General features: G+C 38.0%; 1 protein-coding gene across 1 annotated transcript; it reads left to right on the forward strand.

The window, feature by feature from the left end:
• Positions 1 to 9,875: 9,875 nt before the first annotated feature.
• On the forward strand, positions 9,876 to 40,015 carry LOC112056617 (uncharacterized). The gene is made up of 2 exons (XM_024097069.2): positions 9,876 to 10,561; positions 37,892 to 40,015. The coding sequence occupies exons 1-2, from the start codon at positions 10,087 to 10,089 to the stop codon at positions 37,945 to 37,947; spliced, it is 531 nt and encodes a 176-aa protein (XP_023952837.1). The 5' UTR covers positions 9,876 to 10,086; the 3' UTR covers positions 37,948 to 40,015.
• The last annotated feature ends 32,074 nt before the right edge of the window (positions 40,016 to 72,089 follow it).

Genomic DNA, 72,089 nt, shown 5'->3' on the forward strand with positions numbered 1-72,089 from the left:
ACTTATTTATAAAAACCAATTTTCAAACCGGGGCAGATCGCTAATCTATATCTATACTTAATTAATATATACGATAATTATTAGGTACGATGCCGTGTAGAAACCGAAAGGGGTGTGGATTTTCATCCTCCTCCTTACAAGTTAGCCCGCTTCCATCTAAGACTACATCATCCCTTACCATCAGGTGAGATTGTAGTCAAGGGCTAACTTGTAAACAATAAAAAAAAAAAATATATATATAAAGCTGAAGAGTTTGTTTTTTGATTGAACGCGCTAATCTCAGAAACTACTGGTCAGATTTGAAAAATTCCTTCAGTGTTAGATAGCTCATTTATCGAGGAAGGCTATAGGCTATATATTATCCTCTTGTTCTTACGGGTACGGGAACCACGCGGGTGAAACCGCGCGGCGTCAGCTAGTTATTTATATATGAAATAATCAGTCAACTGCCAGCTCGTTATGTATTTGGCGAATCACCTGGATCATAAAAGGCTCATTGGAATCAACGTTCATCATTATCATCATCATCATCAGCCGATAGACGTCCACTGCTGGACGTAGGCCTCTTCCAAGGCAACTTGCAAGAACATTCAAGAGCCGCCAGCATCCAGCGGCTTCCTGCTACCCGCTTGATATCCTCGATCCAAATAGTGGGGGGTCGACCAACGCTGCGCCAACCCTCATTCGGCTCACAGCTGAGCTCGAGTCATCACTCAGAATGAGAGGGGTTAGGCCAATAGTCCACCACGCTGGCCCAATGCAGATTGGCAGGCAGACTTCACACACGCAGAGAATTAAGAAAATTCTCTGGTATGCAAGTTTCCTCACGATGATTTCCCTTCACCGTTTGAGACACGTTGTGTTGGAGGTGCATGCCCCGGACCCACACCCTCCGAAACCGAAGGCAGCGGTCATATCCACTGGGCTATCACGGCTCTTATACTTATTTTTAAATCCACTTTTCAAACCGGGGCAGATCGCTAATCTATATCTATACTTAATATATAAAGCTGAAGAGTTTGTTTTTTGATTGAACGCGCTAATCTCAGAAACTACTGGTCCGATTTGAAAAATTCCTTCAGTGTTAGATAGCCCATTTATAGAGGAAGGCTATAGGCTATATATTATCCTCGTTTTCCTACGGGAACGGGAACCACGCGGGTGAAACCGCGCGGTGTTGGCTAATGTTTATATAATTCTCATAATCTGAGGTTTAACATTTGCCAAAACTCTCGAACATATGGTCGTCCATAATAGTAGACTGTGAAATAACAATATAATAATTCCGTCGACTCACGGCATCTGTCCGTCTGTCGCGTCACAATATTCGCACGTGTTAGTTATTAGTAGGCTCACTCGGAAGTGGCCAGTGTTTGTAATAAAATTACCGATGAAATTACCTGTAATCAATACAAACAGTAACCGGTAATGTACAGGAACTATTATTATTTTATATTTCGTGTTACATTGCTCCTTTTTTGATACATTTAAAGTAGACTTGACATGAGACTTTGACGACCTCCGTGGCGCAATGGTATGCGCGGTGAATTTACAAGACGGAGGTCCTGGGTTCGATCCCCGGCTGGGCCGATTGAGGTTTTCTTAATTGTTCCAGATCTGGCTGGTTACCACCCTACCGACAAAGACGTACCGCCAAGCGATTTAGCGTTCCTGTACGATGTCGTGTAGAAACCGAAAGGAGTGTGGATTTTCATCCTCCTCCTAACAAGTTAGCCCGTTTCCATCTTAGATTGCATCATCACTTACCATCAGGTGAGATTGTAGTCAAGGGCTAACTTGTAAATAATAAAAAAAAAAAAATAACACTTAAGAGCCGTGATAGCCCAGTGTATATGACCTCTGCCTCCGATTCCGGGGGGCCTGGGTTCGAATCCGGTCCGGGACATGCACCTCCAGTTTTCAGTTGAGTGCATTTTAAGAAATTAAATATCACGTGTCTCAAACGGTGAAGGAAAACATTGTGAGGAAACCTGCATACCAGAGAATTTCCTTAATTCTCTGCGTGAGTGAAGTCTGCCAATCCGCAATGGGCCAGCGTGGTGGACTATTGGCCTAACCCCTCTCCTTCTGAGAGGAGACTCGAGCTCAGCAGTGAGCCTAATATGGGTTGATAACGAACGAACATATACCTAGGACTAGGTAGACAAAAGTCTTCGATCAGTGCGTGTTGCCAGTTGCGTGATGTTTGGAAGTCCCTACAAAAGGCCTATGTCCTGCAGTGGATACATAGGCTGATATAAAAATTATGATGATGATGACTATTAACCTTATTAGTACGCCACAAATTAGGCACAAAGTTAATACCATTGAAAACTAAAAAAACTAAAATCAATGGCCCGATTTTACGACAAAATTTATTTAATTTATAGGTACTTGACTTTTGAAAATCTATATAAAAGAAAGTCGTGTTAGTTACTCCACTTATAACTCAAGAAGGGCTGAACCGATTTAGCTGAAAATTGGCAGGGAGGTAGTTTAGAGCCAGGAGAAGGACATAGGATACTTTTTATCCCGTTCGACAGCATTCCCGTGTGATTTTACACGAAACGCAAAATGCAAATGAAAGCTATGTAATTGACGTATAATGACAGATATGTAATGACGTATAGATGACAATATGATATTTTATTATATAGTAGGGTAAGAGTAAGGTAGGAGTAGGGTAGGGGTAGGGTGGGGATAGGGTAGGGGTAGGGTACGGTACGGGTAGGGTACGGATAGGGTAGGGTAGAGTAGGGGTAGGTTAGGGTAGTGGTAGGGTAGAGGTAGTTGAAAGTTTATATCGAGTTTCACGCGGACGAAGTCGCGGGCGTCCGCTAGTAATTAATAAAAATTAACAACCAAGTGAGTAAAAAATAACAGTGAAACACTTGATATTTTGTTAATTTAAAAATGATTTACAGCTAGTAATAAAAATCCAGCAATGTATATTGTGCAGCTGTACAAGATCATAAAACCGTAAAACTTTAAAAACGCGATTGTATTTGTGTGGGCCGAACAAATTATGAGTTATTAATTTTTCCGAAAACACACTGTATCGGAAATCATTACGAGCAGAAATTAATAATTGAAAAATGCCAACCAATGTTCGGAGTCAGTTGGCGTGAAATTGGTACCTCAGTAACTGTTCGGGCCTTTATTTTTGTTGAAATACACAATATTGGTTACACAGGGTCGCGTGTCTGTAAACTAGTTTTTTTTTTTTTTTTTTTTTTCCGTGCCGATGGCTCCATGTGGGACCACTACGTCACCGGGGGGTTTGGGCGAGCGCAGAAGCATCGCCTGATGAGACCCGAAGGCTGAAATAAGGCTCTAAGAGCGTCTCCTATGAGACTCGGACCTCGGCTTAGAGGCCCATTCGGGAAGGCGTAACCGTGATCTGACATACTAGTTATTTTGTGCATGTTCGCATTAAGTTAGCCATTGACGGTCAATTATTCTCACGTTTCTGTAGCGCAAACGGCAGCGAAGACGTTTCATAAGTCGAGCCGTCATGCATGCAGCGACCACTACACTATCAGCTATAGTCGTGGGTGCTGGAGAAACGTGAGAATAATTGATCGTCAAAGACGTGCATTATTTTAAGCAGTACAATTAAACAAAAATAAAATACAAACGTATCGTTAAGCTGAGGTGGCATAGTTCGAAGAGCCCATGGAAGTTGAAGTCCCAAGGTGCTGGAATTTATTTATTTACATGAAATATTCCCAGAGAAACATTACAGTTTCCCAATTCGTTTCTCGAGCAATCACAAATAATAATTACAACAATAAATCTTAAGTTACAAAACGAATATTAAACAATGATTCAAACAAATTATAAATTAAGAATTAACATTAATCAATTCAAATAAATTAATAATAATAATTCATCAATTAGAATACACAAAACAGTCTTTCCAGACCAGTTGGAGGGGAATGTTGGAGGGGTCAAATTAAAAAAAAATGGCAAATGTTCTTTTAAGAAAAAAAATATATTAATTATTGAACAGTACCAAAAACAACACTCAGCGTTGTCCTATTGAATTCAGTCTAACATCACGAACTTCCGGGCAAAAAGTACCAGAGCTACATAAATATGATAGATGTTTATGTACTAGGCAAACATCCTTTTCGATTTGTTTGTCTAAACAATCATCCGATGTGGGAATGTGTGCTCATACGTGAATTATGTTCTAGTTACTGTCTGGACTCAAGACTTAACCGTTGTTTGAGCAAACAATAAAGTTTGTCTAAACAGTGTTCGATATTTGTTTGGACGGTACAGTCGATAGGAAAATGCATAAATATTAGTACTAATATAAGAAAGTGGAAACCGAGTGTCTGTAATTTTAATAAAAACGAAAATCGGGTACTTTTTTGTATTCAGTAGTTGGAGGAACAAAAGTGGTTGCTTGACTCACGCCGCGTTGACACAACAACACTAACGAGCACATGACTAAGGCCTCGTATGGATAAACATAATCCAAATAAAAAACCAGTCTACGGTCTACGGTTTTCAAAGGTAGATTACACTTAATCACTCTTATTCCTACGGGCACGGGAACGGGAACTAAGTTACCTCACTATTCACTAATAGTGAGGTGACAAAGTTTAGACTGAAACTAAAATATATAGGCTTGCTTTAACAAGAACATGAAAAGAAATATATTTATTACTAGATGACGCCACGCGGTTATAACCGCGTGGTTACCGTTTCCGTAGGAATCAGTGGATAATATACCTATAGCTAATAGCCTTTCTCGTTCATTGGGCTATTTAACACTGAAAATTTTTTTCAAATCGAACCAGTAGTTCCTGAGATTAAAGCTTTCAACCAAACAAACAAACTCTTCAGTTTTTTTTTAATTTTAGTATAGATTTAATTAAAATGCATATCATAATCATCATTATCAACCCATATTCGGTTCACTGCTGAGCACGAGTCTCCTCTCAGAATGAGAGGGGTAAGGCCAATAGTCCACCACGCTGGCCCAATGCGGATTGGCAGACTTCACACACGCAGAAAATTAAGAAAATTCTCTAGTGTGCAGATTTTCTCACGATGTTTTTCCTTCACCGTTTGATAGAAGTGATATTTAATTTCTTAAAATGTACACAACTGAAAAGTTGGAGGTGCATGCCCTGACCGCATTCGAACCCACGCCCTTCGGAATCGGAGGCAGGGGTCATATCCACTGGGCTCTCTAAGATGACTGCCGTGTCCCTCTGCCCGTCTGTCGCATTGATGTAGATCTGTCTCAGTAAATTTATCAAGTGACAAGTAACCCGAAGTGATTCAAACGATCGCGATATGAAATCCATAGAACGAATTTTTCACAATATCATAGGCATTGTTACCACCGTCTGAAACGAATATCGTAATAATAACACTGGACTCAACATTATTATTTAGATTAAATACGTGTTAACATTCTCCACACTATATTAAATTCATACATTATCGCGTAGCCGTAGTGCATTGTTCTGGCCTTGCACCCGGATCAATGCAAATGCACTATTCGTGATGTGAATCTAGCTGATTGAATTGTATATCTTGAGAATTTTAGTTACATTTAAATACATTGAAACTAGATTCGTGCGACTTCGTCTGTGTGGGAAACCTCGATTTTTTAAGAACAGACCTTAATACAAAGTTTCCCCACATTTTTACCTTTTGTACTTAGTTTAAAATTTCATGTTACTCATAAGTCTATCTGTCATACACAAATAGTAGATTGTTATACAAGGGGCTGAAAAGACCCATAATATACGAGGTATTTTAGGTCACGAGCCGTAAGGCGAGGGCCGCTAAATAAAAACCGAGTTTATGATGGGTTTAGCCCCGCGTGTTACAGTATACTTTTCACTACGATTGCGTGAAAATAAAAATATTTTTTACAATCCAACTGAACTGAAGAAAAATACATTTATTTCTTATAAGAGGTAAATAGCTAGTTGCTATCCAATTTAAACAACCACACAAACAAACTGTTGTGAATTGTACACTGTTGTTAATTGAGAATATCAATCTACTTTGTCTTGTCACTCTTAACAGAATGTGTATTATTTGAAGCAGGTGTGAAATGTTTCACGATCATTTACTACTTCTCCATGTTCAACTACAAATTAAAATAAGTAGTCAGTAGAGAGCACCAATATATTTTTGTGTATTTAAAGTCAGTTGAACTTTTTTTGAAAGCTTTTATTTTTCCGTTTTAAGTGTACAAGCGTACAAAATTAGTAGTGTAAGAAGTTCTTCTCGGTCCAAGGCGCGTAACATTAATTTTAAGTTTTCGACTATTATTACTACCATTAAATTAATTATGTTTAAATTAAATTATGACATAATCCTGACTTTTTAAAAGTGCTTTTAAACTAAGCCTAATTGACATAAATGAATTTTGCAACTCACTATACTTCTACGTACGCCTTAGACCACAGTTTGGATGACTATAGTTTTGGGCTGTCTTATAACGAAACTATCATAATTGCACATTTCCTACTGAATTATAAGGAATTGTCTTGTATGTCTTCAAAGTCCAAGGTCTAATGCAATGTAAATAAATACCTTTATTAAAAATAAAACAATAAATATTCATCAAATACATTAAAATACCTAAAAACAAAAAAAAAATAACTTCATCTTACATAAATCCTTTTCGTTTTTCGGTTAAAAAATAATTGTCGTGCTTAAAAACAGTGGTCAAAGTTATTTGAAAAATGAGTCATTCGGAGTGTTTGATCATGAGTCACGAATCGATCTCCCACCGATGCAGGGAGAATTGGACCCGCGGAAGTATTCTGTATTCTGGACTCAGGAATTGTCGGTCAAACCTGTCAGACCACACGAATATCACGAATATTTCGTAGGGAAGACATTTTCGTATGGATTTTATTATGCGTGGGAACTTGAACTTTCGTATGACTACAGCCAATGATAATTTTATACTATAGATCGGTTCATCATTATCAACCCATATTCGGCTCACTGCTGAGCTCGAGTCTCCTCTATCAATCAATCAATCAATCAATCAGTCAATTTATTATCTACCTACGCGAAAAGTTGTTTGTTACAGTTTAAATTGTCGTTTAAAAATCAAAATAATTTGGATTTTATTGTAGTTATTAGCGGACGCCCGCGACTCCGCACGCGTGTTAATCCGGGAGCCATGTTTTTTTTCAGGCTAATAAGTTGCTATAGCCTATATGTTGCTCCATAACCTCGTCTTCCAATGAAAGTCCTATAAAATCGGCTCAGCCGTTCCATAGATTAAACCAGACAAACTAAAATTAAAAAAGCTTGATTATGTTTTAGAATCATGTAAATAGCCTTTAGCAAGTGAATAAAATACAATTATTTTGATACCACAGACATACAATCAATTTTTTTTATATGTATTTATTTTATTACAGACGTGAGTCTTTTTTGTTTTTTGCTTTTTTTAGTAGTATTTCTATGCGACTGTACCTATTCAGTATAATACAGTCCAGAAGAACTTAATCTTTACTTAACTAATTAGAGTGTGTACATGGCGAGTTTTTACAAAGATTTTTAAATAAGCATAAATAGATTTTCATTAGCGCAGATTCAGACTGACTTGTATCATCCAAATTTTGTATTATAATGTATAGATACTCTGTAAATATCATCATCATTCATCATCATTATCAACCCATATTCGGCTCACTGCTGAGCTCGAGTCCCCTCTCAGAATGAGAGGGGTTGGGCCAATAGTCTACCACGCTGGCCCAATGCAGATTAGCAGACTTCACACACGCAGAGAATTAAGAAAATTCTCTGGTATGCAGGTTTCCTCACGATGTTTTCCGTCACCGTTTGAGATACGTTATATTTAATTTCTTAAAATGCACACAACTGAAAAGTTGGAGGTGCATGCCTCGGATCGGATTCGAACCCACACCATCCGGAATCGAAGGCAGAGGTCATATCCACTGGGCTATCACGGCTCTCTATACTTATTTCTATTAACATCGTTAATTAATACAGAAATAAAAAAAGGCGAAATATACGCATAATTTTTTTAGTAAAGCATACGCAATGTCATGCATTTTTTCGCTTTATTATTAAGTATTAAACTTTCGTTGAGTCATAAGCTAGTAATTTTACAACAATGGACTGTAAAATTTCAATCCTTGCCTCCGAGATGAAACTGCGTATTAAAATACAGTAAGTACCTAACAATAATTTTATTTTACAGCATGCAGTTACTGTTTATATGCGATTATTATCGTGAGAGTATGATTTTTTTCGGACGATTATGTGAATCATCGTCAGACTGCCTCGATGGTTTCGGATCACGAGGCAGTCATAATCATTAACAGCCCATATTCACGAATGGGCTACATAACACTGTTGAGGACGAATCTCAGAATGAGGGGTTAGGTTTTAGTCCATCTCCAGTGGCGGACTAAGCCCTTAGGGGGCCGGTAGCGGCAAAGCTGAATGGGGCCCCACATTAAGATTTTTTTCGAGTTGTTTTTAACAGAATTGAAAACTTGTAAACGTTTTTTCATTTTATTCGTTTACTAACCTTTTACTGTAATTAAAAAGATGTTTTATTATTTAAAAGCTAATAAAAAAAAGAAGGGATCAAAAAGTGATAATTTTCGGCGCTTTGAAATGATAAAAAAAATTTCATTTTGATATTATAAAAAATATTAGATATTTGATCTTATTTTGGTGTACGGACTTGAAAAATCCTATTTAACCGCCTTATGAACTGTATATTTACAAGTAGCTTGTTCATTTAGCTTCAATTTCTAAATATGTTTTTAGCATATTTTCAGAAATTCTACAAACCGCCGGCATTAGCTTTACCCAAAGCGTGAATGTTGCATGCTCCGATTTGCGCATCTTTTATGGAAGAAAATTTTCATATTTTTTTTTTCATAACATAATAAATTTTTCATAACATAAGTTCACAACTGGTGCGATAACAAAAAAGGGCCAGAAAATGGATCAGGGATGTTGCTGTATCTACTCTTTAAAAACTTTACAATGAATTCATTAGTAATTTATTGGAGGGAACAAGAAAACGCTGAATTTTGTTAAAACAGCGTCAGGATAACATTGTATTATTATGTTCAATACAAGGAGTTCTTGAATTCCTGATCCTCAGTGCCTGAAGACGAAAGTTTTCGAACAGTGCGTGTTGCCAGTGATGACCTACGGATCCGAGATTTGGTCGCTAACTATGGGCCATAATAGAAGGTCAGTCACTCAGCGAACGATGAAGCGAGCTATGCTTGGAGTCTCTGCGTGATCGAATCAGAAATGAGGACACATAGCTCAGTGAGTCGCGACGCTGAAGTGTCAATGGGCAGGTCGCAAGGTGCTGGAATGGCGTACCGGTATGCGCAGTTCGACCCCTTACTAGGTGGACCGAGGATATCAAGCGGGTTGCAGGGAGCTGCTGGATGCTGGCGGCTCGAGTACGCTGTGTTTGGAAGTCCATGTAAGAGACCTATGTCCAGCAATGAACGTCCATAAGCTATTAATGATGAAGGATTTCTTATTTTCCTTGAATACATACAAAAATCGGTTACAAAATAAATGGCAATGAACTTGGAAAATCATCCGAGACAACGAATGACGACATCATTACTTCATACAAATCTATTATCTCGACAGCCGATAACGATGTCATGTTCTATTTATAAAATCACCATTAATCTAAGGGTGTTAGCACTGATACAATACACGTAACTTTGTTTTCGACCCTTTCAAGAAGTACACCTGTATCCCGAGACGTATAAAAAGCGTCCTTGGGTTATTGTTAAAGTTTGCGCGGCAAGTGGCTGCCAAAATCGGCGGCCGGCGCAAGCGCTGCGAACGATGCGCGGGACGGCGGGAAACGAAGCGTCATCAGTCAGTCGGACGCGGTCGATAAGCGCGCTCGCACGCTTCGCATTTTGAGGTTAGAATTGGCGCGGTTTCGCTCGCCAGGTGCATTCGCCCCCGCCTAACTCCGCCCCTCTCTACCTGACAGCTGTTTTCTCTCGGGAGATTATTAGTCAGATGTTTCTGTGAACCAAACCAGTATTCAATATCACCTGACGCATTATGTCCGCTGGCGGTCGTACACCAAAACAACGGAGATTCGAGATTTCCAGCATGGCTTTGAGGACAAACACTCCGAGAAGGCGACGAGGCAGTTGTAAATGCCTATTCGGTGCTCCAGACAGGGATGAGACAAGGCGGTTGATGGCAGAGCAATACGCAAGAGAACGGAAGAGGTTTATAAGGAGATTCAACTTTGACATTGAAACCGAATGCGCTTACAAGGAAGCTAAATTAGACTCTCCTGTCAAATTCTGGGAAGAGGACAAGAATGATAGGAGTCCTAGAACAGGGGCAGAGGCCTTAGCTTGTGTTGAGAATACGGATTTGCGAATGCTTGGTTCACCTTCGCGACGCAGTGCTGGAAGTTCTCCGAGGACTCCGAATAGGAGTCCCCGGACGCCGAGGACTCCCCGTGCGTCTCGGACACCTAGGACTCCAAGGACCCCTGCCTCGAGAAGGCAATTGCAAATGACAGGTCAGTACACAAGTAATCACTATTGTTAGCTAAATCAACTATGTCACACGTCTCGTACCAATTGATTACCTGACTGTAAGAAGGGTTATGTTTTTCGCGCTAATCTTGTATGTATATGTGTAATAATCTTTAATTCCTCATAACTTCCAAACCGCTGAGCGGTTATACGTAATTAGGATATCGTTAGATTTGTCATAATAAGCCAAGTGTTCTTAGATAGATGAAGCTCAAACTGAAAAAAGAACCAACACGATAGCTGTGAGACGCTATAGACTAGAGGTGAAAAGAAATTTTTTTTTAATATTGCCATATGGGTGTCAAAGTCAAGGGCTTCAAAGTATATCATGGTCATATTAAAAAAGGAGCTCCGTCTTGTAAATCCATCGCGCATACCACTGCGCCACGGAGGCCATGAAATAGGTACATTAGTGCTATGAAATAAATGATACTGAGCTAATAATGTTCACAGTGACACATTGCAAGCCTAGATTTTGTATGGAAAATGTGTTCGGCCGAAATTTAATTCGGCAACCTATGTGCAATGTTTCAATATGAATATTTCTATCATTTATTTCTTATAACAATTATTAAGAGATGAGGGTATATATTTCTCATGCCGGCTCTCGTACTATTAGAATTTTATTATTTTCTAAAGTGCTTAATCAATTTAGTCACTATTACTTTTTAAATAGTTAATAGCTAATTAAGTTACTGGGTCATTCCACAACTGATTGTCAATTCAAACGATTAGTTAAGTTTAAAAAAAAATGTTACATAAATAGTAACGCATAAGCCAGGTGGTCACCGCAAATTCCCGCGCATTGCTTCATTAGTATTCATGTAGACGTGTATCAGCACTGATCAACTAGTGGTTAGTTTACGAGGTCACCGAGGTTAGATTTTTTTTTAATAAGCTTTACGGCTCTGGGTTCTAGCCCTTTTGACCCCAACACCGAGGTTAGATGGGCAATATTATCACTGATGATTTTGTCACTTACAATGTAATAGATCTGTGGTTAAAAAGCCGGATTCAACACATAAAGGTGACGGGTTCTAACACATCACTAACTTGGTACAGCTTCAAACTGATCAGAAGGTAGCACGCATGACGTTATTTTTTGCTTTACTACAAACATTTTTATGATTTTGAAGTAAAATTTTAATATTAGTATAAATTGAATAGGTTTCAAAGTCAATAGCTAGATTTTAAATAGAACCTAAACAAATCTAGTCTGGTCTAGCTAGACTGTAGAATACGTAAAAATCTGGTTTGCTTAGCCGGGGTCAATGACTCGAACAGATATGCATCTGTGGCATTTAAATACGAGTAAATCTTTGAACTGTATTCCCAAGTGCATTTAGAAATGGAGTGAACGTGGATTGCATCCATTTCCATTACTAATATTATTAATGTGAAAGTTTGTCTATCTGTTTATCTTTTTACAGCTAAAACACATTTTTTTTTGTATTGAGACAAACTGGACTTTGAAGCAGAACATAACTTTTTATCCCAGACAAAATTATGGTTTGCGGGATTTTAAAAATTGGGATTTTCAAGTGAACAGAGTCGCGAACGTCCACTAGTCTGTATCTTTACTAATATTATAAAAAGGTATCTTTTGTGGTGTTGTAGTGTTGTGTTGAATTTTCAAAATCAGTTCAGTAGATTCAGAGATTACCTAAGGGTAGGGGTAAGTCTACTCAACCGATTTTGAAAATTCTTTTGCCACTTGAAAGCCACGTTATTTGTGAGTGTCATAGGCAATATATAATCCCTGTATTCTCACGGGGACGGGAACTACGCGGATGAAACCGCGGAGGTTTGGCGTACACATAAAAATACGAATGTTTGCATCAATAAAATATGCCCTATTGGTCCTGTGATTACTCCAGTGGTTAGACTAAACGGATAATGAAGTCCTGTATTCGAGTTCTGAGTCGGGTTTTGTAAATTTTTGAGAAGTTTTCAGTAGCTGCCCGGAGTTGGAAAGTTATTGGTGTTATAACCTTGATTGTGTTATAAAATATAAATCATGTAAAACCCTGTCATTCACTTTAAAATTTGATAATGATGATTACAAAATCAAAAATTAAGAACTAGGCTCGCTAACCTGCATCGGAGCAGCGGTGGTCAAAGCTCTACAACTTCTATAAGAAGGGAAGCTTGGACTAGCTATCCTCCTTATAGAATCTTTTCAAAAATGCCCCAACAATAAATCATCGACGAGAGGACCTGATTTAAAAAAGACGTACAGAACCCTCATCACTTGTCAATTATTCATTATCATAAAAATCACACGTACGTAAAAATAATCGACAAGCGGAAGTATCTCTTCCTTAATTTAGAAATGTTTTATTTATTCAAATTCATTATGGTGTTTGTAATTCAGGCAATGACAGTCGAAATCCGATGGTGGAGGTTCATTGCTCTGTGACGTCATCGTACCATTACGTTTTTTGTTCCACCTTCTAACACCCGTGCTTTTTGCCATCGTTAAACAAGTATCTACCACCATTCGTTACCTTAATTGCAAGTGTTACGGGCTACTTTCTACTTTCTGGACCGCATTTCAAACATTGCCGTGGACAAAGTGAGTACACGCAGTGATTAGGGTTGACACTTGACGCTTCTTTTCAAAAGATATGTTAATATGAAAACTGACATACGAAATTTCTTTTGTCACGTTTTTAGTGAAATTGTTGGCAGCTTTTTGTGAGACGTTGGCGTGTGTCAAAAAATGAAGCTCATTTTTGCATGAAAGCCGAATTGCGTGTTTTGTTAACAAAAGTGCTTCAGAAATTACAGTAAATCTAAAGAGATTGTAAAATAAGGAGGAAGAGGCAGCATAAGAAAAACATCTCACTTTTTATAAAATAATGTTTTCACAAAATTATTCATGTTTAATTTATTTATACTCTGATTATGAGAGTACGATTTGCTTTCTTTTCTTTATCAAAGCGGACTTAGTACTCAATATAATTATTAAGTACGGTCATACGTATATTTGGTTAAAAACTTTCCCATACAGTACATACCATATATGTATACAATGTTAAATACATAAAATAAAAAAATCGTTTAATAACATTTTTATACAGTTTGCTAATAGGTATTTACAGTAATTTTGCTTATCTGATATTTAACATATTAAATACTTTTTCACGAGATTTGAAAGTGACAACCCTATTTGTGTTGGCAATAAAAAAATCCCATAGATCAGAAAGGGTATCATTTAAAGTTTAATGATAGAAGAGATTCCTCACAAGTTATGGTCTCGGTTAATGAACCTATTTTTTAAGAAAGTAATGGTCTAAGATAATAATAATAATAATAATAATAATAAAGCCCTTTTATTTTCTCCTTATAACATTTACAATATTTTTTAGTAACAATAATTCCTTAAATCTAGTGTTAGTATATTTAATATTTACAATAGGTATGTTAAAAAATATGTTTTTTTTTTTATAACAAAAGAGTTTTTTTTTAAATTACAAGGATCCCTCATAGGGTATAGGCCTCCCCCAGTTCCTTCCACTTGTTTCTGTCTTTTGCTATTACTGTCCAATGGTCTAAGATCCGACATTAGAAATATATAACCTCATCTATTATTTATTAGTGATAATAAATAAATGATAGATTCACTTTGACATTGCAAATAGATTGCCTAGGTAAATCTAGGAATTCATGAACTACAGTTCGTTTCATGTAAGATGATGCGGGTGACAGTTCGTTTCCGCGATTCACGATAACAGTACGTATTATGAACGCCTTACAGGCGACTAGTACCCATGCTACCTGAAAAACACTTTAGATCAAAGGCTACATAATACAGTTAAATTAAGTATGCTTTCATTTGACATAATAGAAGATTAAATAAATGATGAGGGTAAATAAAAAAAACATTACTCAAATGTTTATATCTGGCAACCCCACAGCTGCAGTGTGAAAGGAGACAAACTTCATGTTTTCAATTCTGTTGAGTATACTATTTTAACTAGTGTACGTTTTTTTTAAATTAGCAAATGAGGTAAGTAGTTTAAATAAATTTAATAAAAAATTCAATCATTTAATACTATCCGGCCGTATTTTACTAGGCAACCTGTTTGCAATTGGTCAATGTGAATATTTTTTATCACTTATTTTTTATCCCAAATAATCAACAGATGAGGTTTATATTTCTTATACCGGATCTCGTACTATAATAATAACTGTATTTGTCAGAACTTGTCCGGGGAAATATACATGCTTATTCATGTCGCCTAATGTCAGCCACGGACGATCAAGTAATCTCACATGCAGCGCTAACAGCCTCGACAGCCGATAAAACTGATCGTGTGTAAGTCGCGATGTGCATGACATCATGCTGTTCGCGACTACCTCACGATCAGTTAAATGAAAAAAAAATTTTAGTTAGTGAAATGAAAGCATATTGCTAAAATAAGTCTTTTCACAAATATTAAATTGTGCTGGGGACCCTGAATTTAGTTTGAAAAACCTGTATGTCAGGATCCTCACTCTTCCCGCTTAGGATAAAACTACTCTTTTAACAATCATATAGAATACAGAATTAAAATAAGTTAAGACTAACATGCGTAGAAATACGTAGCGAGTCGCAGAGATTTGCTGGATGCAGGCGGCTCAGAAATTGTGATGTTTGGAAGTCCCTACAAAAGACCTATCCTGCGGTGGACGTCCATCGGCTGTTAAGATTAATGATTTGTTGAGTAGAACAGGGACAACAGAGATGATGACAGTTTTTTAAATTTTATATAAATTAGGAGTATGATAATAGTAAAGCAATATTCTAAAAAAAACAGGGTATCTGCGATCATTACTTTCGGAGCTACAGGGATTTAAAGGATCAGATTTGCGGCGCTGACAAGTGATTCCCGAAAAACGCCCCATACAAAATGGTACGAATTAATGACGTTGTTGATTCGCTGATCAAAATCAAAAATCAAAATCAAATATGATTTATTTCAAGTAGGCTCAGTTTACAAGCACTTTTGACACGTCAGTTGATTATTTGTAAAGATTCTACCACCGGTTCGGAAGGCAGGTTCTGCAAAACTGAAACCGGCAAGAAACTGAACAGTTGCTCTTTTTTAAAAAATCATACAACATTGTAATTTACAATTGATGACAACATTACAATTTCTTATAGTTTTACTTCCTTCCTTCCTGTGAAGGTGGAAGCTCAAGAAGTGAATACAAACACGTTTGAAAAATTTTGAGTAACTTTTTACTGAATAAGCTCGCGTTTGAGTATATTGTTTTTCCTCGTACAACTCGTACAATTTATCTCTACTTTTATAGATGCCTATAGTAGCCCATTCGCTAAACTTTAATTTTTGGCTAGCATTAATGCGTTTAAAGTTAAAAATTTTACTTAACTCTCTGTCTATTGTCTTGAAAAGTTTTGAGTAAAAATTGTCTTGATCGTTAGATTTGTATGGGCGTAGGGGCTTTTTTAGCCGGAAGGAGTCCGGCACTATCCGGTTCAGGATGTCCATTAGGATTTTTTTCTTCCTGAAAAAAAAAAAGTCTAAGGGTGGTCTGAGGTGGTAAGAAATTGGTCTGAGAGAGGCACAAATGTACCTTCACGGTGTGCCCATCCGTGTCAGATACCGCATCGGTTCCACCACACAAGTTACAACGACCTCGGGCCGCTCTCCAAACCTGACTTTAAATAGAACATTTGTTCCCATTTTAGACTGCACCATTTCTCCCTACGTTTTTGGTCAATAGCCAAAAATATATTTATAATGCATTTTTAACATATTTTATAGTTCCCGGAAAAAATTAAGAATAAGTAATTTTAATTTTTATCATTCTCATTTTCTTCGTTCCGAGACTCGGTCGCTAACTATGGGCCTCATAAGAAGGCTCAGAGTCACAGCGGGCGATGGAAAGAGCTATGCTAGGAGTATTTCTGCGTGATCGAATCAGAAAAGAGGGTTGCTGCGATGATATTTTGTAGTGTCTTGACACTATAACACCAAAACCACCTTTATATAAAAAAAATTTTATCATTCTCATTTTCTTCGTTCCGAGACTTGGTCGCTAACTAATGGGCCTCATAAGAAAGCTCAGAGTCAGCGCAGGCGATGGAACTAGCTATGCTAGAAGTATCTCTGCGTGATCGAATCAGAAATAAGGGTTGCTGCGATGATATTTTGTAGTGTCTTGAAACTATAACACCAAAACCACCTTTATATAAAAAAAAATTGAATTTTTTTTTATCATTCTCATTTTCTTCGTTCCGAGACTCGGTCGCTAACTAATGGACCTCATAAGGAAGCTCAGAGTCACAGCGGACGATGGAAAGAGCTATACTAGGAGTATCTCTGCGTGGTCGAATCAGAAATGAGGATTGCTGCGATGATATTTTGTTGTTTCTTGACACCAAAACTACCTTTACTGAAGTCGGTTAATTTGAAATGTTTTTTACTTCATTTCAAACTAGCAGACGCCTGCGACTTCGTCCGCGTGAAATTTATTTTTTCACAAATCCCTCGGGAACTATGATTTTTTCGGGATGAAAAGTAACCTATGTGTTAATCGAGAGTAAAATCTATTTCCATTCCAAATTTCAGCCAAATCGGTTCAATAGTTACAGCGTTAAAGAGTAACAAACATCCATAGAAACTTTCGCATTAGTAATATTAATAGGATAAAAAATAAGCGGGTCCCGTGGACCCACAACTATACAAGCGAGACTATTTTTTACCAATACATTTAAGGGTTAAAACCAACTTAAAACCATCACAATCTATGTGAAATCGTGCACCAAATCCCCTTGCACCGAGGGATAATCTACTACGTGACTGCAATGCAAAAAAACATCGTGTGAGAATTTGTTCAATTACTGTAAAACACAACTATTGTACTAAAGGAATGTTTTTTCTCACAGTCACGATTGTATTTACTTGCAAGACACAAATACATTGTACTACTATGTCACATAGGTATAGATCCCGGCATTTAAATTGAAACAAAATGTCAGTTGTCTGCGCAAATTTACAATCTATACTAATATTATAAAGAGGTTAAGTCTGTAAGGTTGTAAAGGGTAATCTGGGGATCTACTGAACCAATTTTTAAAATTCTCTTACCGATATTTCTTATTTAATTCCTGAGATTAGCGCGTTCAACCAAACAAACAAACTCGTCAGTTTTATAATAAACTAGTTGACGTCGCGTGGTTCTCGTTCTCGTAGGAATACGGGGATAAAATATAGCCTTTTTCGATAAATGGGCTATCTAATACTGAAAGAATGTTTGAAATCGGACCAGTAGTTCCTGAGATCAGCGCGTTCAAACATACAAACAAACTATTCAGCTTTATAAAATTAGTATAGACTGCAGATTTATTATAAGTAGATAATAGTAATATATATAGATAAAAAGAGTATGTATGGGTTATGACAGTGCCATTTTAGACTCTTTAAAGTAGCATGGTATAAAAGGCTTACCCTGTCGTAGGTAATTAAATAAGGTTAATCCAATGATAACCATAGGATTTAATATCATCCAGTTATCATGTTATTGATGACATAGCCTATGATTGCACCCACCAATAACAAACATCAAATTGCATACAATATTTGTAGATGGCAACATCGAAACTGGCCCAGATACAACTTCATATCCTTATCGCTCGCTTAACCCATATTTTGATAAAATCTAGACAACAGGACGACTTTCGCTAGGGTGACTTTGCTGTCAAATTACAAAGGAATGTCTTTATAATTTTAGGTAGGCTTTTTTTTCTATTCCCGCAAAACGTTTTTGGATGTAGTAAGTTGAGAGTATTTTAACGTTCATGTTGTGTGTTTAAAGGAACGTCAACACAGCAAAAACCCTTTTTTAAATTTGGAGGAAGACGAGTAACATCAAAACAAAGCTTTTTAGAAAGCCTTAGCAACCACTTTCAGTATCTTTTTGCATTGCTGATGTTCCTTCAATTTTAATACCATCGCGCTTAACAAATGCTTGTCTCTACGCCTTATTAAGTAATATTATAAGCTATATTAATATTAGTCATATCATCTAAATACAAATAATAAGTCTTTTCCACCTCAAACTTTACGAAAAACCCATACCTCTTAAATCCGTAGCGATTCCATAACGTTTTGATATTTAGTACCCTGAGGGCCATTTAGCGTATCGCAGAATTGTTTCCTAAGGTGATTTTGAACGTCATCGACCATTTTCATTCACTCAATTCGTACCACTCACTGAAGTAAAACTTATGCCCTTTAATAAGATGGTCTGTTATCATGACGGTGGTAACATGCGACCAACGAGATAATCTCATGAAGAAAAATCAACAAAATTCAACCAATGGCGGCGCAACCGGAAATACGCTGTCTCTTTCATTGCGTCGGTACGAAAGAGTTATACTGGGACTTCTCCTTCGCGATTGGACGAAATTTTGTCTTTTCTCTTCACTGATTGCCTATTAGCACCTGGACTAGGAACGGCAATAGTCCAAGCCGCCGAATCATAGATATCAGTTTAGGAGTCCTTCTCTAAGGAGCTTTTGCCGTCATTGAAAATTTCTTGCGCGATTCTATTGTCGTCGACGTGTTGTTATAATTACTCGTGGTCAACGACACTATATTTGTACCTTGCTCGTGGCACTTTAATCAGTTTAGGAGTCCGGCTGAAACCGTAGTGTAGACATGGTCACCCTAACCGCAAATCTTTTATCATATACTGTAGTTTACGGCTAAACTAATATTGGCAGTGACAACAGATAAGGATAGTGGGTTACATTCCATGCAAGGCACACGGGTGTGGTCACTTGACATCGACCACCTTAGTTACACGCCTGTGGAAATATTTGTACTGTAAAAGTTTACAAGATATTTGACTTGCTTGCAAACACTTTGAAATCACAATTTTTCTTTTGATCGATAGGTAAGTAAAGTTATCGATAGTAAGTAAAGCTAAGTATGTTTTTATATAAAAAGTAGCTAGTTAAAAAGTAATAGTTAAACAGCAGAAAACATATGTGGTTAAACCAATTAGTTAAACTAAGTTTAAGTTTAATTTTGAAACGTTTTACAACTCGAATTGTCCTTTCACAGTTCTTTGGTAAATCGGAGCCTATAATCGTTTTATCTTTGGAAATTTTACGGATTAAAATATATTATTTATTCGATTTTTGGTTATGTATAACCGCGGGTTTCTCAGAAACTATTGAATCAATTTTCATGAATATTTCTTATTAAGTACTTGTTTATATTTAGTTCAGTAACTAGCGGACGCCCGCGACTTCGTCCGCGTAAAAATTGATGTAAACTTCTCTACCTCTACCTTACCCTGCTCGTAAACCTACCCAACCCTACCCTACCCTACCCTACCCCTACCTTACTCCTACCCTACCGCTAACCCTTCCCTCCCCCCACCTTACCCTACCCTAACCCTACCCGTAACCTATCCATACCCATCCTACCCTACCCCTAATCTACCCCTACCCTACCCCTACCTTACTCCTACCCTACCGCTAACCCTAACTCTTCCCTACCCCTACCTTATCCCTACCCTAACCCTACCCTACCCGTACCCTACCCTTACCCTACCCTACCCTACCCCTATCCTACTCCTCCCCTACCCGTACCCTACCCCTACCCTACCCTACCCTACCCCTATCCTACTCCTCCCTTACCCTATATGTTCCATATCCTTCCCCTACCTCTACCTTGCCCCTACCCTACACTACCCCTACCTTATCCGTACCCTACCCTACCCTACCCTACACTTTCCCTAAATTACCCCTACCCTACCTCTATCCTATCCCTACCCTCAGCAAAATTGGTCCGGCCTTTTGTGCGTGGTGCAATGACCAAAAGACTATAATTTCCCAAGCGACTTCTATGCTAATACTGTAAAGAGGTAAAGTTTGTGTGGTTGTCGGGGGTAATCTCTGGATCTACTGGACCGATTTGGAAAATTCTTTTACCAATAGAAAGCTACATTATTTGCGAGTGTCATAGGCCTATATGCTGGCTTGGTTGGCGGCATATGTTTGGTCCTCATATTCATACGGGAACGGGAACCACGTAATTGAAACCGCGGGGCGTCATATAGCGGCATTTCTGCGACTTTCAGAAATTTTATATTATCTCCGAAACTATATAACTAATTAACATACTGTAAAGGGCAAATCTTATCTCTATAATATCTTTGTGATTATTAAATCATTTATTTTCATAAGAATTTAAGTTTAGTTGTGTAAATAATGACGTAAACCTTAGTTTAAAATTTAAATAATTTATTAAAGTACTAAAGGTACTATATCTGCTAAAATATAAAAGATAGATATATGGTGTCGCGGACTTTTTTGTAGAACTTTTAAAAAAAAGCTCAAAAAGGTCAAAAAGCCTCCATACATTTATTTCAGTTATACGCAATGGTTGAGGCAGCGCATGCGAATAAGTAAGTTTTTCGGTCTGACCTGTAAGAGAAAACCCGCGATATCGCAGTAGTTATATATGATAGAAATATAAAAAGTCTATAGCACTCCCCGATAACGTAGCATTCTACTGGTGAAAGAATTATTAAAATCGGTCCAGTAGTTCCGAAGATTACCCCATTTCAAAAAATTGTTACAAACTTACAAACTTACAAACTTTACCTCTTTATAATATTAGTATAGATAAACCTCGTCTGTCTAGTACAAAATCATATATGGAGGTAAAAATTAATTATAACACATTTGGTCGTAAAGTATCGCTTATTTCACCTATTTCAATATCGTAATGTATTACGCACTTGTGCCGTAATGTAATATAAAACCTTTATCATCCGTCCAAAAATGGGCGGTACTTTTCTAAATCTTTTTATGTCAGAGAAGTGCTCAACATGTTATAAATAAAATTTGTGAGATAAAATAAAATGAAAAAAACCATTTAATTCTTTCATTTTAATAATTTTGACAATAAATATCAGCCATTTATCATCGGTAACAGAAACACAAAAATATTAATTTACTTTATTAGTAGGTAATACTAGCTGTTTTAAAACGCACGAACTTCGCTTTCTATGCAAAAATGACAAGCGTATCAAAATGTCATCTTAAGGAAAACAACGATGCAAATTCATTGTCAGAAAGTGTGTTTCCTCGCATGTGTTATAAAACGTCGTAGGTATGACATACGTGCGCTTTGATAATTACAGCCTCGCTGTTGGCTCGAGCTGTATTTTCAACTTAGCTGTAATTTTCAACTTACCGCACTTATAATATAATGTACCTTCTTCTTTGAAGTCGGTTAAAAGTATTACGACTGTGTTATGATCCTGACCTTAAGTACCTATTACAAGTTGTTACAAAAAAGTATGAGTCACGGTATACAGGTTCGATATCGGGTATGAGTCATTGTCGACTTAGGACAGTACCTACTCGTAACTATTTCGGAGGGCGGGGTTAGGTGTGGTTTTTAGGATGAATGTGACGTAATATATTAATCATATAGCTAATGTTTGTTTAATAACATAATAACATTTATTTCATGACATTGCATAAAACAAAGTTTATTTCATCCATATTTAATTAAAAATTTGAAAATATCTCTGCGTAAACGTACATATTTAACTGGTTAATTGATTGCGATTACAACTATGTCGAAAATCTAATCGTTCAACATATTCTTTAAACTCGAACACATGAGGATACTTTTCTTAGCAAGCGCGTTCATACTTAATTAAACACACACTCGCATACACACCCACACACACACACACACACGCACCCACACAAACACACACACACACACAAACACACAACCACACAAAAAATTATTTATTTGTGTTTGATCTTGTTTTACGAATACACCTTTCTTGTTTTGCCTACTACAGATTATCTTAATTAAGTAACAGATTATCAAAAAGTAACACTAATGGGAATCCACTGGCTCCCAAGATACAGTTACAGCTAGTTTGGGAGCCAGGGATCTACTCTTTTATTGTATTAGAAATTTGTTACTGTGTGATTAATAAATAATTTTTATTTATTTTATTTATTTATTATTGTAAACAGTACTTAATGAAAAACAATAGGTAATGAGTCGTGATAGCCCAGTGGACATGACCTCTGCCTCCGATTCCGGAGGGTGTGGGTTCGAATCCGGTCCGGGGTATGCACCTCCAACTTTTCTGTTGTGTGCTTTTTAAGAAATTATATATCACGTGTGTCAATCGGTGAAGGAAAAACATCGTGAGGAAACCGGCATACATTTTATTTTATTATTATTATTATTAGTGTGATACTCCAGTGGCAATGAAGGCAATCAATCAGGGCCCGTGTTATTATCCCCAAGGGTAACAATGAGCAGTATGGGAACGAGGAAACAATGGACAATGCGAGGATGCGGCTGACTGTACCGTAGCCAGGTTATTGACATTGGACTTTATTGTGTTACTTTTGCCCTGCGGTTTCACCCGCGTAGTTCCAGTTTCGGGCGGAGTATGGGAATAAGTATGCCTATGTTGGTCGCTGATAATGTAGCTTTCCATTGGTGAAATAATTTTGAAAATCGGATTAGTGGTCTAGATGTGAAAGCTTAACATTCGCATTCCTATTTTCAATATTCCTCAGGATTACCTTTGTTTTCACTCCTGTAGATTCCTTATCTATAGGTAAGTTAATATTTAATAATAAAGCAAAACTTAAAAGTCTAAGATGTTAATCCAGGACATAATAAATATTTCCATCCAACCTGCCTTCCGAACCGGTGGTAGAATCTTTACAAATAGTCAACTGACGTGCCAAAAGTGCTTGTAAAGTGAGCCTACTTGAAATAAATGATTTTTGATTTGATTTCAACAACTCAATAGTTGCGACGAAAAGGAGTAACAAACATACACATAAACTTTGGCCTCTGAAATATTAATGAATACTCGTAACTAAACAACTGAAAATGGATAATTAGTACTAAACCATAAAACTCGTGTGCATTAACTTGACACCTGATTACAATAATATTTTTAACATAAAAATAGAATCAACTTCAAAGACGTATTTACTTTAATAAGTAATTATTTTGATTTTAACACGAAATTACTAAACCGATTTTCATGAAAATTAAATGAGACCAACCTGAAAAAAAATGAATTTTCAAAATTGGTTAATATAATGACGAAGTTATAATGTAACTAACATTAAAAAAAACATACGCGTCGAACTGAGAGAACCTCCTCCTTATTTTGAAGCAAGTTAAAAATAACAAACACACGAACTTTCGCTTTTGAAATATTAATAAACTAAGAATGGATAAGTACCTATTATTAATTATTATTAAACCACACTTAAGTACGAGTAACTATTTTATACTTAATAACAATTTGTTTTAAACATAATAAAACTTCCAAGTAAAAGAGATACAAATAAAACCTCTAATATTAACATGGTCTTAAAAAGTCCTTGTCCACCGAGCTGGAACGGAGCGGCTGGGAACAAAAATGCTCCCATTAAAATACCGTGCTGCCACCCGGAACGAGGCAACCAGCGTGACATGGGGGGGAGAGATCACCGTGCCCTATGGTCTATGGTATAACTTTGCATAGACAATTACTAAAATTATTATTATTACTATTCAACTGCGAAAGGCGGGAAAATCATAGAAATCACAGAAGCTGTCGTTTTATTTTCATTGACGAGAAATTCCTGTGGGGTCCTGTGTAGTCTTCAGATATGCCAGAGGGCAATGGAGCGTAGCATGGTGGGAGTAAAGAAGAGAGACAGAATAAGAAACATTGATATAAGGAAATGGACCAGAGTTACTGACATTTTAACCAGGATGGATCAGCTTAAGTGGAGATGGACAGGTCATATGCTTCAGGATCCTCAAGAAAAGTGGAGTACCCTTGTCACACAATGGTGCCCTCACAATGGAAGACGGAAGAAGAAGAAGAAAGACGATGGGAAGACGTGCTGAAGCTTACAGCTGGCCCATTCTGGAGAAGAGTAGCTCTGGACAGGAAGCACTGGCGGGAGCTGGAGGAGCCTTTGCCATGAGGCACAATGAGATTAGGGACATCATTTAATTGTACAAATTCTTCATTAATAAAGGCTATTTTTTTTCATTTATTTAATATGAGAAATTATATTCCCAGTCGCCAGTCACTTAGCTTCTCGGCAACCCTTTGAAAAACACTATTTAATTTGAAACTTCAGGTTGCCATGAAGGCATCTGCCAAATGGGAATATCATTTCTCATATTATGCCGATAAAAAAAAAAATAATTTATACTTAGACGACTGAGGGTCTGGATCCTTAAAACCTGCTACCTCCCAAAGCCATCACGGTCCAAACTCCATTGGAGAATGTTACTAGGTATGCAAAATCACCTGAAACTTTGTTACATTAGAGCTTTTATATACATTATACATATATACAAATAAACTAGTTTTTGTTTTGTTTAAAAATACCAAATAGTTATGATTTAACATGCATTCAAAGTTCGCATAAATATTGACTCCCGCTCACAATCGCGATACGTGACGTCATCGTACAACACTTGCCCGGCCCGTTCGGACAATTTCGTATTTACGAACTAATGGCCCTTATAATAATTTAATCTTTTACTAATGGCTAACCATTAGTTCGTCAGTATCTAAGGTACGAAATTGCCTGAACGGGCCGTGCAAATGTTGTAAGATGACGTCACGCACATTAAACGCGGGCTGTCGCCGCGCGCACACTTTAAAATTCCATATCTTAAATGAACGTATCGAAATAATTCTTTCACGAGATTTTTTTTATTTTCAACGGAGAATACAGGAAGCTAAAATTTGAAAATAGTGAACATTCTCCAATAAGCTGACAAACTTTTAGCTTTTATAAAATTACGAAGGTCTGGGTCTCTCCGTCTATAAGCCAATATGCATTGTTGCCACGCAAAAAAAGCTCGTAATTTTTAATTATCCATAAAAATAGTATCTTAACGAGTTTTGTGTTAATTTCTAGACATTTAGAGATTGAGATTCATTCTACAGATCTAGTTTTTAGACATAATGATTACCTAAGTCTGAAGGTCGCGCCTATCGACTTCACTTTGTGCACCTTTAGCGCTGTTTTAAAATGGAAAGATTCTGGGTTCGATTTCTTGCTTGGATATTTTTTGGAAAAAGGGATATAGAGCTAAAACCCCACAAGTTTACATCTCTCTCTTGACCATGACTTATTTTCAACCGACTTCAAAAAAGGCGGAGGTCCTCAATTCGACGCATAAGTATGTCTTTTTTTTTGTTGTTACCTCATAACTTCGTAATTTCTTAACCAATTTTGAAAATTCTTTTTTTCATTTAATTTTTATGAAAATAGGTCCTGTAATTTTTTTACGTTTGTTACCTCCTAACATCGTCATTTCTTAACTAATTTCAAAAATCTTTCTTGTTGGAATGAGTATACTTTCAGATTAGTCCCATTTAGTTTTTATGAAAATCGGTTAAGTAATTTTGTGTTAAAATGAGAATAACGAAGTTGCCCGTACTGTAGCGCTTTCGTTCACTATGCTAGGACACGCAAAAACAAAAATTAAAATCTTTTTAACAAAAAAATAAGAAAACTCTCTAGTATGCATGTTTCCTCACGATGTTTTCCGTCAAGTGATATTTAATTTCTTAAAATGCACACAACTCAAAAAGTGGGAGGTGCATGCCACGGACTGGATTCGAACCCACACGCTCCGCAATTAGAGGCAGAGGTCATATCCATTGGGCTCACACGGCATGAACTTGTATTGGAAAAGGAATTTTTATTTTGGTCAATTTGTACCTACGTATAATTATTACCCTAGTTAAAAACTTTGTGCACGCCCCTGCTCTAAACATAAATAGTTAAATACGGGTAGATGATTATGTGTCCACATATTATAAACATAAATATATAATTTTAATAACTTATTTTTTAATTTGATCGCAAGCAAAAGATGCACTCGCATAAAATCATACGAGCATATATCGTCACTCAGTGTATGAACATCCTGGGTCAGAGAGGATTGACCTTTGGAGTGGTATTTAATTTGTTTTTTCCCCGAACAAGTTTTGGCAACTTAGTTGCATAGGTGTCTGCCACGTGAATAAGATGTATTCATTTATTCTAATAAAAGCAATGTAAAATACACTGATGTAAACTTGAACGCAGACTTTGACTATAGAGTATCGTATTTTTTTTTATCACCATAGAAAATCCAATAGTCAGTAACTACCTAATAAAAAAGGTCATAAAATAATCACAGATTAATCAATTATATACAGATGGAGAGTACAGAACACGACGGTGTCGTAGACGCTTCAAATACGAAATTCAAAAAGTAATACATTCTCGAGTCAGTACGACACGAACCGTCGCATCAGTAATTTTAAATATTATTCAAGAAAAATGGAAAATTTTTAAATATTTTAAAAACTTTACAAAAATTAAATAAAAATAAATAAGATAGAGTATTTTTTATTGGTAATTATTGATTATTATATTAATTTACGTAATTGTTGTTAGTGTTAAATTTTGATGGGTTTCACCGGCTTCAGTACGTTGCTTGTAAAGACTCACTCTGGTTACTCTGTGCGGACAATACAGAAAATAGACAGTACCTAACTAATAAAAAAGGTCATAAAATAATAGGTCGCATAAAAAAACAACGGCAGTACATAGTTATCTAAAATAAAAAAATATATATTATTTTTTTAACACAGCCTTTTGAAACTATCAAAATGTCGTGAATACAGTAAAAATTTGTATACAAAAAAAAATAATGATTTGAATTCAGCGAAATTCAGAGTATTCCAATTTTAAAATTCTAATTTAAACTCATGAAACCCTAGAGCTATATTCTATAGAATAACTTAGAATATTCCAATTTTAAAAAATATTCACGCGATATTCAAAGCACGCAACTTGTGTGAAAGCTTTAAAAATCCTTCGAATAATTATTACTGTAAATTGAACTCTAATTTCTAAATCGTAAAGTTGATATTCCTTTAACAACTTTAGACGAAAGTCATGCACTTTGCTTCTGTAATTTTATTCTGGTGTTACGATTCAACACTCTAATGTGTTTTTCATAAGGTAGCTTTTTGTATGAATAAATCCGCAAGTGTTATTACACGGATAATGTAGTAGCTCTGTCAGCCATTACGTTCGATTTGACAGCACGTTATTCATTACTCCGCGTTGACTGATAAGGTTCTTGTCGTACCCTTAAAAGAGTTCAATGTAAAGCGTTGCAATAAAATATAACAAGGAATAAGATTGTGGACTACAGCTTAGCAATCATACAGAGATTACTGGAATAGTTTTGACCATTTTATCATTTAAGTTTGATGTGAAAAACTTATTATTTTATAGAACCACTAGGTGACGCCGCGCAGTTTCTCCCGAGTGGTTGCTTTTCCCGTTGGAATAATATATAGCCCGGGGATAATTTATAGCCTTAAGCCTTCCTAGATAAATGGGCTATCTAACACTGAAAGAATTTTTCAAATCGGACCAGTAGTTCCTGAGATTAGAGCGATCAAACAAACAAACAAACGCGTGCTGTTTTGAAATTAAACCTTTAAACAGTAAGTTTTGGTTCTGAAGCATACCTACTCGTAAAACATTAAGCTAAATAAATACATATGATTAAAATAACTACTGAAGAGAAATGAGTTCGTTCGACGTCCATTTTTAATCAAAGACATAGAGACTTTTTTTTTTGCTTTGTTTTACTTTCTGACATGGCCGTATCGGATTTAATAATAATAATTTAATTTAATTTTTTTTTTTTTTTCGCATTTGTATTATTTTTTACTATAAGTTATATCACGATTTCTAATATAGTATCAGTTGCTATGTTTTATAGTCGCTCGGCGGGTTTTAGTATGATTAAAAACGAACTGCACTGATAGCTAAACAGCGACATTTACTGTCACTCGGACGGAATACCAACGCGTATGATTTTGATTTGGTGATATTGAGCACGAGTGTATGAAATGAGATGTGAAAAACTGTTGATATGTGCCGTGATGTAATGCAATAGCCTCCGTGCTTACTTTATTATGATGAGTCGTTAGTTGTGAGAATATTCAATACTAGTCGTCGGCCCGCAGTTCTACCCGCGTAGTTCTCGATCCCGGGAGAAGGGATAAAATATAGCCTATGACACGTGGAAATAACGTGGATTTCTAGTGGTAAAAGAATATTCAAAATCGAGTTTTTCACTAATCCCGTGGGAACCATGTATTTTTCTGGGATGAAAATTAGCCTACGTGTTAATCCAGAGTAAAATCTAGGTATTTCCAGTCCAAATTTCAGCCAAATCGCTTCAGTAGCCGCAGCGTAAAAGAGGAACAAATATACTTACACACTTACACACTTTCACAACTTACACACTTACACAAACTTTCGCCTTTATAATATTAGTGTGATATACTAGCAGGAACTTGCGCGTAGTTCCGATTCCCGTGGGAATATAGGTATAAATGATAGCCTATGTTACTGACTATAGGCTATATTTTTTCCCCGTATTCCCACAGGAATCTGAACTACGCGGGTAAAACCGCGATGTTCTGCTAGTTACGAGTTACAAAGCAGGGCAGGTCAATGACCGCACGTGCCTTGATAACGTTTGGAACCGTTATCAGACGCGAAGGAAAACTGCTTTTCTCTAAGGTCTCGGCCTAATGAGGAATTTATTACTTGGAAACCATTTTTAACCGACTTCGAAAAAGATTATTATGATTTTGTACGTAGTAGCAGATCCCACGCGGTTTCACCCGCGTAGTTCCTGTTCCCGTAAGAATACGGGAATAAAATATAGCCTATGTTCATCATGGACGTAACGTAAGGATAAACGTAATGTTGTGACGTCACAAAATGAACGACAACTTTTTTGACGTTTGGAAAATTTGAAAAAAATAAGATTTTTAAATTGAGATTTCTAAGAATTTCAGACCCTTATTCCATCTCGAAATTAATATTGTTTATATTAAATTTGATATTAGTCAACCACCCTATTGGTTTTGTGTAGGTATATCCACTAAATTTACTCATAGTAGACCAGGAGTAGTTTCAGAGCCTATTCAATTCAAACAAACAAACAAATCTTTCCTCATTATAATATTAACCATCTGACGCCCGCGATTTCGTCCGTGGAAGTCTGACTCGCGCGGAATAGTATGTATATTTTACTCTATTTCTTTCAGCCACATACCAATTTAAATTTTTGAGAAAAACGTAAACAAACATTCATACATGCGGGTCAAATACAGAATCTTCTTTTTTGATATTAAAAAAACTCCATTCTCGCGAAGAATTCAGAATAAAGAAGGTGTTTTTAAGATTTGTTTACTGGAATACTTCCTTGTTTTGCTGACTTACCGTTAGGTTAAGGTGTTTGACCTTATGGTGATTGTACGCCGATGTATGTAGGTAAGGATTTATATGTGTAGTATTTGTACAATCTTTTTTATCCTACGAAAAAAAAGAGAGGTAAAGGGACTCAGTAACGAGAGGTGGTGGTTCAATTCTCGCTCCCTAGACTATTATTATATTGTATACTACCTACGCCTCGCGGTGCTACCCGTGAAAAATAACATATAGTTATTTACCTACATGTAATTTAATTATTCCGGGATAAAATAAAGTATTAATCCAGGTTATAATCTATCTCCATTCCAGCTAATTCGGTAGTCTCGGCGTGAAAGAGAAACAAACATTCATACCCTCAAAACCATTAGATTTTCGCAAATCTCGGGACAAAGAGTAGCCTGTGTGTTAATCTAGGGTATTATCCATTTTTACTTTAAATTTCATCCAAATCAGCTTAGTAGTTGCGGCGTTAAAGAGTAACAAACATCCATACAAGCTTTTACGTTTTTAATATTAGTAGTCTTAGTATAATTCCCATTCCCCTCCAACTAGTCGGGAGTAGGTAAAATGGGTACGACAATAGTCCAGCGGGGCGGGGATCGAACCAGCACCCCTCGGTGATGAGTCGGACCGCTGAGCTATTGAGGTTCCTCATAAGATGGCGTCTGCTTCGTATTAGGCTAACCTCTTGAAATGTATGCAAATGTTATTTTTATATAACATTAATTTATATTTATTTCTATTTAGATTATTATGTGATTTATTTTGTTTATTAATATGAAATTAATTCACAAAATCTTGTTCTATTATATTTTGTCACCCTAATAGATATAGTCTGCATCAAATTAGTATTTAAATATTTTTACACCATAATGAGCTTTATTTAAATAATAATTATCATCGTCGTTCATTATTAACCCATATTCGGCTCACTACTGAGCTCGAGTCTCCTCTCAGAATGAGAGGGGTTAGGTCTTAGTCCACCACGCTGGCCCAATGTGGATTGGCAGACTTCACACGAGAATTAAGAAAAAATCTCTGGTATGCAAGTTTCCTCCAGATTCATTCCAGTTGTGAATGTTTGTTATTCTTTCACGCCTCGGCTACAGAACCGAATCACCTGAAATTTGTAGTAGAGATAGATTATAGTCTGAATTAACACATAGGATACTTTTCTTACCGGAAAAATCCTTGGTTCCCGCGGGATTTGTGGAAAACTGAATCCACGCGGACGAAGTCGCGGGCGTCCGCTAGTTATCAAATAATGCGAGATGAATCGTCATCAACCCATATTCGTCTCACTGCTGAGCTCGAGTCTCCTCTCAGAATGAGAGGGATTAGGCCAATAGTCCACCACGCTGGTCCAATGTGGATTGGCAGACTTCACACACGCAGAGAATTAAGAAAATTCTCTGGTATGCAGGTTTCCTCACGATGTTTTCTTTCAACGACTGAGACACGTGATATTTAATTTCTTAAAATCCACACAACTGAAAAGTTGGAGGTGCATGCCCCGGACCGGATTCGAACCTACACCATCCGGAATCGGAGACAGAGGTGATATCCACTGGGCTATCACGGCGAGATGAATACTTTTCCCTTATTCCAAAAGTGCCTAACTTAAGGCGATCAAAAAAGATTTCGTTGAAAAAAAAAACGAAGGTTTAATTTAAATAAAAGCTACGCTACTCGTGGCATGAGAAGCGGCAATCAAGTCTCAATAACTCCAGCTATAATTCACTAATGATTTGCGTCGCTTTAAGCTCTTCTCAGAAGGTTCGCCTTGCATGCATTCTCTCGGAAACTGAGTTAGGTAACAATACAGTGAATGTCTTGTATGTACTTACTTTTGTACAAGAATTGTGTGAACGCGATGACTTCAATTGAATTCGGATCACTTGGGCACTTGAGTCAGCTGATTATCATTAACTTAAACAATTTAATTAAATTAAATTATACAATATACAATTTAACAAGAAAGCAGCATACTTAGGTTATGTAGTTAGTATACCTATACTAACTATATAACTTATATGACTTCTGCCTCCGATTTCGGAGGGTGTAAGTTCGAATCCGGCCCGGGGCATGCGCCTCCAACTTTGCAGTTGCGTATATTTTAAGAAATTAAATATAACGTTTCTCAAATGGTGAAGAAAAACATCGTGAGGAAACCTGCATACCAGAGAATTTTCTTATTTCTCTGCGAGTGTGAAGTATGCCAATCCGCATTGGGCCAGCGTGGTGGACTATTGGCGTAACCCCACTCATTCTGAGAGCAGTCTCGAGCTCAGCAGTGAGCCGAATATGGGTTAATAATGAAATGAATACCTAATATAAAAGTGTCAGAAACAAAGAACAAGAAAAGATTCGCTAATCAGAAACCACGTGTACCTCATAAGAAATATATTTTACGATTGGGGTTTGAGATAACAAAATGTTCCGAAAATAAAAGTGTAAGAATCCAAGTCTTTGTTTCCACATAATTTTAAGGCGCTTAAGAATTTATGAGAAAATCTTATGATGACACAGATTATCCTTAATCCCAAAGTTTTTAAATAAGCTTTCATTTAAATTCATTAAACCGATCCATAAAGAATAGATTGATATAATTTTTGTGTTTGAATTATCCTTAAAACAAAGGATATTCCAAATAATATAAAGAAGGACACAAGAGGAGAGCAAGGCCAAAAAAGAAATTTTTGGATGTGGAAAAGAGGATATGTATGTAAAAGGAGTACCTAGATGAAATATATATATGCGGTCCAATTGAGAAACCTCCTTTTTTTGAAATCGGTTAATAGGTTGGTTGGAAGAGATTAATATATTTTGCCGATCCACTTAAGTAGGATAAGGTAAAGGGGATGGTGAAATGATGATGATGATGATGTCTTCAAGTTAAGAGTGAATATGCATACCATAGGCAAATTCGTTGCACCATAGACTACTTACATCATTGCTTACCATTAGTGTGATTGTAACCATGGTATCTATACTATCTACTGTGCCTATACCTATACTATTATTATCCTTAAGAAAAATCAAAAATCATTAATTCAATTTATTATCATTAATATTCAGAAAACATCCCGGCAGGAATGATAACCATTACATTACATTTTGCCTCTATAACAATGCATTCTTTGCCAAAGTTTAATTAAAAAAATATACCGCATTCAATATGAAAAATTGTTAATTAAAAAAAACTTGTTTAGGCTGTTTACATAAAATTAAAAAAACGAACAATAAAACTCTCGAATCGACAACCAGTCAAACGCGAAGATTCCAAATTCAATTTCAAATTTCGAAAAGGAACAAACAAAGATCGGTAAACCACATTTTGTTGTGTTTAAAAAAAAAACTTCCATTTCATTTCTACCAACAATGTTACTGCGTAACTCAGGTAGCGCGGCTTAATAAAATACGTCCATGTTTTTTTTTATTTTTGCTTTTTTTACTCTGTGTCAGACACCGGCTCGGAACAGGTTTGTCGTCGTCCCTCTCTAACTCGCTTAGATAGTTCTTTTGTCTCCTTCCTCAAATAGAGCTTGCAATTGTTTTACTATGGAGTAACTTATGTAGGTACGAAGAAAATCTAGCCGTAGTAAGCGTGCATTTTAGTTTTATAAATTTATACTTTGCTAGAGAATGCCCGCGACTTCGTTTGCGTGACATTTACTTTTCCACGAATCCCGGGAAGAGATAGTTTTTTCCATATTCTGTGTATAATAATTTATTTCCATTCCAAATTCTAGCTAACTCCATTCTGTAGTTTTTGGGTTAAAGAGTAACGAACATTTTTTTTATTCTTTACAAGTTAGCCCTTGACTACAATCGCACCAGATGGTAAGTGATGATGTAGTCTAAGACGGAGGCGGGCTAACTTGTTAGGAGGAGGACCTCTTTTCGGTTTCTACACGACATCGTACCGGAACGCTAAATCGCTTGGCGGTACGTCTTTGTCGGTAGGGTGGTAACTAGCCACAGCCGAAGCCTCTCAAATCCCACCAGCCAGACCTGGACCAATTAAGAAAATCTAAAAGTTTAGTTCGTGTTCCCATGAGAATACGCGGATGAAATATAGCCTATGCCACTCACAAATAACATGGCTTTCTAGTAATAAAAGAATTTTCGAAATCGGTTCAGTAGATACATAGATTAGGTACCCCCTACAATACCACAAACTTTACCTCTTTTATTAGTTTAGATAGTATTTCACTTACCATCAGGTCAACTAACTAACAATAACTTACTACAGTACTAGTAACAGTAAAGGTCCGTTTATATCTACAGACACAGTGCGTCACAGACAAGTAGTGTGGCAGACACCCACAGACACCGTCTATTCACACTGCCCAGCAGATAGCTAGAGACACTTAAAGTCCTTTTCATGAAAGAAGTCCACCAGGCGCGGCGCTAATGTCTTAATGGCGCTCATTGTCATTTGGTAATGGCGGTCTTATTGACATTTGTGTAAGGCGCTGTCAAATTTAGTTCTGGTTTCACGAAAAGGACTCTACACACACACATGAACCGCACAGACAAAATATTCTTTCCGCGAATACTGGCCAGGCACGACCCGTGTCTGTCAACATCTGCGCGTCCGCGTTACGATAGATATAAATACGTTAATAAACACTAGAAGAATATTATTTTGTCTGCCACCGCACGTGTCTGGCACGCTAAATGTCTGTAGATATAAACGGACCTTTATACATATAAATATTATAAAAACATTAGTAGGTGCGTAATAGCCACATTACCTAGAAGCAGTACCCACGACGCTCGGGTAACACAATATCGTGTGTAAATCAAGATGCTCTCGCTGATCGCTGATAAGATTCATATAAAACCTGCGGTGGTTCAAAAGGAAGAAACAATACAGTGTTCCAGTAGCCAAAGCTAAGCTATACATTTATATCTTAGCACTCGCACTATGGTCAGTATGGTGAACCAATAGTTCACTTTGTACCTTACAATTTTCACTTTCACTGTGTGCCGACACCACTTGTTATTCTTTATGGTTACATAACTATTCACTCTTGCTTTGAAGATTAAAGAAGAAATTTACCTAGGGGCTTCGTTCAATTTATACCTTAATAGTGCCTTCGTACCTTAGTTTAAAACATTTATTTATTCGATTTTTTTACAAAATTACTTACACTAACTAAAACAATAATATTTAACTAAATTCTTAATCAATATAAGTGTAGTAATTATCTATATCTATACTTATAATAAATCTGTAGAGAGGTCAATTCTGTACATGAAACATATTTCCAAAATAACTATCAGGGGGTGATTAGTGGTCGATACTGATGCCAAAAATGCAATCAGTAAAATTTTTGTCTGTCTGTCTGTCTGTCTGTCTGTATGTTCTTTATAGAAACAAAAACTACTCGACGGATTTTAACGAAACTTGGTACAATTATTCTTCATACTCCTGGGCAGGTTATAGTATACTTTTCGTCACGCTATGATGAATAGGAGCAGAGCAGTGAAGGGAAATGTTGGGAAAACGGGAGAAGTTACTCAATTTTTTAAGCTTTCGCCGCGTGGTATGTTCGTTATTGAAACAAAAACTACTCGACGGATTTTAACGAAACTTGGTACAATTATTTCTAATACTCCTGGGCAGGTTATAGTATACTTTTCATCACGCTACGATCAATAGAAGCAGAGCATTGAAGCGAAACGTTGGGAAAACGGGAGAAGTTACTTCATTTTTTAAGTTTCCGTTGCGTGTGCAGCCTTAATGGGTAGGGTAGGGGAAGGGTAGGGTAGGGTAGGAAAGGAGTAGGGTAGGGCAGGGTAGGGGTAGGGTAGGGGTACTTAAAAGTTTACATCTACCTTCACGCAGACGAAGTCGCGGGCGTCCGCTAGTTTACAAAAAAACACAATAGTGAATAAAGAAGGAAAATAAATATTAGATAACTTAAATAATAAATAATAATGCATGCCACTGCAGAAAAGGTAGTATTAACCATTCACACGTGTCTGTTAGGACTGTTTGTACTCGAAAGGGCTTAAATATTATTTTTTGTTTCATTTAATAAAAAAGAAAATTAAGGAACACTAAAAAAAAACCTAAAAAAAAGTGTATGTCAGCTCCGACGCACGAATGGAGTTTACTCTTTCAGATCGACTGTCTAGGTGTATGTTGCCCCGCAGCATACACTATGTACGTCTCAATACGTACGCCTGAAAAGTGAAAGGTGCGCAGAATAGGTTGCGCACAATAACGTAATGCTGGTCATTTGTTCATCGAATTTTACTGTCCATACTCCTTAAGAATCGTTGTATGAATTTTTTTTCATATCATAAGGAGTCATAAGTATAAAAATACTTTATTGTACTGAATTGTCCCTTCAGATAGATGACATTTATATTGGTTAGTTGTAGTACGAAGATTATCTGGGTGAGATAGTCACATTTTTTTTTTTAATTGTTATAATTAATAGCATACGTTTCGCTTAGCAAATCGAGTGTAGTAGACACTTAACCACGCTTAGCTTTACGCACTGATCAAATTACGCTTTACACAACTTTATTTATTCACCTGACATTTTACTTTTTACAAAATGCAATTCTACTGTTTCAGATATACGGTTTAATTCTAAATTACACTTTGAAATATGATATAAAATAAAGTGGTATAAAATAGTTCCTATGCGTAATTCAATAGGTTGTAATGTAAAACTGTTATATTGATGTTAAGTCAACACGCACTATTTATGGAAAACTTATTTACACATAATAAAAATGATCAGCCTATTTTAATTTCGTCATCACCCCATATTTGAGCTGCTGAGCTCGAGTCTCCTCTCAGAATGAGAGGGGTTAGGCCAATAGTCCACCACGCTGGCCCAATGCGGATTGGCAGACTTCACACACGCAGAGAATTAAGATATTTCTCTGGTGTACAGGTTTCCTCACGATGTTTTCCTTCACCGTTTGAGGTGCATGCCCTAGACCGGATTCGAACCCACGACCACTAGGCTATTACGCTACTACTCTTATAAAATTCCTCCAAAAAAATATCTTTCTTTCTTTTGCCCTAATTAATCCTTAGAGAGCGCGTTAAGCCATTGCCTTATCCCTCTCATTCTGAGAGGAGACTCGAGCTCAGTAGTGAGCCGAATATGGGTTGACGACGTTGATCGTCAATCTATTTTCCATATTTAGTTATAAATTCAAATTAAATACTAATAAACGACACCAATTAGCCAACTATTGCTGCATTTTATTAATCAAAAACAAAACAGAAATCCATGCTTCATCAAAGTATTATGAAAAAAAAAAGATTCAACCTTTTCATATATCGATTTGGGATATCGATTCTTTTTGGGTTTTGTCATATCGATTTTATAGCGACATAAATAATCGTAAACGTCTATAAATTGTCGTAAAATTTTACAACCCGATCGCATTTCGCGTCGGATCCGTAAATTGTTAAATAATAAAATATATTTTATTAGTATTCAATATTTAATGCACTTTAGTGCAAGATTATACAAATTGCTTAAATAAAAAAAAATGTTTTTGAAATTGCTGGTCGATGGCAAGTTGATTTTACGATCTCTGGTATTCTATACCTACTAATATTATAAAGAGTTAAAGTTTGTGGTGTTGTATGGGGACTAATCTCTGGATCTGAATCTGTCTGAATCGATTTTGATAATTATTTTTTAGAAAGCCACGTTATGTGTGTATATTTTCACCCGAGTGAAACCGCGAGGCGTTGGCTAGTTCCTTTTTTTTTTCTTATTCTTTCCCATGGGGAAAAGGCAAAGGTATTATCACCGTACAGCCATGTCTTCAGTTTTTAACATTTAAATTCATATCAAATCCATATAATCAAATTCAATTTTTCTTTCGGCATACAGCCATGTCTTTAGCCATATAAGTAAGTATAATGTTTCATTTATATAATTAATTTTTTTACTAACAGTTTTTTTTTCTTTTTTTTCAGATTATTGGACGTTAAGAAAACACGCGGACTCGGCTTCGAGCGACAAAGAAAATTAATTTAAAAATAAAAAATAACTATTTTTTTTAAACTACATAGCATGTATGGAGTGTCTTATTCTAAATTATAAAAGAGAACGTTATTAAAAATATTTAATAAATTAATTATTATTAATTATATACCTAGTTCTAGTTATTTAGGCTAACTATAAAGAGACGATGGTGTCTTTTGGTGTCTGTCCATTTTTACGCTTATGTCCTGGACAGATTTTAATCGAGTTTTTTTTTAAGTTTAAGTTTAAGTCTACTTAAACTTTAAATGTGGAAAGGATCTCTTATTTAAAACCTTTACCTCAACTTAGATTTAATTAACAAGAACTATCGATTGCACATAAACTTAATAAGTTAATAATGTGCTTTAAATAGTAATTAGAAAAAAATAATTTTATAGTTTTTATAAGAATCTTCTACAAATGCTAACATTTTGAGACTGGAGGCTAACAAAACACTACTTAATTTTATATGGAAATTGGTGAAGATTCCAGTTCTTTTGGGTACTGAAAATCCATGGCTCCCGCTGAATGGAGAATATATTACTACTATATACTAATATTACTACATGGAGGGTTCGATTCCCGGCTGAAGTTTTCCTAAGTGGTCCAGATCTGGCTGGTGGGAGGCTTCGACTGTAGCTAGTTAGCCACCCTACCGGCAAAGACGTACCGCCAAGCGATTTAGCGTTTCGGTACGATGTCGTGTAGAAACCGAACGGGGTGTAGAGTTTCATCCTAAACTAACAAGTTAGCCCGTTTCCATCTTAGATTGCATCATCACTTACCACCAGGTGAGATTGTAGTCAAGGGCTAACTTGTAAAGAACCGCTAGTACATGATGCCAGTAATATTGCCTTTAAGGGACAATTTTTTTGTAACTTTAGTTTTATGTAAAATATCTGGAATCCGTATCCATTAAAAAAAAAACAATAGTTAAGTTTTTATGTAGAAGTTCTAGTCTGTGATCTCTGCAATATTGTTTTAGCTTCGCACGGAAGAGATTCCTTTAATTATGTAATGATGCTTATGTGTTAGATTAAGTTTAGTTTTTTCCAAAAATGTGTAATTTTTCTCAACTAAAGCTTAAAGAGTGAGATATAAACAGAAACGAGTGTGCTTTTGTAGACTGAAAAACTTCTTTAGCTCTCAATCTCCGTTCACTTTGCCCGATTACACTTTTTGTAACGCATCCACAAGCTTATTAGCTTCGCAAACGGGTAAAGAAGTTTTACTTCAAAAAAAGAGAAAGACATAATTCAACCTAAACTCAATTATTTTGACGTAATTATGTTACAATTAAGTTACTTTATGCATCGTTTTTGCGATCAACTATTTTTTTTTTTTAAATTTTTCTTTGTGTTTTGAATCGTACACAGAGATATCATGTATTTAGACTGTATGAACTGAAAAACCCTAAAGACCCAAGTAAAAACATTGTACCTATAGTGTTTTTAGATAGCATGGGTATGGGTCGTTTCACTCTTGAAAGTTTGCCGCGATTCACGACAATAGGACCTACGTATTATGAACATCATAAGGCAACTGTCATCGTATCTACCCATGCTATATGAAAATCACTTTAGTTCTTAAATTTAGCATTCTAAAAATTAAATTATCATTAGGTACTTACCCTGCCCACAAATACGTGAAATTAACAAGTTTTTTTTGTTAAAATGTGAACAATTCTGACTTAAATTTTTACCAGGCTCAAATGGATCTTTAAAAGTCATACTTTAAAAGTCTTAAAACTTAAGCTACTTACTCCATTTTTTGATAAGGTAGCTTAAGAAGTGTGTTAGTCGCGATGTCCATGACATCATGCCGATCGCGACCAATACACGGACAGTTTTATCTAACGTCAAGCCGTGAGCGCTGCAGGCATGTGCATGGCATGGCATGCTTGATCTTCAGCGGCTGACATAATGTATCAAAGTTGTATAGAGCTGTCAAATCATGAAGTTACTGTATTTTTGGACGTTTGCATAAAAAGAAATACTTAAAATTAATGTACATAAAAATCATGTTGTTATGATATACTTTTTAATATTAATAAATTTTTTATTAATTATATAAATTGTGTTTTGTTTTATTTTATTAAAAAAAATACTTTTTATGTAACAATGATTATTTTTAACCGACTTCAGAAAAAGGAGAAGGCTCTCAATTCGTGCGTATGTTTTTTTTTATTTATTTTTTTATGTTTGTTACCTCATAACTTCGTAATTAATTAACCAATTTTGAAAATCTTTTTTTTGTTTGAAAGATTGATCGCATTTCATTTTCATGAAAATCGGTTTAGTAATTTTGTGATAAAATCAAAATAACTGAAATACGTCTTTGAAGTCGTTTCCATTTTTATGTTAAAAAGATAATTTCAGATCAATACAAATGTAACTCATCATCATATAGGACCTCTCTTTGTATGAGAGGGGATATATGGAACTTAAACCCACCACGCTCCTCCAATGTGATTTGGCAAATTTGGGTTGATAAAGTCCGGCCGCTCAGAGACTGCGTTTCTGACAGGTCGTGATCGGACGGGACAAACATATTCAATTACAATTGCGTAGTTATTTTGTCTCATCACTATAAAGACAAACAGTTGGCATTACCTTGAAACAGCGTAGTTCAACAACCTTGAACGCCAGATCGCAGTTACATCGCCCATTCGATCTACTGTCAGAAACGCATTAAGTATAGTAGTACCTAGTATTTAGTATTGAATCATACCAAACAAAAAATCACCTTAGAAGTTTTTAGACGCCTTAATAAAAAATCATAGCAATCCTTTCTAATTGCTGAAATGAAACAACATTTTGAATTCTTAACAAGCGCCTGCTGTAAAAGTTTAGCAATTTCGTCGATAGTCTTAATTGGTATTCCTATTTTCAAAGTAAACAATTTATACTATTAAATAATATTATTAACATAATGTAATTTAGTTCCTTGAGAGCCGTGATAGCCCACTGGATACGACCGCTGCCTTTAATTCAGAGTGTGTAGGTTTGAATCCGGATCTCCAACATGCACCTCTAACTTTTCAGTTGTGTGCAATTTAAGAAATTAAATACGTGTCTCAAATTGTATAGGAATAACATTGTGAGGAAACCTGCATACCTGAGAATTTTCTTAGTTCTCTATGTGTGTGAAGTCTACCAATATACATTGGGCTACCTACATAAGTAGAGGGCTAAAGTACATAAAATGTGTACATGTATAGAATACAAGTACCTATAGCTACAGGATTTATCTCCTAGGATGCAGTTACTAGGTAACGGTTATTGATCGACTTAGCGCATGCCTATTAATTGATAGATTGACATTCATCGGAGGCAGAGGTCATAATGGTGGACGTCATATCATCTATCAATCAATAGGCATGCGCTACATCGATTCCGGAGGGTGTGGGTTCGAATCCGGTCCGGGGCATGCACTTCAAACTTTTCAGTTTTGTGCATTTTAAGAAATTAAATACAACGTATCTCAAACTGTGAAGGAAAAACATTGTGAGGAAACCTGCAGACCTGAGAATTTTCTTACTTCTCTATATGTGTGAAGTCTGTCAATCCGCATTAGGCCAGCGTGGTGGACTACTGGCCTAACCCCTGTCATTCTGAGAGGAGGTTCGTGCGCAACAGTGAGCCGAAACCTGTCAAAAACTAATAGCAAGAACGACATCTTTAAATATCACTGTCATAGCTTTAAGGATTCTGAATTGACTTCGGAAATGCGCGAAGAACAACTACATAATATTATGCGTATTTTATGGGTAGGTACTCGAACCTCAATGAGCAAAGTTGAGGTTCGAAGGTGCTGGAATGGTGATCCAACGGCTTGATATCTTCATCATCATAGTAACTTAATGCCCTAAGCGATCTTCCTTTGTGTTCATGACGTTGTTATATCAACCCATATTCGGCTCACTCTTGAGCACGAGTCTTCTCTCAGAATGAGAAGGACTAGGCCAATAGTCCACCACGCTGGCCCAATGCGGATTGGCAGACTTCACACACTCAGAGAATTAAGAAAATTCTCTGGTATGCAGGTTGCCTCACGATCTTTTGCTTCACCGTTTGAGACACGTGATATTTAGAGGTGCCTGCCCTGACGGGATTCGAAGCTACGCCCTCCGAATCGAAGGCAGAGGTTATTTCCACTGGGCTAACAAGTCTATTCCGGACTCTAATCTTTCCAATATTCACGTATGCAGCTGAGACGTGGACTATAAAATCAGCTGTTCGGCATCGCATAGACGCCTTCGAGATGTGGTGCTGGCGAAGAATTCTCCGTATTCCGTGGACAGCGCATAGGACCAATGGATCGGTGTTGAAACAACTCAACATCTCGAAAAGACTTTCCACCACCTATCTTCAAAAGGTCCTCGAGTACTTCGGTCACATTGCCAGGAGAGAAGGAGATAACTTAGAGAAACTTGTTATCACTGGCAAAATGGAAGGGAAGAAACCTCGAGAACGTAGCGCGATGCGTTGGTCAGATCAAATCCGGTCTCGGTACAAAAGTACACGAAGCTCTACAAGTCGCGAAAAGCCGAGCCGCATGGCGTGACATCGTGCGGGAAAACGTCGTGAATGTGTGATAAGGGTCACGACCCTCAGTAATGAGGCACACGACGCGGAGAGAGAGATCACGTCTATTAGTATCACTCAACAATACTTTTTTGGCTTCCGTGGTGCAGTGGTATGCGCGGTGGATTTATTGACCGAGGTCCTGCGTTCGATCCCCGGCTAGGCCGATTTAGGTTTTTCTTAATTGGTCAAGGTCTAGCTGGAGGGAGGCTTCGGCCGTGGCTAGTTACCATCCTACCGACAAAGACGTACCGCCAAGCGATTTAGCGTTCCGGTACGATGTCGTGTAGAAACCGAAAGGAGTGTGGATTTTCATCCTCCTCCCAACAAGTTAGCCCGCTTCCATCTTAGATTACATCATCACTTACCATCAGGTGAGATTGTAGGTATTGAAGGTAGCCAAGGGCTAACTTGTAAAGAAAAAAAAAAAAGCCTATGCTGACAATAATGATGATGATAATGATGATGGTGATGAAATTATGTTTTGACGGTCTCGAGGTGCAGAGGATTTACAAGACGGAGGTCCTGGGTTTGATTCCCAGCTGGGCCGATCAAGGTTTTCTTAATTGGTCCAGGACTTCAGGTTCACACAGGTTCGGCTGTGGCTAGTTACCGTTCTACTAGTTAGCGTTCCGGTACGATGTCGTGTAGAAACCGAAAGGGGTGTGGATTTTCATACTCCTCCTAACAAGTTAGCACGCTTTCATCTTTTGCACCATCACTTAACATCAGGTGAGATTGTAGTCAAGGGCTAACTTGTAAGGGATAAAAAAAAAGTATAATGTTATATGTGTGTACCTACATAAGTAGAGGGCTAAAGTACACAAAATGTGTACATGTATAGAATACAAGTACCTATAGCTACAGGATTTATCTCCTAGGATGCAGTTACTAGGTAACGGTTATTGATCGACTTAGCGCATGCCTATTAATTGATAGATTGACATTCATCGGAGGCAGAGGTCATAATGGTGGACGTCCTACTATATATGGTTATTAATGGTCTAAGATGGTATCTATACCGTCATATCAATTAATAAGCATGCGCTACGTCGATTCCGGAGAGTGTGGGTTCGAATCCAGTCCGGGGCATGCACCTCAAACTTTTTAGTTATGTGCATTTTATAAGAAATTAAATACAACGTGTCTCAAACTCTGAAGGAAAAACATTGTGAGGAAACCTGCACACCTGAGAATTTTCTTACTTCTCTATATGTGTGAAGTCTGTCAATCCGCATTGGGCCAGCGTGGTGGACTATTGGCCTAACCCCTATTATTCTAAGGAGACTTGTGCGTAACAGTGAGCCGAAACCTGTTGAAAATTAATAGCAAGAACGACATCTTTAAATATCACTGTCATATAGCTTTAAAGATTCTGAATTGACTTCGGAAGTGCGCGAAGAACAACTATAATATTATGCGTATTTTATGGGTACTCGAACGTCAATGAGCAAAGCTGAGGTTCGAAGGTGCTGGAATGGTGACCCAATGCCGGATTGCTTGACTCTTCATTATCATAGTAACTTGAAGCTCTAAGCAATAGTCCTTTTCATCGACGTCGTTATATCAACCCATGTTCGGCTCACTCCTCTCAGAATGAGAGGGGTTAGGCCAATAGTCCACCGAGCTGGCCCAATGCGGATTGGCAGACTTCACACACACAGAGAATTAAGAAAATTCTCTGGTATGCAGGTTTCCTCACGATGTTTTGTTTCACCGTTTGAGACACGTGATATTTAATTTCTTAAATTTCTTAAAATGCACTTACCTAAAAAGAGGTGCATGCCCTGACGGGATTCGAAGCTAGGCCCTCCGAATCGAAGGCAGATGTCATTTCCACTGGGCTATCACGTATATTAGTACCACACAACAATACTTAATTATTTGTAATTAGCAATGTAGAGACATGGAAAAACATATTTATAAGAGCTCGCATTGGCCTCCGAAAAGCTGACAATAATGATGATGATGATGAAATTATGTTTAGACGGCCTCTGAGACACAGTGGGATGGGCAGTGGATTTACAAGACGGAGGTCCTGGGTTCGATCCCCAGCTGGGCCGATTAAGGTTTTCTTAATTAGTCCAGGACTGGCTGGTTCGGCTGTGGCTAGATATCCTACCGGCAAACACGTACCGCCAAGCGATTTAGCGTTCCGGTACGATTTCGTGTAGAAACCGAAAGGGGTGTGGATTTTCATCCTCCTCCTAACAAGTTAAGGACAACTCCTAACAAGTCCGCTTCCATCTTTTGCACCATCACTTATCATCAGGTGAGATTGTAGTCAAGGGCTAACTTGTAGGGAATAAAAAAGTATAATATTATATATGTGTGTACCTTCATAAGAAGAGGGCTAAAGTACATAAAATGTATACATGTATAGAATACAAGTACCTATAGCTACAGGATTTATCTCCTAGGATGCAGTTACTAGGTAACGGTTATTGATCGACTTAGCGCATGCCTATTAATTGATAGATTGACATTCATCGGAGGCAGAGGTCATAATGGTGGATGTCATACTATCTATGGTATCTATACCGTCATATTAATTAATAAGCATGCGCTACGTCGATTCCGGAGAGTGTGGGTTCGAATCCGGTTGGGCCATGCACCTCAAACTTTTCAGTAGTGCATTTTAAGAAATTAAATATCGCGTGTCTCAAACGATGAAAAACATCGTGAGGAAACCTGCATACCAGAGATTTTTCTCAATTCTCTGAGTGTGTGAAGTCTGCCAATCCGCATTGGGCCAGCTTGGTGGACTATTCGCCTAACCCCTCTCATTCTGACAGACTCGAGCTCAGCAGTGAGCTGAATATGGGTTGATAATGATGATGAATGATGTAGTTACTGCTTCTGGTGGCTTATTCACTATTTTGGTCTTACGAAATTGAGATTCTATGTAACAAATGTCATCCGGTGTTTACTGGTGGATATAGTAGGAGAGCCGAAGAGGGGTTTTTTGCAGTTACTCGAGCGCGGCAGATGAACATAAGGGAATATACCTAGCGCGTTGTTGAGTACCTTCACCAAGTATGAGACCTTAGTATTGGTGGGTGAGTTTAGGGCAACCAAAAAAAAATACTCAAACAGCATGTCAAATAAGGATATAATAGGTTAGTTAATCACTAAAAGGTGTGCATTTCGAAAATCTAACGATTTAAGCGTAATGTAATGGAATAGGGGGATAATATTTTTTTTACTTTTTTTGAAGGAAATAATCTCATAATTAGTCGCAAAAATTTCAGTAAGCCAGAGTAATAAAAATTGCTTTTAAAATCTGTAGTTTTTTTTCTACCGCTAAAAGCGAAAAAAGTAAATAACCATTTAAACTTCCTATCATTTAGTCTACCAAATGTAATCTGTCCCCATGTCGCTTTAGTAACTGCAAATTTAGCATCCCGGGCTCCCCTACAGGTACACAGGTATACAGGGATACAGGTAGATGACATTTTTCAATAAATAAATTTGATGTTTATTTCGATAGGTTGATAATAAATATCAAAACTTGAACATGTAGCTAGCTGTATGTATCATCATCATCATCATCAGCCGATGGACGTACTGGACATACGCCACATGCATGGACTTCCAAACAAAACGGTCTCGAGCTGCCAGCATCTAGCGGCTCCCTGCTTGATGTTCTCAGTCAACCAACACTGCTCTGAAAAATTGACGATGCCAAACGGAAAGACAGGCCAAAGATCCTATGGGTCATATCCGACCCAGCCATTTATAATCATGAAAGGTTTGAAAAATAAATCAAAATGGCAGCCACCTAGATACATATTCCACGGTAGCTAGCTACCTTTGTTCGCTCATCCCGCAGTACGTGGGAGTTGTAACCCAGCAACCATTATAGATCGATGCCGAGCTGACATGCGTATTAATCATCTACCCACGGACCAACAAAGTACATACGGACGTGGTTGTTTTGAGCTTTTTTTGGCTTCTTAATGGAACCTCAGCGTCGTCACCGGGGGATTTAGCGAGCGTAGCAGCATCGCCTGATGGGAGTGTATCAGCCTAGGCGACTAGGTGCAGTTAAAAAGCCCACGTCCGGGTGACGTCAGATATTGGGGACCTCGTCTTCGCCGAAGACGCTGTGTAGCTTGTGTTTGTGTTGCCTGGGAAGCATTGTCGTTCGTTATATCATCGTCAGGATCGTAAAGGACGTTTCTTGGGCGTATAGATCTACAATCAGCGTTGGAATCGGGGGTGTAGCTTCATGATCCCTACTAGGAGTAGGGATCGTTTTTTTTTTTTATTCTTCACAAGTTAGCCCTTGACTACAATCTCACCTGATGGTAAGTGATGATACAATCTAAGATGGAAGCGGGCTAACTTGTTAGGAGGAGGATGGAAATCCACACCCCTTTCGGTTACTACACGGCATCGTACCGGAACGCTAAATCGCTTGGCGGTACGTCTTTGCCGGTAGGGTGGTAACTAGCAACGGCGGAAACCTCCCACCAGCCAGACCTAGACCAATTAAGAAAATCTCAATCGGCCCATCCGGGGATCGAACCCAGGACCTCCGTCTTGTAAATCCACCGCGCATACCACTGCGCCACGGAGGTCGTCAAAAAAATCGTGAAGCTACACCCCCGATTCCAACGCTGACGATATGCCTTTTTAAGTGATGGCCTCCACGAGCAGGTGAGGTTGGCAGTTGGGGAGACTGACTGGTGCTAGCCTCCCCCTTACACCCATAAAATGTGTACATGTATAGAATACAAGTACCTATAGCTACAGGATTTATCTCCTAGGATGCAGTCACTAGGTAACGGTTATTGATCGACTTAGCGCATGCCTATTAATTGATAGATTGACATTCATCGGGGGCAGAGGTCATAATGGTGGACGTCATATCATCTATCAATTAATAGGCATGGGCTACGTCGAATTTTCTTAATTCTCTGCGTGTCTGAAGTCTGCCAATCGGCATTGGGCCAGCGTGGTGGACATTGGCCTAACCCCTCTCATTCTGAGAGGAGACTCGAGCTCAGCAGTGAGCAGAATATGGGTTGATAATGACTAGGGAAATAATCTCTTACTTAGTCGGAAAAATTTCTGACAATTTCAGTAAGCCAAAGTAATAAAAAATGCTTTTAAAATCTGTAGTTTTTTTTCCACCGCTAAAAGCGAAATAGTAAACAACCATTTATTCTTCCTATTATTTAATCTACCAAATGTAATTGGTCCCCATGACGCTTTAGTAACTGCATAATTAGCATCCCGGGCTCATCAAAACATCAAGACCAAAATAGTCAATTGATCAGCTGGTTCCTCTACTGACGTGAACTCGTAGATAAAGCTGTAGGTATCATCATCACCATCACCAGCCGATGGACGTCCACAGCTGGACATACGCCTAATGTATGGACTTTCAAACAAAACAGCCTCGAGACGCCAGCATCCAGCGGCTCCCTGCAACCCGCTTGATGTTCTCAGTCGACCAACATTGCGCTGCTCTCAAAAATTGACAATGCCAAACGGACAGACGGATACGCCAAAGATCCTATATGGTTCATATCCAACTCGGCCATTTGTTCATGAAAGGTTTGAAAAATAAATCAAAATGGCTGACACTCCAGGGTAGCTCCTATGACCTTTGTTCGCTCATCCCGCAGTACGTGGGAGTTGTAACCCAGCAACGATTATAGATCGATGCCGAGCTAACATGCGTATTAATCATCTACCCACGGACCAACAAAGTACATACGGACGTGGTTGTTTTGAGATTTTTTTTGGCTTCTTAATGGGACCTCAGCGTCGTCACCGGGGGATTTAGCGAGCGAAGAAGCATCGCCTAATGGGGCCCGGAGGCAGAAGCAGAGTATATCGGCGGATCGACGGCGGTGTCTTCTCTGAGACTCAGGCCTGAGTGTATCAGCCCGCGCTCCTGAGTGAGTTAAAAAGCCCACGTCCGGGTGACGTCAGATATCGGGGACCTCGTCTTCGCCGAAGACGCTGTGTAGCTTGTGTTTGTGTTGCCTGGGAAGCATTGTCGTTCGTTATGTCATCGTCGGGATCGTAAAGGACATTTTTTGGGCGTTTAGATCTACAATCAGCGTTGGAATCGGGGGTGTAGCTTCATGATCCCTACTAGGAGTAGGGATCGTGAAGCTACACCCCCGATTCAAACGCTGACGATATGCCTTTTTAACCGACTTCCAAAAAGGAGGAGGTTCTACGTTCGGCTGTATGTATGTTTTTTTTTTTTTTTTTATGTATGTCCAGCGATAATTCCGTCATTTGTGGACCGATTTTGAAAATTCTTTTTTTGTTTTGAAGGGTTTGATTCCAGGGTGATCCTATTTTTTTCATGTCAGGATCTGATGATGGCATCCTGGAGAAATCGAGAGGAACTTTCGAAAATCGTAGAGACGGCTAGTGCGTTTATTAGTGTTTCCATAATGTATTTTAAACCACTACAATTTTATGAAGGTCTGGAGTTGGTCTGATGATGGAGCCGATACACAGACGATGGGACTCGTCAACGATTTACAGCAGGTACCTTTTGTTTGGGCTTGATTTATTTGTATTGATGAGAACTTTCCACCTAGATGGGTTGTGACTGTATTAAGGGTCTGATGATGAAGACGAAGGAGAGTTAAGAGAACTCCTCGACAATTCACAGTAGCTACCTTGTGTTTGGATTTGATAAATTTTATATTGATGAGAACTTTCCACCCATATGGATTGTGACTGCATAGGGGGTCTGGTGATGAAGACGGAGGACAGTCACGTTTTTCTGAATATTCATATTACGTGTGGATAAAGGGGGAAATTTTGTATATAAGTTAAGGTAGTATTTTCAAAATTGGGATTTTAGGACTTAGATACTTATCATAAGAAAATAACGTTTCAACTAATTGCTCATTAATTTTTGTTCACACTCAGTAGGTGTGCTAACACTAAAAATTAAAAAATAAAAATTTTAATAAAAAAAATTCAACCGACTTCCAACTCAAAAATTAACCTAAACTAAAAAGCAAAAAATAACTTCTTACCTATGTGCTACCTTCTGATCAGTTTGAAGGCGGTGCCAATCCATTGTCATGTTTTAATTAAAGCCGTTTCTGAAAGAACCACAGAAATTGTGTAATTTAAACGGCAGAAGGTAGCACATAGGTAAGAAGTTATTTTTTGCTTTTTAGTTTAGGTTAATTTTTGAGTTGGAAGTCGGTTGAATTTTTTTTATTAAAATTTTTATTAAGTGATTGCTTCCTAGGCACATTATTAGTGGGATGCGCAGTGGATGTACAAGACGGAGGTCCTGGGTTCGAACCGCAGCTGGGCCGAATAGGAGTTCATCATAAATATGCCCTCTCCATGAAGTCAGCCAACATTTGGCCCCTGTCGTTCCGTTGCCCATATCCAAATCGTCCCACTTTCAACTCTTAACCGCTAAGTTCGCCCAGCTTTGCGTTAAAATCCCCCATCACAACATTGTAATAAGAGTTTGAGGCATGTATGGCTTTGGAAATATCCTCATACAATACCTCTACCTCCTCGTCGGGATGTGTCAAGGTCGGAGCGTAAACCTGTATAACCTTCAACGAACCTACCGTTTGGTAATTCGGAGGACCAAGAACGCTACCCTGCTCGACACTCTCTCGACTTTTTCAACATTGTTCACATGTTCGGTTACAAGCCCCTGTAACCGATAAATCCGACACCACCCTGGGACTGTTGGTCGCCCTCCCTATAGTAGAGCATGTTGCCGGATTCAAGGATTATCGAGCCCTCCCCCTCTCTTCGGACTTCAGACAATCCTATGACATCCCAGAGCAACTTGCTCATAACTTCTTCCAGCTCGATGACCTTTTCGTCGGACCTCAAAGTGTGTGCGTTGTATGTTGCCAGGTCTAGTCATTGGGGTTGGCAGCGGAATCTCTTCCGGAGATTCTTAACACCCCTTGCCCCGCCGTTACTTTAGCTACTGCCAGAGCTAGGAATAGCGGGGCTGCCGGGGACTAGGGGCTGTGTTATATTTGTTCGGTCCATGCAAAGTTGTGCCCTATACTGACCACGCTGGACATGCGGGTTGGTCAGCGCAGAGCTAGATTATTCGCGCCGATGTCGCTGCTGCCCGACACCGGCCTGAGGCATTTCTTAATCTAGCCTGTGGGAATGGATATACCGCCATTTGTCGGTCGCCAGAGCCTCGTACTAGCCTCCCCCTTACACCCATAAAATGTGTACATGTATAGAATACAAGTACCTATAGCTACAGGATTTATCTCCTAGGATGCAGTTACTAGGTAACGGTTATTGATCGACATAGCGCATGGCTATTAATTGATAGGTTGACATTCATCGGAGGCAGAGGTCATAATGGTGGATGTCATATCATCTATCAATTAATAGGCATGGGCTACGTCGAATTTTCTTAATTCTCTGCGTGTGTGAAGTCTGCCAATCCGCATTGGGCCAGCGTGGTGGATATTGGCCTAACCCCTCTCATTCTGAGAGGAGACTCGAGCTCAGCAGTGAGCAGAATATGGGTTAATAACGACTAGGGAAATAATCTCTTACTTAGTCGGAAAAAATTTCTGACAATTTCAGTAATCCAAAGTAATAAAAAATGCTTTTAAAATCTGTAGTTTTTTTTCCACCGCTAAAAGCGAAAGAAGTGAATTATTCTTCCTATCATTTAATCTTCCAAATGTAATCGGTCCTCATGACGCTTTACTAACTGCAAATTTAGCATCCCGGGCTGTATTATACAGTAGGTAGATAACATTCCTCAATCGATCAAAAAACATCAAGACCAAAATAGTGAATTGATCAGCTGGTTCCTCTATTGACTTGAACTCGTAGATAAAGCTGTAGGTATCATCATCATCATCATCAGCCGATGGACGTCCACCGCTGGACATACGCCACATGCATGGACTTCCAAACAAAACGGTCTCGAGCTGCCAGCATCTAGCGGCTCCCTGCTTGATGTTATCAGTCGACCAACACTGCGCTGTTCTGAAAAATTGACAATGCCAAACGGACAGACGGACACGCCAAAGATCCTATATGGTTCATATCCAACTCGGCTATTTGTTCATGAAAGGTTTGAAAAAGAAATCAAAATGGCTGACACTCCAGGGTAGCTCCTATGACCTTTGCTCGCTCATCCCGCAGTACGTGGGAGTTGTATCCCAGCAACCATTATAGATCGATGCCGAGCTGACATGCGTATTAATCATCTACGAACGAAGTACAGACGGACGTGGTTGTTTTGAGATTTTTTTTGGCTTCTTAATGGGACCTCAGCGTCGTCACCGGGGGATTTAGCGAGCGCAGAAGCATCGCCTGATGAGGCCCGAAGGCAGAAGCAGAGTAGATTGGTGGATCGACGGCGGTGTCTTCTTTGAGGCTTAGACCTCCTTAGATGGCTGTTCGAGAAGGTTATTTTGGCCTGAGTGTATCAGCCCAGGCGCTCCTGAGTGAGATAAAAAGCCCACGTCCGGGTGACGTCAGATTTTGGGGACCTCGTCTTCGCCGAAGACGCTGTGTAGCTTGTGTTTGTGTTGCCTGGGAAGCATTGTCGTTCGTTATGTCATCGTCGGGATCGTTAAGGACGTTTTTTGGGCGTTTAGATCTACAATCAGCGTTTGAATCGGGGGTGTAGCTTCATGATCCCTACTAGGAGTAGGGATCGTGAAGCTACACCCCCGATTCAAACGCTGACGATATGCCTTTTTAAGTGATTGCTTCCTAGGCACATTATTAGTGGGATGCGCAGTGGATGTACAAGACGGAGGTCCTGGGTTCGAACCGCAGCTGGGCCGAATAGGAGTTCATCATAAATAGGCCCTCTCCATGAAGTCAGCCAACATTTGGCCCCTGTCGTTCCGTTGCCCATATCCAAATCGTCCCACTTTCAACTCTGAACCGCTACGCTCGCCCAACTTTGCGTTAAAATCCCCCATCACAACATTGTAATAAGAGTTTGAGGCATGTATGGCTTTGGAAATATCCTCATACAATACCTCTACCTCCTCGTCGGGATGTGTCAAGGTCGGAGCGTAAACCTGTATAACCTTCAACGAACCTACCGTTTGGTAATTCGGAGGACCAAGAACGCTACCCTGCTCGACACTCTCTAGACTTTTTCAACATTGTTCACATGTTCGGTTACAAGCCCCTGTAACCGATAAATCCGACACCACCCTGGGACTGTTTGTCGCCCTCCCTATAGTAGAGCATGTTGCCGGATTCAAGGATTATCGAGCCCTCCCCCTCTCTTCGGACTTCAGACAATCCTATGACATCCCAGAGCAACTTGCTCATAACTTCTTCCAGCTCGATGACCTTTTCGTCGGACCTCAAAGTGCGTGCGTTGTATGTTGCCAGGTCTAGTCATTGGGGTTGGCAGCGGAATCTCTTCCGGAGATTCTTAACACCCCTTGCCCCGCCGTTACTTTAACTACTGCCAGAGCTAGGAATAGCGGGGCTGCCGGAGACTAGGGGCTGTGTTATATTTGTTCGGTCCATGCGAAGTTTTGCCCTATACTGACCACGCTGGACATGCGGGTTGGTCAGCGCAGAGCTAGATTATTCGCGCCGATGTCGCTGCTGCCCGACACCGGCCTGAGGCATTTCTTAATCTAGCCTGTGGGAATGGATATACCGCCATTTGTCGGTCGCCAGAGCCTCGTACTAGCCTCCCCCTTACACCCATAAAATGTGTACATGTATAGAATACAAGTACCTGTAGCTACAGGATTTATCTCCTAGGATGCAGTTACTAGGTAACGGTTATTGATCGACATAGCGCATGCCTATTAATTGATAGATTGACATTCATCGGAGGCAGAGGTCATAATGGTGGATGTCATATCATCTATCAATTAATAGGCATGGGCTACGTCGAATTTTCTTAATTCTCTGCGTGTGTGAAGTCTGCCAATCCGCATTGGGCCAGCGTGGTGGATATTGGCCTAACCCCTCTCATTCTGAGAGGAGACTCGAGCTCAGCAGTGAGCAGAATATGGGTTAATAACGACTAGGGAAATAATCTCTTACTTAGTCGGAAAATAAATCTGACAATTTCAGTAATCCAAAGTAATAAAAAATGCTTTTAAAATCTGTAGTTTTTTTTCCACCGCTAAAAGCGAAAGAAGTGAATTATTCTTCCTATCATTTAATCTTCCAAATGTAATCGGTCCTCAGGACGCTTTACTAACTGCAAATTTAGCATCCCGGGCTGTATTATACAGTAGGTAGATAACATTCCTCAATCGATCAAAAAACATCAAGACCAAAATAGTGAATTGATCAGCTGGTTCCTCTATTGACTTGAACTCGTAGATAAAGCTGTAGGTATCATCATCATCATCATTACCAGCCGATGGACGTCCACTGCTGGACATACGCCTAATGTATGGACTTTCAAACAAAACAGCCTCGAGCTGCCAGCATCTAGCGGCTCCCTGCTTGATTTTCTCAGTCGACCAACACTGCGCTGCTCTGAAAAATTGACAATACCAAACGAACAGTCGGACACGCCAAAGATCCTATATGGTTCATATCCAACTCGGCCATTCGTTCATGAAAGGTTTGAAAAATAAATTAAAATGGCTGACACCCCAGGGTAGCTCCTATGACCTTTGTTCGCTCATCCCGCAGTACGTGGGAGTTGTAACCCAGCAACCATTATAGATCGATGCCGAGCTGACATGCGTATTAATTATCTACCCACGGACCAACAAAGTACATACGGACGTGGTTGTTTTGAGATTTTTTTTGGCTTCTTAATGGGACCTCAGCGTCGTCACCGGGGGATTTAGCGAGCGCAGAAGCATCGCCTGATGGGGCCCGAAGGCAGAAGCAGAGTAGATCGGCGGAAAGACGGCAACGTCTCCTCTGAGACTCAGGCCTGAGTGTATCAGCCCAGGCGCTCCTGAGTGAGTTAAAGAGTCCACGTCCGGGTGACGTCAGATATTGGGGACCTCGTCTTTGCCGAAGACGCTGTGTAGCTTGTGTTTGTGTTGCCTGGGAAGCATTGTCGTTCGTTATGTCATCGTCGGGATCGTAAAGGACGTTTCTTGGGCGTATAGATCTACAATCAGCGTTGGAATCGGGGGTTTAGCTGCATGATCCCTACTCCTAGGTATGCCTTTTTAAGTGGGTATATCCTCAAGGCATATTCTCACCATGGTTATGTCAAACTCCTACCGACTAAAGCCCAGACCTGGATCAGGTTATAAGCTATTTAAGCAATCGCTTAGGACATCCCGTAGAGCACACGTATCCTACCCCTACCCTACCCTTACCCTAAACCCTTACCCTACCCTGCCCCTACCCTACCCCTTGATTCTTAAACGTTTGCATGGGAAATAGAAAAGGGTTGTTTTTATGGTTTTTCCGCCAATTATTCAAATTTTTCTCACCTATTAAACCTTCCTTATGACTCCACGAATATTTCAAGACCAAGATAAAATAAATCCGTTCAGCCGTTCTCGAGTTTTAGCGAGACTAACTAACTAAGATCCATCCTAAATAAACCTTGGCTAAGTTTGTTGTGATCCATCAAAAATAAACCTTGGCTAAGTTTGTTGTGGGCTCTTCTCGGACCAAGGCGCGTTTGAAACCCTCGTAACTTTAATTTTAAGTTTTCGAATGATTATTATCACCATAATCTTAAGCTTTAAATTGAAATAAATGAATTTTGACTTTGACTTTGTCTTGATGATTTCTGTGCCGCTACCTCAATCAGAGGGGGATGTGGTATTTGCGGCGGTTAATTTTTTTCGTCATTGTTGTCTAAAATGACGTATATATAAAAATAAAAGTTATACTGATAATAATTACACGCAATATAAAATAATTAAATGTCATCTTTCTTGACGGCCTCCGTGGCGCAGTGGTATGCGCGGTGGATTTACAAAAACGGAGGTCCTGGGTTCGATCCCCGGCTGGGCAGATTGAGATTTTCTTAATTAGTCCATGTCTGGCTGGTGGGAGGCTTCGGCCGTGGCTAGTTATAGGTGGCTCTACCTGCAAAGACGTACCGCCAAACGATTAAGCGTTCCGGTACGATGCCGTGTAGAAACCTAAATGGGTGTGGATTTTCATCCTCCTCCTAACAAGTTAGCCCTCTTCCATCTTAGACTGCATCATCAGGTGAGATTGTAATCAAGGGCTAACTTGTAAAGAATAAAAAAAAAAAATTATGTTACATATTTTTGAAAAAAACAAATAAAAAAAAACGATTATTATGTCGGTATTGTAAACAAGAAACAAAATGGCTGTTTCCAGTACCTTCGATGACCTTTATTTGTGTTCATCTCACTGTACGTGGGATGCTGTAACCTAGCAACGCTCACAGATCAATACGTAACGGGCATGCGTAATGCTGGCTCCTGTGGGCATATAAAAGAGCTGATCTAATTAAAGACTCCCTATGGCAATCCAGGACTCGAGGCAGCAACTACGCGCTCCGGTGACCGAGAAATTGGGGTATTTCATCACAATTTCAGGTATTTATACTATCAGTTTACTAGCTCTGCGGTTTCCTAAGGGAACCCTCCCTCTGTGGGAACCCGCCCAGTGGCGGATTTACAAGACCGAGGTCCTGGGATCGATCATCGGCTGGGCCGATAGAGGTTTTCTTAATTGGTTCAGGTCTGGATGGTGGGAGGCTTTTTTTTTTATTCTTTACAAGTTAGCCCTTGACTACAATCCCACCTGATAGTAAGTCATAATGAAGTCTATGATGGAAGCGGGCTAACTTGTTAGGAGGAGGATGAAAATCTACACCCCTTTCGGTTTCTACACGGTATCGTACCGGAACGCTAATTCGCTTGGCGGAACGTTTGCCGGTAGGGTGGTAACTAGCCACGGCCGAAGCCTCCCACCACCCAGACCTGGACAAATTAAGAAAATCTTAATCTGTCCTGCCGGGGATCGAACCCAGGACCTCCGTCTTGTGAATCCACCGCGCATACCACTGCGCCACAGAGGCGTGACTAGTTACCACCCTACCAGTAAAGACGTACCGCCAAGCGATTTAGCATTCAGGTATACAATGTCGTGTAGAAACCGAAAGGAGTGTGGATTTCATCCTCCTCCTAACAAGTTAGCCCGCTTCCATATTAGATTGCATCATCACTTACCATCAAGTGAGATTGTAGTCAAGGGTAACTTGTGAAAAAAAAAGTAGCTATTGAGCTAACACGAAAGATGTCAGTTAGTTCCTGCTACTATTATAGGTAAGTAGAAGCTGGAGTTTGGTCTTTGATATTTTTTTAAAAGAATAATTGCTATATTAGTACTAATTTCGCGTTCCCCTCCAATTAGTCAGGAAATACTGTGTTAGGAGTGGGTACGACAATAGTCCAACGGGTGGAGATCGAACCACCACCTCTTGGTGATGAGTCCACCACTGAGCTATTGAGATTTTGGCAGATAACAGGTTTCAAGCATCCGAACCCTTCAGGTACAAAACAGACTTTTTTTTTCCTCGTCATAATATGAAAAATCATGACCAGTCGTAAGTCATTTGCGACCACCCTTTCAAAAACACAGTTAAAGGTCTTTTTAAGGGGAAATTTAATTGCCGTCCCCGGCTCGGCTTACCCTAACCACCAGGCAAAACCTCCTTCCTGACAAATTTCAAGTTTGTAGCAACAAAAATGAAACACTTTCATAGAAACTTGCGAGAGCCTTTAGATAGCATGAAAAATTTTCAAATTTTGAAAAATTGCCTTTTATGAGAATAAAAAATCGATTGAAATTCTAATTTTTTCGATATTTTTTTAGAGACTGCTATGAAACACTTAAAGTTGTATAAAATGGGGATAATGACTAGGTTAGAATATATCGATTTTTATGATACATTCGGGTAAATAAGATCAATGTTAACTAATTTATACATAAAAAGCAAAGATTGTCTGGATATTTGCAAAATAAATAAGATTATAAAATTTCAAAATCCATTAATTTTTTTTTATCGTAATTAGATGAAAATTCATACAGTTTTAGCTTCCTTACTTACTTAAATGTGACATTGTCAATAAATGAACTATACACATAAACGCACAAATAACAAAGAAATTAGTAATTTTGTTTGAACGCCCATTCAAACCTAACGATCAGCGAGCCGACGACGTCACTAAATCGTGCCATTTTGTATGGAGCGTTTTTCAGGGATCCGCGGCAGCGCCGCAAATCTGACCCTTTAAATCCCTGTAGCTCCGAAAGTAATGATCGCAGATACCTTGTTCCTTTTACAAAATTGCTTTGCTATTAGTATACTCTTAATTTATATACAATTTATAAAAATGTCATCATCCCTATTATTTTGGTATTTTAATTAAATTGTTAAACATGCTTATAAGCTTCGACGGTCTGGGACAAATTTTATTAATGTTCTTTCATCTTTGAATGTTAAGCGGTTTTTGAGATTACGTGATGAACAACCTTTTGTATTTTTGTATATGTATTAAGATTATTTAACCAGATACTTAAAAACTGTTGATAGAATGGAATGCAAATGCAATGCATGCAATGGAACGCAGTGCAATGTAATGCAATGCAATAAAATGCAGTGAAATGTAATGCAATATAATAGAATGCAATGCAATGGAATGCAATGCAATGGAATGCAATGCAATAGCATGCAATGCAATCAATTGGAATGCAATGTAATTCAATGCAATGCAATGTAATTTAATGCATTGCAATGACCTACGATGCAATGCAATGGCTTGCAATGCAATGCATTAGAATACAATGCAATGGAATGTAATGCAATGCAATGCAATGGAATGCAATGCAATGGTATGCAATGCAATGGAATGCAATGCAATGTAATGCAATACAATGGAATGCAATGCAATGGAATGCAATGCAATGGAATGCAATGCAGTGGAGTGGAGCGAAGTGGTGAACCTTGCAGTGAAGATCACTTTCTACCAAGATTTCGTGTCTGAAGTTCCTTGCATGTTATTGTTATTGGTATGTGTAGTGTAATGATTTAAAAATGGCAAGTTTCAATTGGTTACGGGATTGATGCTCACACACTTGTACTCGTATTTAGATGAAATTCATCTCATGTTGGGCATCATTATAACACTTGCAGTATATTCCATTCCATACAAGAGCAATTTCCACCAAGATTTCGTAAGTCTGAAGTTCCTTGCATGTTATTGTTATTTCTATGCATAGTGTAATGATTTAAAAACGGCAAGTTACGAAGAAATTAAAATTGAAGATAGAAGATTGTCTGCCGAGTCCTGAGTTGGTCTGAAACAGTAAAACAGGATTAACAGTCCTCATACACTTGCCTTCAGACCAACTCATCACTTGTTGGGCAACATTACAACACTAGCAGTGAAGACCACTTTCCACCAAGATTTCGTAAGTCTGAAGTTCCTTGCATGTTATTGTTATTTCTATGTGTATCTATACTCACATACTTATTATAAACTACCTCCCTGCCAAGTTGCCAACTTTAGTCCAGCCCTGTCGCAAAATTGATTTGTAAAAGACGTTTTCAAACTATATACTACCTTCCTGTTAAATTTAAATTTTGTAGCATTCAAATGAAGGACTTTCATACAAACTTGCGAGAGCCTTTAGACCTCTTTAATCCGGCCCTAACGCAAAATCCGTTTTCAGCGGATAGCTGCTAACTATACCTTCCTTGCCAAATTTTATGTTCGTATGTCAAGCGGGACTCGTGATTTCGTGATAAATGACCTTACGCATTTATATATTAAATTTAAAATTGAAGGTAGAAGATTGTCTGCCAAATCTAAGCTCTGACCTGAAACAATAGAAAAGGATTAACAGTCCTAATACACTTGTCGTCAGACCAACTCATCACTTGTTGGGCAACATTACAACACTTACAGTGAAGACCACTTTTCACCAAGATTTCGTAAGTCTGAAGTTCCTTGCATGTTATTGTTATTTCTATGTGTAGTGTAATGATTTAAAAACGGCAAGTTACGAAGAAATTAAAATTGAAGATAGAAGATTGTCTGCCGAGTCCTGAGTTGGTCTGAAACAGTAAAACAGGATTAACAGTCCTCATACACTTGTCGTCAGACCAACTCATCACTTGTTGGACAACATTACAACAGTTGCACTGAAGACCACTTTCCACCAAGATTTCGTAAGTCTGAAGTTCCTTGCATGTTATTGTTATTTCTATGTGTAGTGTAATGATTTAAAAACGGCAAGTTACGAAGAAATTAAAATTGAAGATAGAAGATTGTCTGCCGAGTCCCGAGTTGGTCTGAAACAGTAAAACAGGATTAACAGTCCTCATACACTTGTCGTCAGACCAACTCATCACTTGTTGGACAACATTACAACACTTGCAGTGAAGACCATTTTCCACCAAGATGTCGTAAGTCTGAAGTTCCTTGCATGTTATAATTATTCTTATGTATGTATTGTGTATTGAGTGATTGATTTAAAAAATGTATTTATTATGTCTTAGTACTCGTACTTACATGCTTGAAATTGAGATATATCTATGTAAATATGTCGTCCGGTGCTTACTGGTGAATATCACACAGTATGTAAATGTCATTTTGTTAATTGATTTGATGTTTATTTTGTTTATTTTAATAAGTATCTATATTAATAATTTCGTCAAGGTGTTAAATTAAGACAACACCGGCTTAGCACCGCCTTCATACTGATCAGCAGGTAGAACATAATAATACTATGATGTTATTTTTCATTTCATTATTTTTATTTTAGTGGGTACGTTTTTTAGGTTTTGAAGTCAGTTATATTTTTTTTATTAAAATTTTATTATTTTTCCATTTTTAGTGTAAAATTTAATTTCAAACTAATACATCAGCATGAGTAGTAGGTAGTGGTTGCCCTATGTAAAATTTCAGTCTTAATTAGCTATTCTTCTTTTTAAAACTGAACATTTAGGCAATATTGAACCTTATGATGTAATTCCAATTGGTATCTACTGTAAACCGTTGATGAGTTGCTTTAACTGTGCTGCATCTTCATCACCAGATCCCTAATGGCAGTCACAATCCATCTACGTAAAAAAATCTCAGCAATACCAATTAATCAAGCCCCAACACAAAGTAGGTACCGCAAACCGTTAAAGAGTTTCCTTGATTGTCCTTGGTCTTCATCAGCAGACCCCTAATTACAGTCACAACCTATCTCAGTGGAAAGTTCTCATTAATACAAATGAATCAAGCCCAAACACAAGGTAACTGCTGTAAATCGTTGGAGGAGTTCCCTCTACTGTATTATGGCTCTATCATCAGATCGATTCCAAACCTTCATGAAATTGTAGTGCTTTAAATGGAAAAATTTACGAACACACTGGGCACCTATATAATTTTTTAAAGTTCCCCTCAATAACTCCAAGATTCCATCATCAGATCTTGACATGATGGCAATGGGACCAAATGGGGGGTATACCCTTTAAAACAAAAAAGAGAATTTTTTAAATCGGTCCAGGTGTCCAGTAATCGGTGTACATACATAAAAAAAGTCTTGGTCGCACTCACCTATACATATATGTTTAATAGAGGCAATATCACAGAAAGACTAACCGTTCTCGTAGATTTGTCTTCAGGCTAAGTCGTCACGTGTTGGGCAACTTTACAACACTTGAAGTAATGACCACTTTTCACCAACATCTCGTAAGTCTGTACTTTCGATCTTGCATTAGATTAAGGCGTGATTATGGTGTTGCTTTGTATACAGCCTATTGATTAAAAAACGGCAAGTCACTAAGAAATGAATACTGAAGACTGAAGATTGTCTGCCGAGTCCTGAGTTGGTCTGAAACAGTAAAACAGGATTAACAGTCCTCATACACTTGCCTTCAGACCAACTCATCACTTGTTGGGCAACATTACAACAGTTGCAGTGAAGACCACATTCCACCAAGGAAGCTCAGCCATGAAATGAAAACTGAAGATGGAAAATGAAGTCCCGAAAAAAAGAAGTCGCAAAACGTTTTGTACGTGTCACGGGGGTATAAACTACATCGGAGTTAATACTACCTACCCCTATATAGTTTATACCTCGCTGACCTGTGCATCAGGCCCATCAGTCAACAAGAAGGAGGTGAAGAGGAATACCCACCAGCCCATACACCGTCGGCCCCATACAACGGGACCCCCTTTATAGGGGGTATACCGTAGTATACCCTCTATAAAGGGGGTCCCAAAGTGCTGGAATGGCACTAGAAAGCGCAGCGCATTGCCCCCCACCAGGTGAACTGACGACATCAAGCGAGTCGCAGGGATTCGCTGGATGCAGGTGGCTCAGTATCGTGATGTTTGGAAGTCCCTACAAAAGGCCTATGTCCTGCAGTGAATGTCCATCGGCTGATATGATGATGATGATGATGACCACCTGATATAAAAGAAGTTAAAACTATGTTTATTTACAAAAATAAATTAAAACTTTACTAATTGAATAACATGTCATTGTAACACATGTAAGTCGCATCCTTTGTTCTAATCTGTTTTATTAAAACTATAGTGTTTTTCAGATAGCATGGGTACGGTGACAGTTCATGAGACTCTTGAAAGTTTGCCGCGATTCACGATAATAGTACGTTCAGATATTAAGAACGTCATAAGGCAACTGTCACCATACCCATGCTATCTGAAAAACACTTTGAATTCTACGTAACAAGCATGAAATTCTGTAACTACCCGCATTTATAGCTGTTCCATTTGATTTTTTTGTATGTGTAATTCAAATATAATTATGTGTTTAAATTGTATGTGTTATCGCCGCGTTAGCCGCTTTTTAATTTACATGTTATTAATAAATAGTGCAGGAAATAGTAGTCTGTGACAGATATGACGTCGCTCGATCTCGTGTTGGCTTCAGTGTGCTCGTGGCGTTCGAGCCGTCCACATCTCTTGTTGCATAATTATTTATATGTTACTTGGGATAGGCGGGGAGAGTGACTTGAGTGGAAAAGGGGAGTGTTTGTATACAGTCAAAGTTACTTTTAACCCTACACACATCGTTCACAAGTACGTGACTTCACTCAAGGTCATTCTCTGCCATTCTAGGGTCTTATTTTGGTTACAGTTTGATTTGTTAATTAAGTTGTCCTGACAAGTGTTGTGAATCATAACCTTTGTTCGACATTACTTTTCTTATATTTTAATCACTTTTGAGTCCCATAATATATGTCTAATTAGATGTGTACACTCGTAAATAATTATCTTAGTTTAGTTAATTGTATTCAACGACATACATTGTACATAATGTATGTTGTTGATTGTATTTCTCTTATTAGGGAATTGTATGTAATTCTTTTGAGAAAATAAATCTCTTAAACCAGTAATATATGTAAATACTTTTGATCCTAGAAACAGGGCTAATTCAAAGGATGACATTTATATTCATTTACTTATTATTAGAAACAATGATATTTTATACTTTTATATATGTTTCGTACCGTGAACCGTGATAGCCCAGTGGATATGACCTCTGCCTCCGATTCCGAAGGGTGAGGGTTCAGTTTCAGTTGTGTGCATTTTAATAAATTAAATTCTTAAACGGTGAAGAAAAAACATCGTGAGGAAACCTGCAAACCAGAGATTTTTCTCCATTCTCTGCGTGTGTGAAGTCTGTCAGTCCGCATTGGGCCAGCGTGGTGGACTATTGGCCTAACCCCTCTCATTCTGAGAGAAGACTCGAGCTCAGAAGTGAGCCGAATATGTGTTGATAACGACGATATGTTACGTTACGTGCCTATAAAATCAGCTACTCCACTGAGCGTACACACGCACAATATTGTGATTACTTACATTATATTGTAGGAAATAGTAATCTGAGACGGATATGACGTCAGGTGGCGCGACTTGTTTCCGTAAAGAGTGAGGAGTTAGAGAGGGTTACCGATCTGTTGGCGGGAAAGACTTGCGATCGGTGAAATTTTATTTTTCACAAATCCCTCGGGAACCATGGATTTTTCCAGGGTGAAACGTAGCTTATGTGTTAATCTAGAGTAAGATCTATATCAATTCCAGATTTCAGGCATATCGGTTCAGTAGCTACGTTAAAGAGTAACAAACATCCAAACAAAATTTCACGTTTATATGATTTATTTATTATTTATTATTTTTTTTAATTTTTAACAATATAATATATAAATACAAAACACTATTGAAAAATTAAAAAAAAAATCAACCCTCCCGCTGCGGGACATGTGAGTGCCCAAGCAACCGGTGGTCAGGGCTCCAGAATGAGGAACCTCCTCATCCTCCTCCTCCTCGTAAAATATTATTATTTCAAACTTAAAATCAATAAAAAACAAATTCAAGGATCGCTAAATATGAAAGATGTAAATGGGATTTTATCGAAATACTTGTTTACGTTGTTAATACATATACAATAGCTTAATTATGATAAAGAGTGCTCGGCGCATGCGCGGAGGGGTCGGTTTTGATTGGCTATTGTCTGATATGCAGCTTGGAGCGTGTTTAATGCATCTGGCGCATCGGGTCTCTAGCCAAGTTACACATTAATGCTCTTGCTACAAACGCTAACGCTTCGAAAATTAAAAAAAAACATTCGTTTTTTCCCCAATTCTTCAATTCACTAACTTTTTTTTCTCTGTTGTAAAGTACCAATTTGGTACTTCAAAAAATTACGATCTAGCGTTTATGTAACTAATTAGTGATTTAACTTTAACCTAAACTAATAATATATTATTATTATACTAAGATAATGTCCTGTAACTTAATCTTAGTCTTTCACTAACTATTACGTCTTTAGGTCACTTTGTTCACGTGATCTTCTATACAACTAACTACGTTTGACGTATGTTACTTAACTTAAATGAAATTTAGCAACTAGCTATTGTTAGTGATTCTCAAGTTACATTTCGTATTCACTATTTATATAATGTTAACTGATCAAAATTGAGATTATATTATGTAAAATAAATGTCACCCGGTGGCTTCTGACAACACTCCGTGGACATAGAGCAGGTAGATGACATTTTCCAGTCGACATTGTAATTTTGTTAACAGTTACAGAATACGAAAAACGCGGTTGATATTGATTTGATGTTAATTCTGTTAGGTAGCTAACTTATGTAACACGACCTTCATACAGTACCGTGTTACTCACTATTTCTATGTTGTCTGTGGTTTTATCTATGAGTCGGTCGCCATGTTTTTTTCAGAATGACAGAGAGGAACGGATTGTGAAAACTAATGCGTGATATTATTTTTATTAATTGTGATCTACATTATTTTAGTTGGTTTATTGTGAATATAATTAATGTTTAATACTACTAAATCATTAGTAGTGAAGTACATAATGAATTAATGCGTAATTGATCTTAGCGATTTTAATTTTGTAGACACGAATACTGTTTGAATAAACGGTCAAATCTGTGATTGTGATATAGGGATTTATATTTAATTAACCACTTCTGAGATGCCTTTTACACTTATGAATTCAAATGAAACTTGACACGGTTTGAACAAATAACGAAGGAGGTTTTCCTTTTTTGAACGTTGGTAAAAAGGGGCTTTTTGTTGACATTAAAATTTAAATAATTCACCCATTTATCAGAAACGAACATCCTTCCTGAATTAATGGAAGTCCAAAAAACACTCTTGCGCATAAATTTTACGCATCGCTCAATAGGACGGTATGTTATAACACCGTGCGGTTTGTTTATATATTTACTAGTGGGCACATTTTTATTTCTTCTTAAATGTGTACTTTTTTTTTTTTTAATTATTGTAATGTATTTGTTAACAACTGTGTATATTTCGGGAAATAAAAGGCTTTATTATTATAGTGGGCACCCACGACGTCGTCCTCGTGAAATGCAGTTTTTTTTATTTTTATAGGATAAAATGTAGCCTATACAGGTTAATAATTAAAAAAAAATTAAAAACCCGACTGCCTAACCTGCTTGCACCTAGTCATTCGCCTCGCGTATTTTGTATAGCGATTAATAAATAACGTTTTTCTAATTGTAGTTTTTTTAATATGGCCATGATATGCCATTTTGAAATCCTCTTGATTAGCCTTTGCATTTGATACCCATATTGCAATATTCAAAAACAATTTTTTTTTCTATCCTCGAGTCTATAGCATCTCAGTCGTCGTGTTGTTTTTTTTTAATTTCACCTATCTAAAAACACTTGGGTTAACAAGACGAATCTATCGATATCTTAATTACGTAAATTCATTCAGCGGTTTGGAAGATATGAGGTAATAAAGAATATTACATACATATAAGATACGCGCGAAAAACATAACCCTTCTTGCAGTCGGGTAATTATTTTGGTAATCATTCTAAACAATAATTTTGTTAGTTTTCGAAGAGTAAGCGTTTGTAGAAAGAGAATCGACCACCACGTGGCTACAGACCGTGTGAACTGTTAAGATAGGCTGATCATGACGTTACTTAGCTTAAAGAAAGAAGTAAGCGACATAATTTGCAATGAATTTAGCGAATTTATCATCACCATCATCATAAACAGTCGGTGGACTGCTGGACATAGGCCTCTTGCATGGACTTCCAAACAAGACGGTCTCGAGCCGCCAGCATCCAGCGGCTCTCTGCAACCCGCTTGATATCCTCGGTTTACTTAGTGGGGGGTCAACCAACACTGCGCTTTCCGATGCGGGGTCGCCATTCCAGCACCTTGGGACCCCAACGTCCATCGGCTCTTCGAACTATGTGGCCTGCCCATAGCGGACTCTGACCAACTAAAAACTCACTACACTGATCATTTTGGTAATTTATATTCTTCCAATTAAGTATGAAATTTATAGCCGAAACCTTCAAGCACTCTGAGGGTTAAAAGGAGGTCCGTTATGCCATAAATTACTTTAACCCTCAAACATCTTGGGGTAAGGCACGACCCAAGGTCCAGGTGGTTTCTTAATTGGAAAAAAAGCTAATTTTGTAACTTACCCTAGCGTCTTCCGTGTGTAGACACCTTTCGATAGAGTTAAGAACATTTAAAAATTGACATTTAGTTAAAATATTTTTGCTTTGTAACCACAGACACAAGGTTGTCTTCTTTCCATTTATTTGTTAGATTACTATTATTTTTTGTTTGTTTTTTACCAATGCCCTTAGATCCTGACAAGATGACTGGGGCTACATAGGGACTATAATACCGTTTAAACCAAAAAAGCATTTTTAAATCGGTTGAAGCGTCTTCCAGTAATCAATATACATACTAAAAATAGATGAATAAATGACAAATGTGATAGCCTAGTGGATATGACCTCTGCCTTCGATACGGAGGGCGTAGTTTCGCATGCACCTCCAACTTTTTAGTTGTGTGCATTTTAAGAAATTAAATATCACGTGTTTCAAACGGTGAAGGAAAAACATCGTGAGGAAATCTGCATACCTGAGAATTTGCTTAATTCTCTATGTGTGTGTATCGCCATGGAGGTTTAATATTAGTATATAGATATGAAGAGGACGATTGTATTGGTATGTATATTTATTCACTGAACTGATTATAACAATATTGTATATGGATATAAAATAAAAAGGTTAACAAATAGATGATGCGGTGTGGAATGAAGAACTGGTTAAGATGTAATGTAATGGGCGAAACAATATATCCACGCATGCGCGGTCGAGGGAATTCTAAATATGAAATGAATCTGGAATGTGAATGTAGATGGCCTAACCTAAAGTGGGCGAACGAAAGAGTTCGTTCGCCACATGTGTGTGAAGTCTGCCAATCCGCATTTGGCCAGCCTGGCGGACTAAGGTTTAACCCCTCTCATTCTGAGAGAAGACTCGGGCTCAACAGTGAGCCGGTTATGGTTGTTAATAATGATGATGATGATGAAATAAATAAATGAGATTCGGTTAAAAAATAAATTTAAATTAGTTCACTTCTATTCCATTCGTAGCCCCTCGCCAGCTGACTAAGCACCAGTAAAGTAGACTTACACCTGGAGTGGGGCGCCACCCTATTGTCTTAGATCAATGCTACAGATTGTGGCTACAGTAAGCGTGGACGGATCATTACTGGACTGGGTAATTTTATTAATTACTACAGGCTATATTCTTCATAATGGCTGTGGTTGGTACGTTTGTAATGTAATGAATAACAATTTGTAGAAATTAAACCACGTAAAAGGTGTTGTGTTCTCCAGGGAGGACTTACGTCGCCGGATCTTTTTAATGATTGAATCGTTTACCTGATAGAGTAGTGGTCGAACTTCTTATGATCGAGGTTATCCGGACATGTGCTACCGCCATGTTCATGCTGTACTCAAAGCTAACTAAAAAAGGAAATAACCAAGCTGGCCTTCACTAGCGTTGAGTAACTTCAGTGGATATGCACGTAATTTATTAACTAGCTTTTTTGGGTAATTCTCGTAATTTTGTGTCTACTATTAATTTATTGATAATTGAATAAAATTACCTAACCAGTGTGTTTGCCATTATGATTTTCGTTAACTAAGGGCTTTACAAAATTCGAAAAATGCGGTTGTTATTGCTTTGATGGTTATAGACCAAAGTGAATAAGCCAGTTGTACTTGTACATATACTTTAGGTTGATAGTGATATTGTGTGTCCTTTAAGTAACCTTTATTCTTTGTTTTCCATTTAGCTTATGGTTATGGTAGGAAATTTTGTTGTGTCTTCAACTGTTACGAGAACAGTAAAAGTAGTTACTTTGATTACCCGACTATCGAAGGAGTGTCTTCTTCTTAAAGTGCCTTTCCATTACAGAAGGTCAGCTCAAACTTTTCCTTGTCCATAGCCTAAGCGGAGGTGGAGTGTTCTGTATGTAATAAGACTTCTTTATCACATTCTATATCCTACACCATTTGATCGTGTCATTAGATTTGTCTCGTACGTTATTTCCTGGATGTCTGCCTTTTACGTTAGTGTTTTTTTTTGTTCAAACGATTGATCGGAAGCTGGTCTTATCGCTCTATCACCAATTTACACGTCAAACAATCACCCCAATCTACACCCTGACCACAACGTAATGTCATCGGTGATGTACCGATCTATGGGATGCCGCCCATCTGCCGCACCACCTGGCGGAATTCATTAGGATAATGTTATTCTGGCACGCGCGTACACTGAATACATTGATCTTTGGGCTATGACCAGCTATGTGTGGTCCCGGATTCGATATTCGGTTGAGACAAAATAAATGTAATTAATATACCATAGATAGATCCATCTTTTCTTTCTCTGTTCCTATATCCCTATGTAGGTATGCTTAAATCTACGCAACGGATTTTGGTGCAGTTTTTTTTAAAAGATAGAGTTATTGAATAGGAAGGTTTATATGTATAATAACATTCATTACATAGTGGAGAAATACTGTTATTTTTGAGGTTTCTACTGTGATGTCGTATATAATAAATTTTTGCAGGCTGAACCCTACGAGATTTATCAAAATATTTTTTATATGTATGTTTGTTCCTCCTTTACGCTGCGGCTACTGAAGCGACTTGGCTGAAACTTAAATAATATATATATAAATAAATATAATAGATTTTACTCTGGATTAACACCCAAGCTACTTTTAATCCCCAAAAAATCCATGATTCCCGCGGAATTTGTGCGAAACTAAATTCCACGCGAACGAAGTCGCGGGCGTCCGTATACATATAAAGCTTAGGTCTCTCTGCAGCGGAGAGAGATCTATCCTTATCTATGGTTTGTATTTATGTCATATGATCATTTTATCATAGAGATGTATTATGGTGACATCAAAAAAGGATGAAATAAAATGGAGTTGTGGGCTTCTTTTTTGTCAAAGGCGCATTTGGAACCCTATTTAAAACTTAAATTATAACTTAGAGATTTTAGTTTTTAGTATAATAATAAAAAAAATAATTTTAAAATACAGTTGAAAGGCAAGTCTGTATGCTTACTTTGGGGCTAGATAGTGATGTGTATTGTTTAAGTATATTTATTAAAAAAAAAAAAAGATAAATCTAAAATCATAAATAAACTGAAGCTTTCTCCGAATACAAGTTCAATTAAAAACCAAATGACATAAGAACATTTAAAATGTCCCTTAGGGGTAGTAATTATAATTTTCCACTAATCAAGCTAACGATCAGCTGCAAGGCGGGGGTGACCTACCCTGCATACCTCGGGCCACATTAAGACCATCTGGGCCGGTGCAATGTCATGCTAATTAAAAACTTACATTTCTTTAATGCCGTCTGACATTTGAATGATTTAAAGATATATGAAGTCATTATTAAAACATAAACCAGCCAAGTGTAGGGTTCCGTAGATTGGGTTAGCACTTTCATCCCATCGCTGAGGTCCCATAAGGAACCTACGGCACTTACACAATCAGAAAAAAAAAAATTAACATAAATAAAAAAAATATATGCCTTGTCCATTAACTAACGAAAATTTTTTATTTTATGTTTATGTGCTAATAAAATAAACGAATTACAATATTGTATGCATTTTAAACGTTCAAATTACACGGTGAGTCCACCGCATGCGCCTCTCTGCATACAATGACCGCAATTAGTGGCTATACGCACCCGGCCAGAGGAAAATTAGGTTATTTATTCAGTGTTACCAACTCTACAAAATATTTATCCCTAAAGTTTGTGTCAAAAACCCCTAAAATCACCTTAATTATTGAGTTGTCCCCCTAAAAATATAAATTCATAATAATTTAGAAATAATATGCTATATTATGTTTCAAAAGACTATATTTAATACGGACAAAATATTACGTCTTTATCTGAAAATTCAGATTTTTTAAATCATACATGTTGACAATGAATAAATTTAACAATTTTCTTTTATTCGATAAAAATTGCCTCAGAGTGGTTGTAGAATAACGTATTATATATCGTTATAAGTCGCTAGGACAAGAAAGAAATATTAAAATTATCATCAGTTTAAAAATATTAAAGAGTCAAAAAATCCCTGAAAATACCCCTAAAAATCCCATTTCACTTATTTACCCCCTAAATCTGGGGGGGAAACCCCTAAGTTGGGAACCCTGTATTTATTATTTGTACTATACCTATTATTAAGACGACCTCTCTGACGCAGTTGGTATTGCTGTAGTTCACAACAGAGAGGATCTGTTCTGCTTCAAAAATCATAATCGGTAGTCGTGCGTGATTGAAGAAATGAGGAGATCCGCAGAAGAACCAAAGTCACCAACATAGCTCAATGAGTCACGAAGCTGAAGTGGCAATGGGCGGGGCATATAGTTCTAAGAGCCGATGGATTGGGGTCCCAAGGTGCTGGAATGGGGACCCCGCACCAGAAAGCGCAGTGTTGGTCGACCCCTCACCATTTTCATTTGGGAACTATACTTGGATGCATTTGTTGCATTTGAACACTTTAAAGTCCGTTAAAAAATCTCTTGTGCGAATGAGGGTTAACGGCTTGTCGCTATTCTCTAGTAGGAAACAGATGTAGTAAAAAAAAGATTATCCAGCAATAAAAACACAAGTTTTTACCGCAAAAGGGACATACATTTATTATATTATAATATTATAAACACAAAAGTTTGTATGGATGTTTGTTACTCTTTAACGCCGCGACTACTGAACCGATTTCGAAATTTGGAATGGAAATAGATTTTACTCTGGATTAACACATATGCTAATTTTTATCACGAAAAATCCTTGAATTCACGAGCTTTCCGAACACTTTATGATTTTGATGGTATGAATGTTTGTTACTCTTTCACGCCTCGGCTACTGAACCGAATCGCCTGAAAATTGAAGTAGAGATAGTTTATAGTCTGGATTAACACATGGGCTACTTTTTATCCCGAAAAAATCCTTGGATCCCAAGGGATTTGTGATAAAGTAAATTCCACGCGGACGAAGTCGCTAAGTCCGCTAATTTACTATAAGAATCAGTTGGAGTCGCGAGGATCTAGAATGGCGACTCCCCATTCATTTTCAACTAGGTGTACCGACGTCATAAGTGGTGTAAATAGGGAACCACAGGATGGAAACCCAAGACTGTGATGTGGAACTCCTTAAAAGAGGTATCAGCGAACTTTCATCGGCTGACATTGATGATGATGATGGTCATAAGAATTAGTTAACAAATTTATCATCATAATCATCATCATATCAGCGAATGAACTTCCACTGCAGGCCTTTTGTAGGGACTTCCAAACATCACGATACTGAGCCACCTGCACCCAGCGAATCCCAGCGACTCGCTTGATGTCGTCAGTCCACCTAGTGGGGGGTCGACCAACACTGCGCTTACTAGTGCGGGGTCGCCATTCCAGCACTTTAGGACCCCAACGTCCATCGGCCTTTCGAACTATGTGCCCCACCCATTGCCACTTCAGCTTCGCAACTCGTTGAGCTATGAACAAATTATTAAAATATAGTCGGTAGTCGTTAAAAAAGTCGTTCATTTATAATCATTACATTATAATGGTCATAAAAACATAGTGCTGTGCGTGCGTTATCAGTTGTTATCGACACTGCGATGCATTGTATGTTTGTATGCATACATTACTGTTACACTCTGCGGGATGGCGCCGTAGACGGTAACGGCACGTTCTATTTGTTAAGGCGAACGCTCCCGCGGTATTTAATATGTTGA

This window comes from Bicyclus anynana, chromosome 23 (genome assembly GCF_947172395.1).
Source record: "Bicyclus anynana chromosome 23, ilBicAnyn1.1, whole genome shotgun sequence".
Taxonomy (NCBI): domain Eukaryota; kingdom Metazoa; phylum Arthropoda; class Insecta; order Lepidoptera; family Nymphalidae; genus Bicyclus; species Bicyclus anynana.

Bases quoted from the DNA above. Each gene is read 5' to 3' on its own strand.
- LOC112056617 (XM_024097069.2), top strand. From the start codon at position 10,087: ATGTCCGCTGGCGGTCGTACACCAAAACAACGGAGATTCGAGATTTCC. The intron at 10,562-37,891 runs GTCAGTACACAA...CTTTTTTTTCAG, and splicing joins AAGGCAATTGCAAATGACAG to ATTATTGGACGTTAAGAAAA.